This window comes from Lygodium microphyllum, chromosome 5 (genome assembly GCF_053477565.2).
Source record: "Lygodium microphyllum isolate KBCC chromosome 5, Lygodium_microphyllum_v1.1.10, whole genome shotgun sequence".
NCBI classification, from domain to species: domain Eukaryota; kingdom Viridiplantae; phylum Streptophyta; class Polypodiopsida; order Schizaeales; family Lygodiaceae; genus Lygodium; species Lygodium microphyllum.
Genome location: NC_141139.1, coordinates 85,667,589 through 85,739,677, shown reverse-complemented (window position 1 = coordinate 85,739,677; position 72,089 = coordinate 85,667,589). Strand labels below are relative to the sequence as shown.

At 39.5% G+C, this 72,089-nt stretch overlaps 2 protein-coding genes and 2 pseudogenes across 2 annotated transcripts; 2 read left to right on the top strand and 2 right to left on the bottom strand.

The window, feature by feature from the left end:
- Positions 1–13,280: 13,280 nt before the first annotated feature.
- LOC148036074 (uncharacterized) lies at positions 13,281–14,063 on the bottom strand. The gene is made up of 3 exons (XM_087678884.1): positions 13,677–14,063; positions 13,479–13,580; positions 13,281–13,386 (listed from the first exon to the last, which is right to left on the bottom strand). The coding sequence occupies exons 1-3, from the start codon at positions 14,061–14,063 to the stop codon at positions 13,330–13,332; spliced, it is 546 nt and encodes a 181-aa protein (XP_087535010.1). The 3' UTR covers positions 13,281–13,329.
- A 23,817-nt stretch (positions 14,064–37,880) lies between these two features.
- On the top strand, positions 37,881–38,318 carry LOC148036073 (large ribosomal subunit protein uL29y pseudogene; annotated as a pseudogene).
- Positions 38,319–46,921: 8,603 nt separating this feature from the next.
- On the top strand, positions 46,922–47,359 carry LOC148036072 (large ribosomal subunit protein uL29y pseudogene; annotated as a pseudogene).
- Positions 47,360–51,827: 4,468 nt separating this feature from the next.
- Positions 51,828–54,118, bottom strand: LOC148036071 (uncharacterized). Its single transcript, XM_087679069.1, has 2 exons — positions 53,484–54,118; positions 51,828–52,160 (listed from the first exon to the last, which is right to left on the bottom strand). The coding sequence occupies exons 1-2, from the start codon at positions 54,019–54,021 to the stop codon at positions 52,129–52,131; spliced, it is 570 nt and encodes a 189-aa protein (XP_087535195.1). The 5' UTR covers positions 54,022–54,118; the 3' UTR covers positions 51,828–52,128.
- Positions 54,119–72,089: the final 17,971 nt, after the last annotated feature.

Sequence of the window (72,089 nt, the reverse complement as noted above, 5' to 3'; positions counted from 1 at the left end):
TTTCCCATGGATTCTACAAATAATTCTTGAAGTAAAGTCTCTTAGGCCGTCTCTTTGATTTTCCCCTCTTGCTCATATAAAGAAGCTTCCATTGAGTTGAGTTTTCTATTTAGCACATTCCTCAAGGTTACTACCACGTGCTCAAAACCTTCGTTAGGTTTATCCACACTATTGAGTAGCACTGAAATGGCTTCATTTTCTTTAATATCTTTAGCAATGAAAGATATACGCACTTTCAAGCTTTTGAATTTGTTAATCAGTGAAGTTAAGGAGTCATAATTGTTTAGATCTAGCCAAAAAATTTTGATTAGAATATTTATTTTTGAGTTCTTCGCTTGAGACACAAAGGTTTTATCCAATTCTTTCTAGGCTTCTTTTGATTTTGTAATCTCCGATACAAGCCCCATGCTATTATCTTGAGTGCCTTTACTTTTTTTTACTTTTTCAATTCAGATCTCAAGCTCCTCGGGTTCCTCGAATATTTTCCAAAGGTCTTTTCACATTAGGTGATACATGATTTCCATTTTCCAAGGGTGAAAACCCTTGCCATTGAACTTTTCCACAACTTTGATTTCAAACATTTTGTGGATGGAGAAGTCTTACAAGTCACTCACATGGCAATGCCTTAACTCCAATTTACAACAAGATATTTATGTGAGAGTTACAAGGATTTTTGCTAGATTTTAATGATGAGTTCCATTTTTTTAATGGCAATTTTTGTGAAAAGAGAGATTCCGCATACAATATCAACGTTTGATTGCTTACAGTATGAATTGCCTTTTAGAATGATTGCATAGACTAATTCATGATAGCAAGTAGTATGAATGGAAAATTTCGAAGTATTCAATCTGAATCAGGTCTAAATAGAACCACTTTATGGATTCTCAGTGTGAATAGCGCTTAATTTCAAACCACTTTGATGAGAAAAAATGTGAGCAAGGGCTTAGAAAAACTAGTTTGAAGGAGGATTAAGTGTGAAAGTGATTGAAGTATTAAGGTTTAACAACCTTAATAGAGAGGACAATGATGACTTATTCTCCACATATTGCTATGGCCATTTCAAATCGGTGAATGTGGTCATGTCTTCAAGGTGTGTTTGATGTCTCTGATCTGGACATAACGAGAGTTACCAAACAACAAATTTTATGTGGCTTTACACTCTTCCAATCTCTCTTTATTCTTCGTTTCTTCTTTTTCTTTGACTACAACAAAGAGAGTAGTCCCCCAAGCTTATGTTGAAATCCTATCCTTCAAGATGGCCTTTTAAGCAGCAAGTGATGAGGTTCAAGCTCTTCAAAGAAGGCTCAAATAACTCTCTCTTCTCTATTGCTGACTTAACATATGCTTTGGGCAATGGCCACCCCTTAATTGAATCAAAATAGAAGAATTCATAGATAGATAAGATATACCTTGATATCTTATTTGAACAACATCCTCTTCACAAAAACCCATTGAGTTTCACACCCTTGCAAGCCTTCAATCTCAAGGCTTCAACCTCTTGAGCAACATCTCTTTGACTTGAGCTTCTTCACACCATCGTGTGTGACAATGAATGCCTATCTATCTCACAACATCAAGGAAAGAGGCTCTGATACCATGTTAGAAAACATGATTGAGCAAGAGTGGAAGAGTAAATTATAGGGAAAAGAAGAAGAATAAGTAGGTGATAGCATGAAAGAGACATGCTTGATTGATAGTTGTGAAAAGTACATTCTTTAATAGCTTTTTAGCTTTGATACATGCCTCACACTTTGCTTATGGGATTCAGTTACATGTGTCTCTAGCACTACACACACATTTTAACAAGACCCACAATAAGTGATTGAGGCTTTCATGTATTCGAAGCTTTTTGGCAACGTGCTGAAGAATGGAGTCATGGAATACAATTTGCTGCTATAATTCCTCTATTCTCTAACTACGACAACAAGGTTTGGTTTCAACTTCTCTTTTCCTTTCTCCTACTATAGGAAGTATGGTCAGTGTGGTCTTTTATTCGACATATTATTATTGGTGAGAGGGACAGCATGAAGGCTACTTCGGTCTATGTTGATGATGGTGTGTGCCACATGTTAAAGGTTTCTCATTAGTGAGAAAAGGGAAACAACAATTTTAGTGTTTGAGAGATTTGTGTATTACAAAGGCTAGGTACTATTGATAAAGGCTAAATATGCTACTCAAGTCAATGAAGAATTCACGGCGATGTTGTCAAGCTTTTTTTTTTTTCTGAAAAGCCCCAGTCAAACTGTAGTTAGGTTTGATTTTTGCTAGCTTAGTTGTTTGTGTGATAGTTTGTTTTGTTATTTCGTAGTTGGATTTCTTGTGTTTTTCTAGTTTAGGATTTGTTTCTACCATTTTGTTTGATTTGTTGAGTGTGAAACTTGATTTGATAGCCTTGGTACAGCTTGGTATTTTTTTGGACTGGTTGAAGTAGGAGTTTGCTAATAGCTACTGAACATTGAGGAGCTAGGTATGTTTTATTGTCAAGACTCTTGCACATCACAAGGGATAAAGGGTTCACGATCACTTCACGTTGCACTTGTTGATGCACTGCACTCGAGGGTCATCTCCTGTTCTTATCAAATACTTCCATGCCATGGGTTGGGATTATGCATGTTTTGCACCATCATTGAGCACTAGCATGGCATGAACTTTTAGATGCACGCGCACTTGAGAGAGCACCTGTCGCACGCACAATTCTTGCACACACCATTTGGGATGTTCATCACAAAGCTAGGAACTTCTGGTTGAGAGTGTAAGGTGGTTGGGAGAGTTCGAGGGTCATGAAGGACGCCATCAATAGTGAGAAGGGTTGTTCTTATCTAGTTAACATCTTGAGGACCACCATTTTCTAGAGTGATTGTGAGATTTTTTTGATGGGTGGAGCGGAGTATATCATACTTTTTTATGAGAGTTGAGAGGTGAGGATAAGGATTTTTTAATTAATTAAGGAATTTTGTTTGCATTTTGCATGATGCACGATCACATGTAGATAGACTCTAGGCACAATTTCTTCAATGCATACATTATTTTTGTGTGTAGCATCGATTGATTGGTTGCATATCATGGATCCAACATTGCATATTTTTTCAAATCATGAATGATTGGGCACGGAGTTCATTTCAAAAAATTATATTCTTGCCAGGGCACACTGCATAAAAAACACGTTCATATCCAGAGAATGTTTATTTTGAAGACTCAAGGATCAAAGGAAAAGATCGTACGTTTTACATCGTCAACGAGTATTTCTTGAAGAAAAAGAGGACGTGTGATGAAACTGTGTGCAATTACAAGAACAATAGGCCAAGGAAGGGAATAAGTCATCCAACATAAAAGATGGAGAAAAATGATGGGATTTACGAAAATCAGTATTTTTTCCCATTTTGATACATTTTCGTAATTTTGCCCGCGTTGGCTTGTCGACCAGATATGTTCCAATCATTTTGAGTATCCCGAACGACTATATTCGGAGTTCAAATGACGAAGTTATGATCCAAATAAGTTACAAACAGGCATAAAACAAAACAAACGAAAATGGTGAAAAGCAGTAGAAAAGCAAAAGCCAAAAGCCGAAAGCAAAAAGGCTAATGTGTGTGAGTGTGGATAGAAAACCATATAAGAAGATGAGAATGGAGAGTTAAGGGCCTTCCCCCTTATTACAATTGTATTTTGTTTGAGAGGAGAGTGGAGGGTCGCATGCTAGAGTGAGCTCTTATCATGCCAATCTGGAAGTTGGAGCTTTTGGGTGTCAAAGCACCGAGCATCGGCTCAAGGTTGTTAAGGTACAAAAATATATCTCACTTGGTTTGTTTTCAAATTGTTGGTATTTTCATTGTGTTGTGGTTGTGTGATACTCTACCCACATTCGGGTTTTTACTTGTTTTGAGCTTCAAGAGGCATTGTGTTTTGTCTTGTTTTTATATGTGGCTTGTGGTGTATTATCGAATATTTTAATTTTTCAAGTTGTGTTGTGCATTCGACAAAGTCAATTACCCCAACCGGCACTCCTTGACGTCTCGTTATTGGGTTGTGAGTGAGGCTTGTTCTTGATCACTGCTCGCGTAAGAACGGAATAAAATTACACATTTCTTTGGGAATGGAAAGTCTTCTTGCATAGCCTTGTTTAATACTGGCATAGTCTAAAAATGTGTAGCTCCTAAAGCAAGATTATGAAGATTTTGATACTTTATTAGGGAAAAATATATTGAAATATATGCATTCTTGTATTGGGATATAATTCTAGAATTAAAAGTGATAGTTTGTTGCCCCAACCCCATAGTTTTCACAATGATACTCACAATTTCGTAGCAGTAGCCCTGCAACAGGTCTTGAAGCCTTGTAGTGTTCTATCAAAGAAGAGTATGATGAAATACATGCTTTTCCACATTGGAATACAAATCTGGAATAAAAAAGACAATTTGTTACACCCACGATCTTGTAGTCTCCATAGCAATACTCACCACTCCGAAGTAAGTTCTTAAGCTTCATAGTGTTTATCAAAGAAGAGCATACTCAAATATAAGCCTTTTCATGCTAAATACATATTTGGAATTAAAAAAAGGCATTTAGCTATACCCAACCATGTAGTCTCCATAGCGGTGCTCACAACCCCATAGTGGGTTTGCAGCTCCTAAAAATGAATAAATCTATCAATTTTGAATTAAATTTGAACTATTAGAAGGCTTGATTAAGCTTTCAATGGAAAGATAATAATCTAAGGGACCTTGTTTTACTTTATAATAATCTAAGGGACTTTGTTTTACTTTCTGTAGTGTTGATTATCACCCCATTATAACCCATGTTGTTTTGGGGGCAAGAGTTAGATTGCTCAGTGGTAGTGTCATTGGCATGGTTTGTTGGCTTTTGCAAGCATTATTGATATTGCAACTGCTCAATTAGACTAAGTTCCTCCATGAGGTAGTGAATGCAATCATGAAAGCATGGAACTCACTTCATCTAGTGGTCTCCACCCAATCAAAGCTAGACAAGGTGTAGGATTGATTCCTATCCCATCAGGGTCTTCCCAACTGCTTTGATGCTATAGATTACACCCATATTAGCATGATTTTACTACCAAAAGAATATTCTACTACATGGTTTGATCACTCCAAGAATAGCATGAGAATTCAAGGTATCCTTGATGTCACATACGTGCAAGCAACAAGCTAGTTACATGCAAACCAATACGCACCTTGCATATTGAGGATACCATCCCATATTCAAGCGTAAGTATTGGCACATATTGTAGCATGCATTCTGACATAGTTATCTATGCACTTTAAAGCTTGGCAATGCCAATCACCTCTCCCAAGGTGAATTCCACTTGACTATTTTAAATCTATCCTTCAAGAACCTTCTTAAGATCAGTGGATGTCTCAATATCAGAGTGCAACTTATATTGTGGCTACTTGCCCTTCTTTTTGCCCTCTTGTTTTGCTATCATGTTTTTGCTCCTAACTAGCCTATTCCATAACATACTCGGGAGATGGTTGATTTGTAGCCTTAGGCTCATCCACACTTCTTCTTGTCAGTCTTTTAGATGTCCCTGCATTATCTTCATTTCTCTTCCACAAGTACATCCGTGTTTTGCACCTTTGCTAAATATGCATACACTGAATATGCATCTACCAGTGATTCCCAACTAATTATGTCAGGAATGTCTTGCCTTGCATGAGACATTTCACTATTAGTAACTTTCCTCTGGTTAGCTGCATGCAAAGCATGCGTCCATATTGCAACCTTTGACATCACTTGGCTAGGCATTCTATCCAACTGTAGACCAAAAGTAGAAGCATGTACAGCCCCATAAGCATTTTGGACAGCCAAGTCTTCCAATAACTTTTGTATACATCCCTTTCCATAATTCAAAGAAAGAGGCTATCCTATTTCTTGTGCATGGATCTTTCCATCTTCCCAAAAGACGAGCTATCGTGCCAAGGCCTCTTGATAAGCAGCACAATCCTTCCTTTCATGATATTACACCACATATATCTTTTCCCTGGTTTAGGGGCTGCTGCCCGTCCCCTTTCCTCTTGTCCTTTCTCATCCAATTTTGCGACCTTCAACTGAAGTTCTCACATGCCTTTGACCAATTCATCTAATACATCTTCTTTAATAGTAGGAAGAGCAAGTGCAACCATATGGTTGACCACAGAAGTAGGTGGCTTACTAGATACATCAACTATTTTGCCCGTAACAGTGGGCAAGCTAGATACATGTAATCTTTCTCTTCTTCTATGCTTTTTCACCACTGCAGTAATAGCTTCCTTAACATGCCTCCACGTTGTTTTAAGCCATGTCTCTGTAGTCTAATCCTCTAGCAAATCATCAAGTTTCTCTTGAAGCTCAGGATCTACTACTTGTAGAAACAATTCAATATTGTGACTTGCAAGAGCTTGTTGTTCTGCAAGATCTAATTGCACAAAAAATCGACTTTCAAATTCTCTTAATAACTCTATATAGCCACAAGACCCTTATTGGGTTGTAGAACCCACTCCTGAAAAAGTCTTGCGGGTAATCAAACTAGTGTCTTTAGTGTAAAATTCTTCCCTGAGTGTCTTCTTGAAAGCTACCTAGTCACAACATCTTGCATGTATAATTCAATAATTCAAGCTTTCAATTCATGTATAGTGATCCGAACAAAATACTGGCTCCATGCAAGTTGAGCCACCCCAAGCAATTCCATCTTTTGAGAATAGGTAAGCACATATGCAAATACATTCCTACCATTGAACAACTGCATCTCACACTCAACTACTTGTAGAGCATTCATCATAACAGTTTCTATTTGAGCATAAGCCTGCATCACCTCTTGTTGGTGTACCTGCATAAACATGTTCATATTCTACACTAACTGCTACAAAACATCACTAGAAATTGTGCTTGAAGGTTCTTCCATTCTATCTTTCGTTCTAACGACCTTCCACATCGAGTTTATCAATGTCAGAGGGGTTTTAGCCGAAAGGTCATATCCAGGGGGGATCAGAGATAGAAGGAAGTAGAGAATAGGAGAGAGACATAAAAGAAGAAAAAGAATAGACAAGAAGTACACAAGATAAAAACAAAGCACAATGAATTAAAGCAGTATGTATTGATAGAACCTGAGAAGATAAACAAATATCTTGTCTAGCACTACTCAGAAGCAATCTCCAAGCATTAGATCTCATAGAGCTCCCTTGTAGACCAAAAATGTGCATCAAAACAGTAGCTTCTTCTCTGTTGCTCAAACCGCAAATCTCATAGTTCCATTGGCTCCAAAAGGGGGGTAAAACCTAGTCAAAATTCTTCCTAGCCACCCCTCCTCCCATTTCGGAGTGCTATCTGTAAACTGTGATCGTGATATGCGCAATTTCGCCAATCCTTATTTTTTCATGAAATCTCCAAAACTGGTTGAAAAAGCAATTTTCTTTTTGCATGCCACCCTATTCTAGAAGTTTCCTACATCTTTTTAGGATATTTCCAAGAAATAATATCCAAAATATCAAAAAATAGGCTAAACTTGTCCAAAAATCTAGTATTTTTTAACCATCCATACTATGGACGCTGGCACTAATGACTAATATGGCATTGACTCTCTAGATCAATAAGAAAGCTGGATGACAATGTACTCTAGAGTTTCTCACACGGTGTCTGCATAGCGGCACGACAACATATGGAGCACAAACATGCTTCACAAAGTAAACTAGCACAGTTTTCTTATGATGTAGGTATATCAACATATGAACAATATATACAAGGAGTATATTAGCACATGAAAAATATTTAGTAGGTTTAGGGATACAGAAGTAATGTGGTGAAGTTGATTAGAGAATACAAATCTAGCTGAAAGCATTTTGAAACAAAAACCATGGTTGCTCATTTGAGAATACACTTTTTTGTTGATGACATAAATTACACTTTTTATTGATGATAGTACACTATTTGTAACAACAAAGAAGTTTGTAAAGCTCTTTATTGCTCATTAGTAAAAAAAAATATGTAAAGCTCTATGCATCCTCACTTTTTTAGTGGAAGATCTTTTGTAAGGCTAAATCTTTTGTGATGAAAGAAGTCCTCTTCTGATGGGGATGTTATTGTTTAGCATTATTGCAGTTTTGGAACTTTCTATGATTCTTCAATTGGTATTTGGTTGAAATCATAGTTGTTATGGCAAACATGTATGATAATATATTGTATATTACAACAAGTTGCATTCATATTCATATGATTGGAATTCCAAACAATACAATATGGTACAAAGTTGTTGCATTCATACTCCTATGAAAAACACATGGAAAAATATTTCATGCTTGATCTTTTTTGGGTCAAAAGATAACACGTTTTTCTTTTTGGATTTGAGGAAATCACTGTAGTCTTATTGGTTTGGATATGTGAGTCTTTGAACCTTAAAAAGTTGAATGGTTGACATTCAATAAGCAATGCGTACACAACTTACAAGCAATAAGCATAACATTAAATCAAAATTTCAAACTAATGATAAACAAAGACTAATGAACTAACATTGCCTAAGTTACAACGTTAGTGCAATAAAAATCTTTCACATATTCTTTATTACAATTGTGGCCCATGAAAGGACCAAATACCCAAGATACAAAGCACTTTTTGATTGCCCCATTGTTTGTTTAAAAACAAGGACCAAGTCTAGCAAACAATCAAGGATTACATTTTGTTCTCGTTGGAACAAGTAACCGAATCTTATTAGCACACTCTTTGGTCCCTCATTTTTAAGTATCCCTATACAAATAATGGAATTTGGCTCATTAAAAAATTCTCAAAACCATCCACTCAAAGCACAAGATACTCTAAAGGGGTTGTCCCGTAAGAGAGTTCTTCATCCACCACAAAGGATGCACTCCTCAAGAGACTCACCTTGAAATCAAAAAAGTAAGAATTGTGGTCAAGCTTGTCCATATAAAGTGGATTTTCTAGGGTTTTAACTTCCCTTTCAGCTTGTTACTCATTTGGTTTAAATATCATTTCATTTACTTCTGCTCTTATTTCTAGCTTTGTAAAGGATTAGACACTGCCATTGCCTTGTGCCATTGGTAAGACCTTCCTATCATGGCCTATGTTGATGTAAAACCTCAAATCTGCTGTCGTGCCACTACGTGCACATCGTGTAAAAAAATCTAGAGTGTGGCATCCTTTTAGATTTAGAGAGCCAATGCCACTTTAGGCATTAGTATTAGTATCCATGGTTCAAAATATTAGATTTTTTTGGACAAGTTTTTAGTCAATTTTTGATATTCTAGATATTATCTCTTGTAAAAATCCATAAAACTATAGATAACTTCTAGATTAGGATGACATGTAAAAGAAAGCATGTAGCTTTCAGCTAATTTGAGAGCATTTTATATCAAAAGAGAGATTAGCAAAATTGCGCGATGCGCGATCGCTGTTTTCAGGCAGTGAACAGCACTCCGAAAGTGGAAGATGAAGGAGTGATCTGGCACAATTCTGGCCAGGTGTCCTAGTATTTAACCCCCCTTTCGGAGCCATTGGAAGCATCAGATTGGCGATTTGAGTAGCATAGAGAAATGTATTATTTTGTACACGTTTTTGTCTATTAGAGTTATATCTTCTCATAATGCTAAAAGAAACTAACAGGCTTCATCTCTTTAGTATTCTTCTATATTTTCTAATTATTTTTGGGAGTATTCTTCTAAATCTTCAATCTCTTCGAACCCCTTCTCTTCCGTCTACTCCTCTCCTTGAATCTACCTACACCTTGTTGTCTCTTATCTTCAAGAACTTGGCTTGAAACCTTCAACCCTTCTCTTATCTCTACCATCTCTGAAGTCTAAGCTCTTGAACCCCCATACATTCTTCTCTTGCCAAACCCATGTGGTGACCTTCAACCCTACACGCTACAACATTGGTGAACCCGACGTGAAGGTCAGTGTAAGAGAACTCCAAGATGGGGGATTCTTCAGGAGATACTCTACAATAATTGGTGCGCATACTGCAGCAAACTCAACAACAACAAATCCAAATGTTACAACAACAACAACAAAGGCAAGATGAAGAGAAGATTGATTCCACAGCTACCAAGGCCCTAGAGGAAGTTGAGCATGAATTAAAACAATTTAATGGTCAAAATGTCTCTGTTTTATTCGCTTATATGTTGAAAAAATGCTCTTCTTTGGTGTACCACAACATGCATGGAGCCGTTATTTTGCCAAACTAGCCAAGCATTGTCTTCAAGAAAGAATCCATGGTCTTCTTTGACAAGATGCGGATTGGGCTACATTCAAAAAAGCCCTATGTGAAGAATTCTTCTTAGAAGACTATGGCCTAATGACGAAGAAAAGTTTCACTGAATGGGTTGAAACCCCAACAAAGATTTAGCTACAATAGGTCTATACCATGAGTTTGAAAGTAAATTTGGACAACTTGATGTTGAAGACCAAAAAAGTATGGAAGGTCAGAAGATTGAATTATTCCTTAAGGCTCCAGATCCCATTCTGCAAGAGAAGCTTGCTGATCGCCTAGAAGATTCTACCTCCAAATCAGGAGTCAAGACTGCATGGACAGACGTTACTGATGCACTTAACATGATTTCTCGAAGAGAGCGAATGCAATTAAGATTGGGCTCTACTTCAACTTCAACAACTCCATTGATGGAGCTAGTTCCACCTTCAAAATCCCCTATTCCTTTGACTAATCAACCAACTCTTTCTTTTTCTATTCCTTCTAAAAATGATGTAATGGATGAACTCATTAAAAGCATGCATGACCTTAATCATCTGAATCTTACAGAAATTAGTTCCAAAGTAGAGAATCTGGATGTCAAAGTCGAAGAGTGAGGACGAGTATCAACTCAAAGACCCATGAGAGAAGGCTTTAAGAGGCGTTGTATTTGGTGTGACAGCCCCGACAACATGACAAGAGGGAGTGTTTTGCCTTCCATGAGCCTGAAGCACAGAAGCTCATCTTTTGGAAGGACGAAAAAATTCATGCAGCTGAAACTGGTCTTCCACTGGAGCCAAATTTTGGCAATGGTGGAATGAAGAAAAGATTAGAATATTTAGCTATAAAGAATGCCTATGCAACAATTGATGCAGCTACATATGGGCTACAAATTGAGCCAATTAAATCAAGTTTGAAAGCATGTAAAGCTAATGTGCAATCTAAAGTATGGATGTAGGCACTAGATCAAATGGAACGTGGTAAAGCAGCCAAAGAAGAGTTGGCTAACGCCAGTCAGTATATTCGAGGAATAACTGATTGGAAAGAACCGGTAGATTCTTTTTCTACCTTTGCACATTTGGCTGACGTCAATCATAAAGAAGTCTTGATTGAAGAAAAGAGAAGAAGAGAAGATGAACCAGGGCCTTCCTCTTCTGGCCCTCCAAAACGGGTAACTAGAAGAACACCTGAACAACCAAAGCTCGCTAAAAATATAACCCCAGTTCAAGAGATGGAAGATGCACCACAAACAAAGAAGACCAAAGAAAATAAAAAAGGCAAGCAGCCAGGCTACAAATTGCAGTCTAACATAGAATCTACAACCGATCTCAAACGAGTCCTAGAAGAACGAATTCTAGGAAGCAAAATTAAATTCACCTTAGGCGAAATTCTTGGAATTGCCAAACATGAATTCCATGATGTAATTATTAATGTAATCAAAAGGAAAAGACAATGTGTTGGTGATGAAGAAACACTGCATGCTTTTTTGCAAGCTCTTTGAGTTTTTGTGCAGGATGAAGAGAAACTGACTTCACAAGGAATTCAACTTGAAGCAGTTAAAGAATTAATTGCAGCAATTGAAGCTGAAGATAAAGAAAAAATGAATGCAAAAATTAAAGAAGTGAAAGTTAAACATGTAATGCTTGGCTGGTCCAAACCAGTTGGATTGCCCACCTCTGAAAAAGAAGGTCATCTACAGCACATGCATGAGGAAGAATAGGCTCGGTTCAGTCCAAGCAATCACTACTCCCGTACGCATTGGGCAAGAGCAACAACGGAGACAATCATCAAAATAGGAGAAAAAGAAACACAATGTATTGCACTCTTAGACCATGGCTCAGAGATAAATGTCATGGCAAGGAGTCTTTATGAAAGTGGCAGATGGCCCATAGATGTTGATCCAGGTTGGTGAATGAGAGCTGCAAACAACTCTTCTGGAGAGTTATATGTTGCATGTCCTAATGTGCAAGTAACTATTGGAGACATAAAAGACAATTTTCACTTTTTTGTTCAAGACTCTTGTAGTTACCCTATCATTCTTGGGCAACCTTACATTTCTGAAGCCCGCTTGGAAACAAAAGCTCTTGATGATGGTTCTTTCTATGCTCGAATCCGAAGCAAGGAGAATGAACGAGCTGTCCAATTTCTTACTGTTGTGTTAACCATCATCGAAACATAGAATCGACTACGTGATTATCATGTGCCTCCTAATGCACGAGAATTCAAGGGTTTTCGAGCTGCACTACTATAAAGGGAGGCTATGGTAGTGCATCATATAAAAAGATTGAACCTCCTCATGCAACAAAAACTGTGTCTCTAACAAATTTATATGTATGTACAATCAATAGTACGAGCTATTATAAGTCTCTTTCGGCCGTGACTAAGGCTGAAAGAAAATATTTATGTCTTGTAAAAAGGGAGCTGAAAACTTATGACATGATGGCTAAAAATGAAGATATTTCGGGTTTTTTTTTTGGACTAATTACTACTGACACATTGGCTGAAATATATGCAGCTCCTCATGTAGAAAATCAGGCAGAAAATCAATCCATAAAAGTATGTATATTGGATTTTTATCAAACAATTCAAGATTTTGTTGAACAGGAAGACAATGGCACTACAAGATATCACTACAAGATATAGACCTTATAGCGACGTTTAAAGCGACGAAAATTCAAACAACAAAATTTGCCCCCGTCGTCGCAAAAAGCATCGTTATTGACGACGCCATAGAATCGTCGCTATAACCGTCGCTATATGCGTCGCTATATTCGTCGCATAGCGACGGTTACAGAGAATTTGCGACGCTGATAGCGACGGCAATAGTGACGCGTGCAGTAAATTTGCGACGCAAATAGCGACAGTAACAGAGAAAAAAAAAATTGTGGCAGGGCAGCACATATAGCACTGTGTGCTGTATGAGAGCCATACAAAATAGTTTCTGCACTGCTTCATACAAAGCGTTTGCAAACAAAAAGAATGTATACTGAAATCATAAAACTGATGGATGAAATAAATACATGATATCGCATAAAATGCGATTGGTACAATCATAAAACAATATCACTAATACATAGAAAATGTCTACATAGATCGGGCGACTAAAAACTAAAGGTATGTGAGCTCTAAGGATCCAAGGGCGAGCTACAAATCGTCGTCCCCCGAAAGCTCTTCCCGCTGTAAAGGAGCATCAAACGGATTCTGCAGAAAAAGAAACAACATATCAATCCACCATACAATAATGCATTCAAATATCTCATGGTAACTACGGACAAGAAAGATGAGTGACTGACTGGGCCGCCGCGTCTATACAATCGGTCGATCAATGATCTGAGACCGTGCCTCTCCGCATATCGAGTCTCAAGGCCTTGCGGATAGCGATTTGTAATGGAGTGCTGCAAAGAAAACAAAATGCTAATTGTTAGAAACATGATTGTCAGTACAAAGAATATCTCAAAAAAACAAATAAGCAAAACAAAAGAGAATCTTACAAAGTCCTCCAAATATGTCCTGTGGCCGCCACTCCCAAGATGATGTACCGATCCGGCCTCGATTCGTGCCCTCGCCGCCTCCCGCTGCTGACTCCAACGTCCTGGCGAATTTGTAGCCTCCTCCCTCAGTCGGTGCCAGTCGTCTGCATCTAACCACTCGGGCTTTGGAGCCCCACTCTTGATTGCCTTGCGTGCGTCGGATCGTCTATGTGACATGTATGCACGCATGCAATCCATCATCCAGCCCGTAGAGAATCTATCCACTGCGGCTGGCACCGGGAACTCCTCGTGCAAGGATGCTACTATGTACTCCTTGCTCCCCTCCGGTATGTTCCTCCAATGATCCAGGACGTTGTGCCGAAAAACTTGTTGGCACAACTCCCTCATGCGAGCCATCACCCTCCTCCCCTCATCATTCATGATGATGGCTCCTGACCTGCCATCCACTAGGTATCCATAATCCCTAGGAGTGTGCCTTGTATGGGCCCTCTCCCATCTCCGTCCACGCTCCTGGGCATATCCAGGAGATCCCTGAACATGGGACACGCTGATTAAGATACGACTCGCGGTCTTGAACAATAGGACCTTCTTCGTTTGCCATCTTATCTACATTACAGCAAACAAGGCTTAAATGGATAGCTTTATGGAGATGTACGTCAAGTTGCAAGTTGACCATAAACCTTGCATTGTATATAGTAGTCGAGAGATTTTCCGATGTTATATCTCGGCCTTGTATCATGCTCAACGATTTGTTTGTCCCGGTAGATAATTTTTTGTTATATCTCGGCTTTGAGTATAAGTAATCCATTTTAAAATTAATGCGCGCCATCTATGAAATTTTATAACTATAGTAATAAAATTTATTTCAATCAATTCTACTCATAGTCATAAGACCTGAGAGAAATTATCCTATACTCAATTTAAGGGTTTCTTTTTCTATAACAATAATTTTGGGTTCATTTTGATGAAGTACGTGGCCGTATGCAAAGCACATTGCATACCATTATCAATACGTATATTATCTTAAATTTTCTTCCCTTCCCTCTCCCTCTCTTTCTCTCCCTCTCCCTCTCTTCCTCTCTTTCTCTCACCCTCACCCTCTCCCTCTTCCTCTCGTTCTCTTTCTCTCCCTCTCTCATTTCCTCCCTCCCCCTCCCTCTCCCTCTCCCTGCCTCTTTCTTCCTCTCCCTCTCCCTCTCCCTCCCTCATTTCCTTCCCCTCCCCCTCCCTCTCCCTCTTCCTCTCCCTCTTCCTCTCCTTCTCTTTTTTTCCCTCTCCCTCTCTATCTCTCTTTCTCTCTCATTTCCTAAACAAGCAAAAAATAAAGTGATTTAAACATCCTCCAAGCAAAAGGGAGAGGGAGAGATACAATGCACTCTCCCTCTCTTTCTCTTTCTATCCCTCTCTCATTTCCTTTCCCTTCCTCTCTCTCTCACTCTCTTTCTCTCTCATTTCCTCTCCTAAACAAGTAAAAAATAAAGTGATTCAAACATTAAACAAGCAAAAGGGAGAGGGAGGGAGAGAGAGAATGCACTCTCCCTCCTTCTCCCTCTCTTTCTCTTTCTCTCCCTCTCCTATTTCCTCCCCCTCCCTCTCCCTCTCCCTCTATTTCTCTTTCTCTTTCTTTCCCTCTCCCTCTCCCTCTCCCTCTCTCTTACTCTCTCATTTCCTCTCCTAAACAAGCAAAGAAGAAAGTAATTTAAACATTAAACAAGCAAAAGGGAGAGAGAGAGAATGCACTCTCCCTCTCTTTCTCTCCCTCTCCCTCTCTTTCTCTCCCTCTCCCTCTCTCTCCCTCTCCCTCTCCTTCTCTTTCATTTCCTCTCCTAAACAAACAAAAGAGAACGATTTAAACCTTCAACAAGTAAAAGAAAGAGAGAGGGAGACTCACCAATGAGATATGGCGAGCGTGGGCGGCTTCTCTTTGCAACGAGGGCTCCTCCTCTCCTTCACGAACAACGACGGTGGCGGCGGCGGCGGCGGCAAGTCTCTTCCTCCTCTTCTCCCACAAAGCCTTGGCTCTCTCCCTCGCTCTCTCCCTCACTCTCGCTCTCAAAAGGCGAAGAAAACAAAATGAAAACGGCACTCTAGTTTTGGCCGCGCTTTTTTTCCCTGCGGCGTCGCAATTGGCGTCGCTATATGAGTCGCTATTTGCGTCGTAATGCGACGCAAATAGCGACGCATATAGCGACGCCAATTGCGATGCATATAGCGACGCCTATAGCGACGCCGACATCCGCCGTCGCTAATCGGTGTCGCTATTGCCCCATTCCCTTGTAGTGTATAGACCTTATACCGACGTTTAAAGCGACGAAAATGCAAATAACAAAATTTTCCCCCGTCGTCGCAAAAAGTGTCATTATTGACGACGCCATAGAACAGTCGATATCACCATTGCTATCAGCATCCTATTGGCGTTGGTATCAGCGTTGCAAAAATACCGACGCTGATAGCGACAGTTCGCAACGTATATAACGACGCCAATAACGACGCGAGCAGTAAAATTTGTGACACTAATAGCGATGGTAACAGGGGGAAAAAATTTTGTGGCAGAGCAACAAGTTGCCCTGCCACATATAGCACTATGTGCTTCATGAGAGCCATACAAAATAGTTTCTGCATTGTGTACAATGCACTTGCAAACAAAAACAATGTATACTGAAATCATAACACTGATACATGAAATAAATACATGATTGCATAATAAGCGATTGGTACAATTATGACAAGATATCACTAATACATAAAAAATGTCTACATAGATCAGGCGACTCAAAAATAAAGGTGTGTGTCCGCCGCGTCTATACAATCGGTCGATCAATGAAGTGAGACCATGCCTCTCTGCATATCGAGTCTCAAGGCCAGTCGGATCGCGATTTGTAATGGAGTGCTGTAAAGAAAACAAAATGCTAATTGTTAGAAACATGATTGTCAGTACAAAGAATATTTCAAAAAAAGAAACAAGCAAAACAAAAGAAAAACTTACAAAGTCCTCCAAATATGTCATATGGCCGCCACTCCCAAGATGATGGACCACTCCGGCCTCGAGTCGTGCCCTCGCCGCCTTGCGCTGTTGACTCCAACGTCCTGGAGAATCTGTAGCCTCCTCCCTTAGTCGGCACCATTCATCTGCATCTAACCACTCGGGCTTTGCAGTCCCACTCTTGATTGCCTTGCGTGCGTCGGATCGTCTATGTGACATGTATGCACGCATGCAGTCCATCATCCAGCCCGTAGAGAATCTATTTACTGAGGCTGGCACCGAAAACTCCTCATGCAAGGATGCTACTATGTAGTCCTTGCTCCTCTCCAGTATGTTCTTCCAATGATCCAAGACGTTGTGCCGAAAAACTTGTTGGCACAACTCTCTCATGCGAGCCATCACCCTCCTCCCCTCATCATTCATGATGATGGCTCCTGACCTACTATTGACTAGATATCCATGACCCCCTAGAGTCTGCCTAAGATGGATCCTCTCCCATCTGCGTCCATGCTCCTAGACATATCCAGGAGAACCCTATGCATCTGGTGTACCGACCGGGGTAATATCTCTCGGAGTGGCACCCACAGGGGTGCCACCTGCCGAGGGCCGCGCAAAAGCCGGAGTAACTGGAGTAGACGTCCCCACAGGTGTGACAAATCCATGAGGTGATACACCTCCAACTGAACAATGAGACGGAGACACCGCGTCTGTGCCTCCACAGCATCCACCTGAGTCTAAGCCATGCTCCCTGGAAGGGCCACGAGAGCGAGAAGTCGCACCTATATCCCGTGTCAACCGCGGGCTCGCTGCCTCTGTATCTCTACAGCATCCCCTAATCCCGATGTACTCCCTCCCTCTGGCCCAAGTCGTGAGCGTCGAGCTCGTCTGCTCGAAGCCGAAGCATCCGATCGCACTCAAGTAGATCTAGCAAAGCACCCTGACGAAGATCGAGATAGCTCTTGGTCTGCCATCTCTCTGAATCTTGCGATCTAGTCTGGAGACATGCGTGTGAAGATGTCCTATAACTCCTCATCGCTCATCCCTCAACCCATCCTGAAAATGTCACCTGCACAGACAAAAAATGATGTTAGAATAATTAATTTAAATCATACAAAGCACACTAATATAAATCAGTTTAAAAAAATCTCACTTAAAATGCATATCTTATGTACCCTTATAAGCGATTAGGCAACGAATTGAGTAAGTGGATGCTCCAAGTATGAAGTATTATATGGTCCCATGTTAATCTCCTGACACAACTCCGCATACACTGGAAGGTCGATAGACATGTCACCACAAAAGAATGAGTCTACCTCGTTCTCAAAGAATTCTTGGACTCCTATATTTCCATCATTGTTAGCCGACACTAGCTCCAAGCTTTCGACGGCCTCCACCCCTTGCAATATCGACCCCTCTATTTGCATATTATCTTCATCTATGCTCGAAACATCGCTTTGATCATATATTCTCGCACTTCAGGGAGTTGAAGGTATAACATACTACCATCCAGGTTGTCGAGGGTTTGGATAGAAGATTATCTATTCACAAACACGTACAAGAGAGTTCAAACCATTGTGACATAAACCATGTCGTAATACAATTAGCAAGCAAATGAGTCCATGCACCTATTCACAATAGGCCGACAACACAAAGGTGTCACGCAAATCCATCCATCTTTTTTCAAAATCTATTTCGAGAAATCCAAATGGACCTCGTCGAACTGTTGCTCCAGCTCCTCCAAGTACCACTTTGAACCACTGCACATCGAATAGTATCATGGAGAAGCTACGGTAATCCACCGTAATAATACTTTGCAAGTTTCCAAAATACTCCATCTCATCCACAACCGTATTTGGATCTGTTGCTCGTCACCGGCTCTCTTGCTCAAACCTTGCTATGATACCACAGTCCATTGTGGAGCGCATTTTGTCAATATGCTCCACGTGAAAATGCCGTCCGTGCGACCACGCTGCACTATATATTTTGTACTATACATTGAAACACTCAAATTAGATGTCGCATATAAAATTTAGATATGACAAATTCTAAACCCCTCATCACCTTTGGACTACATCCCCTCGAGAATTCCCACTCCTCCATTGAGACCTCTGTCCCTTCGCGAGACGTTGCGGTCAAAGCTCCATGCAACCATCGCGTTGACATGAACCGTGGCATCTCCTCCATGCCTTCGGGATATCGAATCGGTCGATGACGCATACTACATTAGAATTCAGCTCGCGCTTCCTCTCGATCTTGCCTAACAATCTGGTACTTAGCGAGCCACGTCTCCATAGAGGCATGGTGCAATATACAAAAGCAATTCACCTTCTCTTCCATTGAGGCATCCATTCTTTTTTCTACCCCATTTCCAACCACCACATCTCTAGTCAGTCTATCATCGTCCTTCAGCAACCATAGCATTTCATTGTCTGGTTCCACCGTTGGTAGCCATTGTGAACTATGCACTAGCGCCTCAGACACCAACCAACCTTTAGCCATGCTACCTTTTGGCCGAGCTCGTTGTCGCACAAAGCCTTTCAGGGTTTTCATGAAGCGCTCCAAGAAGAACATCCATCATGTATGGATAGGTCCAGCAATCTCCACTTCAGCTACAAGATGCACACGAAGGTGGATTTGTATCATGAGCATGCTGGTGGGCAGGTATTTCTCAAAGAGATAGACTGTCTCCACTGCTCCCCGCCTCGTGGATTCAATAGAGGATGTCTTAATCTCCTTCTGTGAGATCCATTGCACCAAAGTCAACAACCTGTAAATGGCCCCGCGTATTTCTGGAGTAAGACATCCTGCGATCACGATCGGTAGTACAAACTGCCACAAATGAGAAAGCATTATGAATAATGGCTACATTCCAAATAGCAAAATGCCCACGCCAATTACAATCCATTCGTAGTACAAACTTGACATATCTTATGCCAGTCATGGGATTTTAGCCCTGATAATTGGTCGTCTTTAGAAAATGCGGACCTGAGAGAACGCATCATACCCATCGGAGTGCGGATAGACTTGATTACTTGCTTCACAATGCGCTCTTCTTTAGTGGACAAAACCCAAGGAGCGCAAGGAAGCTTCACGCAACCATCAGTACTCGACTGTGGCCAAAGCGCCTCCATCTTACCTACCTCCTTCAAATCCATTCATACCCCTATAGTGTCTCTCTTTCTTGTGATGTGGTCCCATAACAAGCTGCCCACATTCTTTAAAATATGCATGGGATCCAACAAGTGGTTGACCTGTAAGTGGGTCCAATATGGCAACTCGTAGAAAACTGAGAACCGCCGCATTCCATTTGGATGTGATTCTGCATGGACCATTTTCAACTCGTACCAGCTTGCGGCGTTCATACGTGTTGGAGGTCGTTCAAGGAAACCTTCCCTGAGTTCATGATCCTCTAGCAAGAAAGCAACGTGTCCTTGATATACCATCTTCTTCATGGTTCATGACCTTCGAGAGTCTAACTGTGGGCCGCACAATGGACATGCATGATAACCTGAGGTAACCAGACCTGTTTCAATACCACGACCTAGTGAATACTTGCTTGAACGAGATAAAATATAGATATTACCAGCGAGAACGGAGACCTGCTCACCTGAGCACTCTCCGAATCCCGGAAAGTCATGCATCGTCCGCATGAGAATGGCTCGAATATTGGGCTAACCACCGACCATCGCGCTTGCTCATATCTTGTACGGTGACCCCCTCCTCCCACAAAATCTTAAGCTCATCGACTAATGGACGAAGATACATGTCCATATTTTTAACTTTGTAGCGGCCGGGGATGAGCAAGCTAAGGATGAGATGTCCTTTCTTCGTAGAAAACCATGGAGGAATATTGTAGTTGACAAGGACTATAGGCCACACACTATAAGAAGTTGAGCGCAGACGGAATGGTTTCACGCCATCCATTGCAAGACCGAACCGAAGATTCCTTGGCTCTCGAGCAAAGCTTGGGAAGGTAGAGTCAATGTGGCTCCATGCACGTGAATCTGTTGATATTCGTTGAACTCCATCCGTGGACCTATTCTGCGCATGTACATTGTCAAGCTCGCCATGCCAGACGTACGAAACATGTGGTTTATACGAGAGATAAGCGAAAAGTGTCTGAGAACTTTTTGAGGGATGGTTTGCCCTTGCAAGTCCTATCGATACCTGTGAGCACCACACTTTGGACATATCTCCATAGTCTCGTATTCTCCTCGAAACAGTATGGAATCGTTGATACATGCATGGATGTTATTGTAGTCCATGCCAAGCTTCCGTAAAACATGTCCTGCATCATCACGAGACTCAGGCATGATATTTACAGGTGGTAATATATGATATTTCAATAACCTGAAAAAAATCATAAAACACCTTGAAAAATCACAAATGTTTGTAATAATAGTGCCGAAAAAAAAATGAAGCATATGTACAAGGTACCTGAACAACTCGGTCACACTCGTATCGCTCCACCCATATTTTGCTCGCACACTTAAGAGTGCAAGTAGTTTCTTCAACCGAGATACTCGGCACCCATCATATAATGGTATGGATGCTTCCTCTCTAAGCGGATCAGAAGTCTCAACATCCATGGGAATCAATGCATTGATCATTGCCTCCATCTCAGGCTCCAAGATTGTAGGTAGGTCTAGAAGGTTGCATGTCTCCTCTAGCATTGACGATATAGATTGGCCTTGCGATTGGTGGATTGGCTCCTGCACTCCATCCATCGCATACTCTCATATGGATACCACATTTTATCTCATATGGATACCACATTTTGCTCATGTAGCCGAAAATCTTTATCAATTATTAAGAAAAGGCCAAAGATTCTCTTGGAATAAAGAGCATACTCTCACTATGCGTAATTAAAGAAGCTATTAATTTCAGCCCCCACTCTCAAAAGGGCTGACTATTCAAATGTTCAACCCATCATCCTTACTGTGGATACAAGTCCCATTGGGATAGGATGGGCTGTTGGCCAAGAGGATCTTAAAGGTAACAGGTATGCAATTCATTTTAGAGCAAAAGTTCTCAATGAACGTCAAAGAAGGTATGCACAAGTAAAAAGGGAATTGTGGGGAGTTGTAACAGCATTAAAGTGTGATAGTGAATACTTTATAGGTGCTTCTGTAGTGGTAGAAACTGATTGTCTTCCACTCTTAGGCATGATTGCCAATTGCTCTACACCCGACATTGTTATGCTAAGATGGATTGCATATATTAAATCTCTCAACCCCGAATTAAAGCATATTACAGGAAATATGAATCTAGTTGCTAACATGCTATCACGTGCAATATATGACAATGAAGAAGAGCTGATGGAAGAAGATGAAGCTGAAGAATCTATGCTTGCTGAATTTCATTACATGGCTGCTGAAAATACCTTTTCAGTTACTGCATATACAGGTCCAAAGCTAAAAACAACAGGATGATCAACTAGAAGCCAGCATGCTCATTGCATTGCTCAAGTTCTAGTTCATTTCCTTGAAGAAGATTGGCTAAAGATTAACCAATATTTGAGCACGATGAAGAAGGAGGAGACTTGGACTAATGAGGAGTCCAAACATATCAAGAGGAAAGCTTATGGCTTTTTTCGTGAAGAAGGACATCTATGGAAGCACACAAAGAATAAGAAAGGAGTGCATGTCCTAGTTTTAGGTAACAAAAGAATGCAACAACAGGTAATGAAGGAATTTCATGAAAGCCTGTGTACTGGCCATAAAGGCATATGGGGAACCTTTAGTAAAGTCAAAGAAAAATATTGGTGGCAAAACATGTATCGGAACATAGCACGTGTTGTTGAAACCTGTTATGTATGTCAAATGTATTCTATCGACAAGCATCAAGATGGGTTACAACCAACTTATCCTTTGTCTATACATAATAGATGGGTTATTGACCTTATAATCATGCCTATAGGAATATGGAATATGTGGTATTTAGTGCTTGTAAGAGAGGATCTAACCAATCAAGTTGAAGGCAAAGCCTTAACAACCAAATCCACTCAAGCTGTTTGTCAGTTTTTTCTTGAAGAAGTGTTTTGTAGATATGGTTGTGTGGGTAAAGTAACTACAGACATAGGAGAGTTGGATGCTGATGAGGCACACAACTTATTTGCTCAATTGGATGTTAAGTTGGCTTTAACATCATCCTACAACCCTGAAGGCAATGGAAAGAGTGAGAGAGGTCATCAATCTATTCTCAAAGCTCTAGCAAAGTCTTGTAGAGGAAAGATCAAAGAATGGCCTAAAATGCTACCTTTTGCATTATGGGTTGACCGGACTACTCACAGTTCAGCTGGCTATATGCCAGCTGAACTTATGCATGGACAACAACCAATTATGCCAATTGGAGAATCTATTCTCACGTGGAGTCTTCTACCTTGGGAGGAAGGCAGAGTTGCTGACTTTGCGCATATAGCAACTAGAAAGAAGGCCTGAAGATGTTCAAGCAACTATTGAGAAGCTAAAGACAGCAAGACTAAAGAACAAAAGAAGATTTGATAAGCGACATCGACTTCGGCCAAGAGCAATTCAAGAAAATGATTGGGTGCTTGTCTATGACAGCAGCCTAGACAATCAATACATTGCTTCTAGAAAGAAAGCGTTGGTTTGGCCTATATGTGGTAAAGATCGTTCATGACAATGCCACGTATTCGTTGGATGAATTGGATGGAACAAGCATGAAGATACCCATAGCTGGAAAAAGAATCAAGCTCTTCAAACGAAGAGAAAGTTCAACATATGAGCTAGAAAACTTGAATATAATTGAAGAGCATGAAGACATAGAGGAAGAAGAAGAGGCAAAAGATGAAGACATTGACATGGCAGAAGATACTTCTTCTGACATCGCAAATCTGTAAGACTTTGGCACATGCTAGAGGATGTGCAGGTTAGGAGGGGATGGATGCCGTGCTGCTACAAGCACACCGTGTAAAAAATCTAGAGTGTGGCTTCCTTTTAGATTTAGAGAGCCAATGCCACTTTAGGCATTAGTATTAGTATCTATGGTTCAAAATATTAGATTTTTTTGGACAAGTTTTTAGTCAATTTTTTATATTCTAGATATTATCTCTTGTAAAAATCCATAAAACTATAGATAACTTCTAGATTAGGATGACATGTAAAAGAAAGCATGTAGCTTTCAGCTAATTTGAGAGCATTTTATATAAAAAGAGAGATTAGCAAAATCGCACGGCGCGCAATCGTTGTTTTCAGGCAATGAACAGCACTTCGAAAGTGGGAGATGAAGAAGGAGTGATCTGGCACGATTCTGGCCAGGTGTCCTGGTATTTAACCCCCCTTTCAGAGTCATTGGAAGCATCGGATTGGCGATCTGAGTAGCATAGAGGAAGGTATTATTTTGTACACGTTTTTGTCTATTAGAGTTATATTTTCTCATAATGCTAAAAGAAATTGACAGACTTCATCTCTGTTAGTATTCTTCTATATTTTTCAATTCTTTTTGGGAGTATTCTTGTACATCTTCAATCTCTTCAAACCCCTTCTCTTCTGTCTACTCCTCTCCTCGAATTTACCTACACCCTGCTGTCTCTTATCTTCAAGAACTTGGCTTGAAACCTTCAACCCTTCTCTTATCTCTACCATCTCCGAAGTCTAAGCTCTTGAACCCCCATACATTGTTCTCTTGCCAAACCCCTATAGTGACCTTCAACCCTACGCGCTACGACACCGCAAGTTTGATGGAATAGATTTTCATCCATGATAGATATTGGTGAAATATAAAATGATGGAGAGGGGTTATTGGCCCTTCATTAAGAGGACCAAGGCCATCGATCCATCCAATCCTAAAGATGTAAAAGATTATGAAAGATCCCAAGCCATAATAATGTTGCTACTAGATGAATCCTTAATCCACCACATTGATCAAATTGCAACTACAAGGAAGGAGTGGGATGAGCTCAAGAAATTATATGGTGCAAGAGGAAAGAACTCCAAGATCTTCCTCAAAATAGAGTTCCTCAGCTTGGAATACATGTAAGGGGAAGACTTGGGAAATTTCATTTCCCACATGAAGTGACTAATGTCCCAACTTTAGCTTCATTCCAAGCTCATGTTGCTAAAGAAGATGCCATCACAATACTTTTAAAGGTTGTAAGGAAAGCCTTCCCAACTCTTGTAACTACTCTAACAAATGTACCAAATCCTACACTTGAAGGTGTCATTTAGTCTTTTCTAGATGAGGAGAAAAGAAATCAAAGGAAGGTGGCACTAGTTTAGAATCTACTTGCACAACTCGTGATCAACTCTTTGCAATAAAAAGGGACATCTTATATGGAACTATTGGAAAAAATATCCCAACAAAATGAAGTGCAATAAATGTAAGCAAACATGACATATCACTAATAAATGTCCTAACTCCCTTGAAGCACCAAAAGAATTGGAGGCCAACTATATCTTCAAAGCACCCGATGACCACCCTTTTTAGTATCCTTTGTATCATCTTTCCATAAACATTATTGTAGCCTACTTTCTAAAGGCATCTTACTGATTGATTAAAGGGAGGAGGGGGGGAGAGAGACATTTCCAAACTATATGGTCCAATACCACCTTGGCATTGAGGGGGGATGTTACAAGTATGGCATCAAAACCCTATGTAAAAAAGGGTGCATGAGAGAAGCTAAGGTGTGAATAGACTAGAGGACATGGAAAACCCTAACTCTCACTCACTTAAAGGTTATATAAACATGGCCAAACATCACTCTTAGTAGATGAAAGAGTGTACCTTTGTGAGCAACCGAATAAGCAATATCTATGTCTTGTACTTTGTTAGCTCTCTTCTCCCTCTTGTGCACACGCTTTCATGCTGCAACTCTGATATTTAAACACTTACTACCCTCGTAGTAAAATCATTCAATGGAACTTTGTTGAAGATTCTCTAAAAACGGGTGGAAGACTATCCCAAGGATTGCGACAAGTATCTGCATTAAGCTTTATGGACTTGTAGGACAATTTAGAAGATGAGTATAGGGTTCACCCCTTTTCATTTGGTATATGGTGGAGAGGCTATAATTCCCATGAATTTCATGTTTCCCACAATGGAGTTTATGAAGATGTTAGTTGGATTGGTTAACAAAGGACTGAAATTGCATACACTATAGTTAAATAGGCAACAAAGAACCAATGGATTGTTATGAGAAACAAATTTTCAAAAGAAGACAATAGTTCAATATGAAATTGAGGAGGAAGGATTTTTCCACGGAAACATTAGTTTATGAGATACGACAATAGTCTAGATTCTATATTTCAAATTAAATTTTGAGTTAGATGAGAAGGACCCTACATGATCAAGTAGATATTTGAAACTTATCTATTACAAGATCTAGATGCAATAGTTCATAAAATCATGATCAATAGGTTCCATCTCAAGAAATATATTTGGAGAATCATGTAAATACGGATGTTATAAGTAGTGTATATACAAGTCATAGAGTAGATTGTTCTAATCAGCAATTTTGGACAGTTTTGGTATTTTGAAATTTAGTATTAATTGGAGGGTTTTAAATTATGGATAGCATGTCCAAAGTGCACTTTTGCACCTAATGAAGATCCCTACCAAGTTTGGTATCCAACCAAGCAAGTATGTGGGAGACATGCACTTTGGAATTTTAATGTATGTAGTAGATTACATGTAGAAATGTAGGATTACAGACTGTCTTGAGGTTTTATGGGGCTGGAATCTTTGATATCTGACTCTGATGCCTTCTAACAAGTTGTAATTTGGAACCAAATCTACAACTTTTCTTCACAAATCTCGACAATATGAGTTATAGATCAAAAGTTATGAGCAATTTTGTGCATGGTGTCCTGATTGACAAGATTTCGAAAGTCAAAGCATGTCTTTATTAGAGGTGGTTTGGATTTTCAAATAAAGGTTCATGCATACTTTGTGTTCCAAACGAAGGGATAGGCTAATCATGGTGTATGAAATTGCTTAACCATGGACATGTCACCGCATGCACACAAATTGGACAAGTAATGTAAATGTCATTTGTTTGACTTTTCAATGTTTACCCAGAGAGGGATAATGTTAATGCACAAGAGTCTTACATGGTAGCTTGCATGTTTGATAACCTTTCTTTTCACTTGGTTTTCAAGTGTATTCCTACTACAAGAAGTGTGGTCCTACTAGTAGGATTTGTAGTCTTGCTATGGTATTTGTGAACCCCAAGTGGAATTTTTAAGTGTTTAGCAGCATGTTTGCTACTTTGTAAAGGAGAAAAACCTTAGTAAAAAGGAAAAATGCGAGAGATGTTAAAAGGGGAGAAAAACACAATGTGAGGAGAGAAAGACTTGTTGGAAAATATGGTGAGCAAGAGTGGAAGAGTAAATTATGGGGGAAAGAAGAGTAATAAGTAGGCAATCATGATAACATGAAAGAGACTTAATTAATAGTTGTGCCAAGTACGTTATTTTATAGATTTTTAGCTTGGATACACACCTCACACTTTGCTTATGAGATTTAGTTACATGTGTCTCTAGCACAGCACTAACACATTTTAACACCCCCTCCCTTGGTGCTAGCTTATCCTCTATATAACTACACCTAAGGATGTACATTCCCCCCTCCCCCTAATGCTTGCAAGGCCTCTAGCTCATGTAGTGTCAAATAAAGTGTAGGCAATTTACTATTTAGAAGAGAGTTTTAGGACATTCTTCAAAGTTTTTTTCCTTGATAAAATTTGCTTTTTGGCTTTAGCATTCTTTCTTCGTGTGTCCAAACTTGTTGCAGTTCTTACACTTTGACTTTCCTTTGTTCCAATATTCTTGTTCCTTATGCCCATTTTTCCCATGGGTTCTACAAATAATTCTTGAAGTAAAGTGTAGAGATTATGGAGTTTGGTGTAGTCTCTTAGGCTGTCTCTTTGATTTTCCCCTCTTGCTCATATAAAGAAGCTTCCATTGAGTTGAGTTTTCTATTTAGCACATTCCTCAAGGTTACTACCACGTGCTCAAAACCTTCGTTAGGTTTATCCACACTATTGAATAGCACTGAAATGGCTTCATTTTCTTTAATATCTTTAGCAACAAAAGATATTTGCACTTTCAAGCTTTTGAATTTGTTAATCAGTGAAGTTAAGGAGTCATAATTGTTTAGATCTAGCCTGAAATTTTCGATTAGAATATTTATTTTTGAGTTCTTCGCTTGGGACACAAAGGTTTTATCCAATTCTTTCTAGGCTTTTTTTGCTTTTGTAATCACCGATATGTGATTAAGAACATCACATGACAAGCCCCATGCTATTATCTTGAGTGCTTTTACTTTTTTTTACTTTTTCAATTCAGATCTGAAGCTCCTCGAGTTCCTCGAATATTTTCCAAAGGTCTTTTCACATTAGGTGATACATGATTTCCATTTTCCAAGGGTGAAAACCCTTGCCATTGAGCTTTTCCACAACTTTGATTTCAAACATTTTGTGGATGGAGAAGTCTTACAAGTCACTCACATGGCAATGCCTTAACTCCAATTTACAACAAGATATTTATGTGAGAGTTACAAGGATTTTTGCTAGATTTTAATGATGAGTTCCATTTTTTTAATGGCAATTTTTGTGAAAAGAGAGATTCCGCATACAATATCAACATTTGATTGCTTACAGTATGAATTGCCTTTTAGAATGATTGCATAGACTAATTCATGATAGCAAGTCGTATGAATGGAAAATTTCGAAGTATTCAATCTGAATCAGGTCTAAATAGAACCACTTTATGGATTCTCAGTGTGAATAGCGCTTATTTCAAACCACTTTGATGAGAACAAATGTGAGCAAGGGCTTAGAAAAACTAGTTTGAAGGAGGATTAAGTGTGAAAGTGATTGAAGTATTAAGGTTTAACAACCTTAATAGAGAGGACAATGATGACTTATTCTCCACATCTTGCTATGGCCATTTCAAATCGGTGAATGTGGTCATGTCTTCAAGGTGTGTTTGTTGTCATTGATCTGGACATAACGAGAGTTACCAAACGACGAATTTTATGTGGCTTTACACTCTTCCAATCTCTCTTTATTCTTCGTTTCTTCTTTTTCTTTGACTACAACAAAGAGAGTAGTCCCCCAAGCTTATGTTGAAATCCTATCCTTCAAGATGGCCTTTTAAGCAGCAAGTGATGAGGTTCAAGCTCTTCAAAGAAGGCTCAAATAACTCTCTCTTCTCTATTGCTGACTTAACATATGCTTTGGGCAATGGCCACCCCTTAATTGAATCAAAATAGAAGAATTCATAGATAGATAAGATATACCTTGATATCTTATTTGAACAACATCCTCTTCACAAAAACCCATTGAGTTTCACACCCTTGCAAGCCTTCAATCTCAAGGCTTCAACCTCTTGAGCAACATCTCTTTGACTTGAGCTTCTTCACACCATCGTGTGTGATAATGAATGCCTCTCTATCTCACAACATCAAGGAAAGAGGCTCTGATACCATGTTAGAAAACATGATTGAGCAAGAGTGGAAGACTAAATTATAGGGGAAAGAAGAAGAATAAGTAGGTGATAGCATGAAAGAGACATGCTTGATTGATAGTTGTGAAAAGTACATTCTTTAATAGCTTTTTAGCTTTGATACATGCCTCACACTTTGCTTATGGGGTTCAGTTACATGTGCCTCTAGCACTACACACACATTTTAACAAGACCTACAATAAGTGATTGAGGCTTTCATGTATTCGAAGCTTCTTGGCAACGTGCTGAAGAATGGAGTCGTGGAATACAATTTGTTGCTATAATTCCTCTATTCTCTAACTACGACAACAAGGTTTGGTTTCAACTTCTCTTTTCCTTTCTCCTACTATAGGAAGTATGGTGAGTGTGGTCTTTTATTCGACGTATTATTATTGGTGAGAGGGACAACATGAAGGCTACTTCGGTCTATGTTGATGATGGTGTGTGCCACATGTTAAAGGTTTCTCATTAGTGAGAAAAGGGAAACAACAATTTTAGTGTTTGAGAGATTTGTGTATTACAAAGGCTAGGTACTATTGATAAAGGCTAAATATGCTACTCAAGTCAATGAAGAATTCACAGTGACATTGTCAAGCATTTTTTCTGAAACTAAAAAGCCCCAGTCAAACTGTAGTTAGGTTTGATTTTTGCTAGCTTAGTTGTTTGTGTGATAGTTTGTTTTGTTATTTCGTAGTTGGATTTCTTGTGTTTTTCTAGTTTAGGATTTGTTTCTGCCATTTTGTTTGATTTGTTGAGTGTGAAACTTGATTTGATAGCCTTGGTACAGCTTGGTATTTTTTTGGACTGGTTGAAGTAGGAGTTTGCTAATAGCTACTGAACATTGAGGAGCTAGGTATGTTTTCTTGTCAAGACTCTTGCACATCACAAGGGATAAAGGGTTCACGAGCACTTCATGTTGCACTTGTTGATGCACTGCACTCGAGGGTCGTCTCCTGTTCTTATCAAATACTTCCATGCCATGGGTTGGGATTATGCATGTTTTGCACCATCGTTGAGCACTAGCACGGCATGAGGTCCGTTGTAGCTATATGCAGTAACTTTTAGATGCACGTGCACTTGAGAGAGCACCTGTCATTGAGCACGCACAATTCTTGCACACACCATTTGGGATGTTCATCACAAAGCTAGGAACTTATGGTTGAGAGTGTAAGGTGGTTGGGAGAGTTCGAGGGTCATGAAGGACGCCATCAATAGTGAGAAGGGTTGTTCTTATCTGGTTAACATCTTGAGGACCACCATTTCCTAGAGTGATTGTGAGATTTTTTGGATGGGTGGAGCGGAGTATATCATATTTTTTTATGAGAGTTGAGAGGTGAGGATAAGGATTTTTTAATTAATTAAGGAATTTTGTTTGCATTTTGCATGATGCACGATCAGATGTAGATAGACTAGGCACAATTTCTTCAATGCATACATTATTTTTGTGTGTAGCATCGATTGAATGGTTGCATATCATGGATCCAACATTGCATATTTTTTCAAATCATGAATGATTGGGCATGAAGTTCATTTCAAAAAACCATATTCTTGCCAGGGCACACTGCATAAAAAACACGTTCATATCTAGAGAACGTTTATTTTGAAGACTCAAGGATCAAAGGAAAAGATCATACATTTTACATCATCAGCGAGTATTTCTTGAAGAAAAAGAGGACATGTGTGCTAAAAGTGTGTGCAATTACAAGAACAATAGGCCAAGGAAGGGAATAAGTCGTCCAAGATAAAAGATGGAGAAAAATGATGGGATTTACGAAAATCAATATTTCTTCCCATTTTGATAGATTTTTGTAATTCCGCCCGCATTCGCTTGTCGACCAGATATGTTCCAATCGTTTTGAGTAGCTCGAACGACTATATTCGGAGTTCAAATGACGAAGTTATGATCCAAATAAGTTACAAACAGGCATAGAGCAGAAAAAACGAAAATGGTGAAAAGCAGTAGAAAAGAAAAAGCCAAAAGCTGAAAGCAAAAAGCCTAATGTGTGTGAGTGTGGATAGAAAACTATATAAGAATATGAGAATGGAGAGTTAAGGGCCTTCCCCCTTGATTACAATTGTATTTTGTGAGAGAGGAGAGTGGAGGGTCGCATGCTAGAGTGAGCTCTTGTCATGCCAATTTGGAAGTTGGAGCTTTTGGGTGTCAAAGCGCCGAGCATCGGCTCAAGGTTGTTAAGGTACGAAAATATATCTCACTTGGTTTTTTTTCGAATTGTTGGTATTTTCGTTGTGTTGTGGTAGTGTGATACTCTACCCACATTCGGGTTTTTACTTGTTTTGAGCTTCAAGAGGCATTGTGTTTTTTCTTGTTTTTATATGTGGCTTGTGGTGTATTATCGAATATTTTAATTTTTCAAGTTGTGTTATGCATTCGACAAACTCAATTACCCCAACTGGCACTCCTTAATGTCTCGTTATCGGGTTGTGAGTGAGGCTTGTTCTCGATCACTGCTCGTATAACATCTCTTTTTTGGTGCCCCCGTTGAGGAGTGCCGAAATTGACATTGTTATTATTTTGAATGTGAGTTTGTTTTGATTTCTTGGGGTTGTTGAAAATGGTTGATAATTTTCCTAAGTTCCATGGTAATCATATTGAAGATCCTGAAAGATTTTTAGAAAAAATAGAGCTGTGTTGTTTGATAAAGAGAGTGACTAATCTTGAGGATAAACTCCAGATTTTTAGATATCAATTGCAGGGACAAGCACAAAATCGGTTGCTTGACTTTGAGAGAAGCTTGAAATTTAGGAGACAAAATTTGGACTATGAGACCATTAAAAATGCATTTCTATCTAGGTTTTAAAAAAGAGAAAGTCAAAGTGAGATTTGGGCGAAAATAGAAACTTGTGTTCAAAAAGATGATTAGTGTGTTGAGGATTTTGCTAGGGAGTTTGAAAGGTTGTGGAATCGATAGAGTTTAACATTGTTAGAAGGTGAGATAGCCTCAGTTATGTTGAAGATAATATATTTTGTAAATTGGTTGAAATTAGAAGATTGGAGAGTGAAATTAGAGGTAAAAAACCCTAAGACTTTTGAGGAAGCGGTGAAGATAGCTCAATATCAAGAGAGGAAGACCAAAAGAAAAAAAGATTTAGGGTTTGATGAACCAAGGGAAATGTTGAGTTCAAGTTCAAGGCAAGTTGAGAGGAGTTTTTGAGGAGAAAAGAGTTAGTTATGCCTATCCTGAGAGAGGTATACTATATTCTCTATTTAGGAGAGATGAGTTGACTTGTGAGAAATCAATTGAAGTATGTGAGGAGAAACTCCCTTGGGGTGGTTGAGGAGAAAAATAATTGTTTGACTGATTGGAGTGAAGAGTCTAGGAGTGTGAATTCATACCCATTGACCACAGATACTTCTAGTTCAGTGATTAATGATTTAACTAAAGAAGAGGGATCGACTGATGATACTTTGGAGCTTGAGGACTATAAAGATGAGCTAGAGTTGGATCTGAGTTGTAAAGAAGAAAATGAGAGACCATATGATTTTAAGGACCAAGAGTTTTCATGTTCTTTGGGAGAGGATGAGAGTCAAGAAAGTTTTGATATTTCTGATGAGGGAAGGTGTGATGAAAATTCTGATAGTCATGGCAGTGTTGAAGAGAGTAAAGACAATTTAGAGAGTGAGCTTGTTTGCCTTGGTGATATTATAGAGGGATCTAATTGCTTGAAAGAGGAAGAGAGAATAGAGGATGAATTTTTGAGTTTGTTGGAAAACTATGAGGGGAGCGCTTAGAAACTGTAAGTTTTCAAGATGAAGTTAAGGGTTCGAATTTGTTGCCTAACAAGTTTATGGAGATTTGTTGTGAGTTTGGTTATGAGTTTGATGATCAAGAGAGTATGGAGGTTTTAGGTTCTGACTCATGTTGTGATTTTGGTGTTGGTGTTGTTGACTCAGTTGAGTCTTGTGAGTTGGTTGGTGATGTTTTGAGTAGCCTGGAAAGGCTTTTGTTTGTGGTGTTGATGATGTGGTTTTGAGTAGACCTAATCTCTTACTCCTTGATAGTTGTGTAGATAATTGTTTGGTTGATTTAGGCAACAATGACGAAGAGAAAACTTCATCTAATAGTCTTTTAGTTTCTTTGAGTTCTCCTAAAGGTTTTGATGTTGTTTGTGATGATTCTGATTGGGATTTTGAGGATCTTGAGAGTGACATTGATGAGGATGTAAGAGAGAATTTGAGTAAGGCTTTGAAAAGAATTGAAAATTTGAGGGAAGAGAGATTTAAAACCAAGGAAATAGAGTTGGAAGGTATTTGTGAGGAGGAAGTTAAGGATTTGGTAGTTGAGGAGTCTTTGGTTGAGGTTTTAGACCCAAAATTGTTGTATTGTGAAGATTTTATTTGTGATGATGTAGAGGTGAAAGTTTCTTCAGTTTCTTGTGAGGTTTCTTGTAAGGATACTATGGAAGGTGTTTACCACTCTTTGTATGTGAAAGACTCGATGGAGTCTTGTATTGTTGATGATGAAGTGACCCCATTTGTGGATGTTGTTGCTTCTTGTGGTGTTATGAGTCTGGAGTTGACTCCTTTTGATGTTGTGTTTCATTTGGATATTGAGTTGGGAGATCCTTGCATAGTATCTTTAGGAGAAGTTGTAGATGAATCAGTGGATGAATTTGAGATTGGCAACAAAGAAAGGGTCAAATTTTTATTTAAAGACTCTAAAAGTAACATGGTTTTTCTTAGGGAGGATGGGTGGGATATGAAGATGTTGGATCATGGTTGGGATTTGAAGAATTTAGAGGATGATGTATTTTCCTTAGATGGTAAGGATTGTCTCAAGGATTTTGATAAGAATTTCATGGATGAGTTTTATCTGCCTGTAAAGGAGTTGTTTGAGAGAAATGGGCCATTTGCGTTTGTTGAGAAGATTGTGGATAGATCATTGGATTTGATTTTTGATTGGCACATAAATGTTGCATCATTTTATGAAAGCAACTACTGCACATGAATGTTTGCAGACTAGGGAAAGGGCTAAATATGTCAAGCATTTTTTTTGAAACTAAAAAGCCCTAGTCAAACTGTAGTTAGATTTGATTTTTGCTAGCTTAGTTGTTAGCGTGACAGTTTGTTTTGTTATTTCGTAGTTGGATTTCTTGTATTTTTCTAGCTTAGGATTTGTTTCTATCTTTTTTTTAAATTGTTGAGTGTGAAACTTGATAGCTTTGGTACAGCTTGGTATTTTTTTGGACAGGTTGAAGTAGGCTACTGAACATTGAGGAGCTAGGTATGTTTTCTTGTTGAGACTCTTGCACATCACAAGGGATAAAGGGTTCACGAGCACTTCACGTTGCACTTGTTGATGCACTGAACTCGGGGGTCATCTCCTGTTCTTATCAAATATTTCCATGCCATGGGTTGGGATTATGCACGTTTGCACCATCGTTGAGCAGTAGCACGGCATGAGGTTCGCTGCAGCTATATGCAGTAACTTTTAGATGCACGTGCACTTGAGAGAGCACCTGTCAGTGAGCACGCACAATTCTTGCACACACCATTTGGGATGTTCATCACAAAGCTAGGAACTTCTAGTTGAGAGTGTAAGGTGGTTGGGAGAGTTCGAGGGTCGTGAAGGACGCCATCAATAGGGAGAAGGGTTGTTCTTATCTGGTCAACATCTTGAGGACCACCATTTTCTAGAGTGATTGTGAGATTTTTTGGATGGGTGGAGCGGAGTATATCATATTTTTTTATGAGAGTTGAGAGGTGAGGATAAGGATTTTTTAATTAATTAAGGAATTTTGTTTGCATATTGGACACGAAGTTCATTTTAAAAAACCATATTCTTGCCAGGGCACACTGCATTAAAAACAAGTTCATATCCAGAGAATGTTTATTTTGAAGACTCAAGGATCAAAGGAAAAGATCATACGTTTTACATCGTCAGCGAGTATTTCTTGAAGAAAAAGAGGACATGTGTGCTGAAAGTGTGTGCAATTACAAGAACAATAGGCCAAGGAAGGGAATAAGTCATCCAAGATAAAAGATGGAGAAAAATGATGGGATTTACAAAAATCAGTATTTTTTCCCATTTTGATAGATTTTCGTAATTCTGCCCGCGTTGGCTTGTCGACCAGATATGTTCCGATCATTTTGAGTACCCCGAACGACTATATTCGGAGTTCAAATGACGAAGTTATGATCCAAATAAGTTACAAACAGGCATAAAGCAGAAAAAATGAAAATGGTGAAAAGCAGTAGAAAAGCAAAAGCCAAAAGTTGAAAGCAAAAAGCCTAATGTGTGTGAGTGTGGATAGAAAACCATATAAGAAGATGAGAATGGAGAGTTAGGGCCTTCCCACTTATTACAATTGTATTTTGTGAGAGAGGAGAGTGGAGGGTCGCATGCTAGAGTGAGCTCTTATCATGCCAATTTGGAAGTTGGAGCTTTTGGGTGTCAAAGCGCCGAGCATCGGCTCAAGGTTGTTAAGGTACGAAAATATATCTCACTTGGTTTGTTTTCGAATTGTTGGTATTTTCGTTGTGTTGTGGTTGTGTGATACTCTACCCACATTCGGGTTTTTACTTGTTTTGAGCTTCAAGAGGCATTGTGTTTTGTCTTGTTTTTATATGTGGCTTGTGGTGTATTATGGAATATTTTAATTTTTCAAGTTGTGTTGTGCATTCGACAAAGTCAATTACCCCAACCGGCACTCCTTAACATCTTGTTATTGGGTTGTGAGTAAGGCTTGTTCTCGATCACTGCTCGCGTAAGAACGGAATAAAATTACACATTTCTTTGGGAATGGAAAGTCTTCTTGCATAGCCTTGTTTAGTACTGGCATAGTCTAAAAATGTGTAGTTCCTAAAGCAAGATTATGAAGATTTTGGTACTTTATTAGGGAAAAATATATTGAAATATATACATTCTTGTATTGGGATATAATTCTAGAATTAAAAGTGATAGTTTGTTGCCCCAACCCCATAGTTTTCACAGTGATACTCACAATTTCGTAGCAGTAGCCCTGCAACAGGTCTTGAAGCCTTGTAGTGTTCTATCAAAGAAGAGTATGATGAAATACATGCTTTTCCGCATTGGAATACAAATCTAGAATAAAAAAGACAATTTGTTACACCCACGATCTTGTAGTCTCCATAGCAATACTCACCACTCCAAAGTAAGTTCTTAAGCTTCATAGTGTTTATCAAAGAAGAGCATACTCAAATATAAGCCTTTTCATGCTAAATACATATTTGGAATTAAAAAATGCATTTAGCTATACCCAACCATGTAGTCTCCATAACGGTGCTCACAACCCCATAGTGGGTTTGCAACTCCTAAAAATGAAGAAATCTATCAATTTTGAATTAAATTTGAACTATTAGAAGGCTAGATTAAGCTTTCAATGGAAAGATAATAATCTAAGGGACCTTAAACACTTTATAATAATCTAAGGGACTTTGTTTTACTTTCTGTAGTGTTGATTATCACCCCATTATAACCCGTGTTGTTTTGGGGGCAAGAGTTAGATTGCTCAGTGGTAGTGTCATTGGCATGGATTGTTGGCTTTTGCAAGCATTATTGATATTGCAATTACTCAATTAGACTAAGTTCCTCCATGAGGTAGTGAATGCAATCATGAAAGCATGGAACTCACTTCATCTAGTGGTCTCCACCCAATCAAAGCTAGACAAGGTGTAGGATTGATTCCTATCCCATCAAGGTCTTCCCAACTGCTTTGATGCTATAGATTACACCCATATTAACATGATTTTACTACCAAAAGAATATTCTACTACATGGTTTGATCACTCCAAGAATAGCATGAGAATTCACGGTATCCTTGATGTCACATACGTGCAAGCAACAAGCTAGTTACATGCAAACCAATATGCACCTTGCACACACATTTTAACGAGAAAGAAAAAGGGAACGAGGAATGCTAATGTTCAAATCCCAATTTTGACCAATCTAAAAACATTGTGAATTTTATGCCGAAGACAGAGAAGAATAAGGAATTTTGGTAGATTGGTGACTTGAGATGCAATCTCATGGACCACTTTGATTGTGACCAAGGGTTCGTTTGAAAGCTTGTGGCAACATTGGAGCCATTGAGCAGGGGAACCTAGTATTTATTCAGCTGACACTGGACAGTGTTGTATCTGATTTGGCCATTGGCAATGCACTAGTTGACATGTATGTGAAATGTGGGAGGATGGAAGATGGACGAAATGTTTTAATCGACTGCCTAAACAAGATAATGTCTCTTGGGGCTCAATTATTGCAGGGTATGCTCAGCGTGGGCAGGGGATACTGGCTCTCAAACTCTTCGAGAAAATGCAGTAACATGGCATGAAACCAGACGAGTTCATGTTCTCTACAGCTTTGAAAGCATGTGAAACCACAGGCAATAGAGAATGGGGCAGCCGAATATGTGCGAAATATCACTAATTAGTCGGCTATTTTCAAGAAAAAACTAATTTGGGGGCTGCTTTACTAGTCGGAAGGGGAGAAAAGAAAGGGCCGCTTTTGGAGAGGAATTGGGAAAGGGAGGCGCAGAAAACATGGAAGGAGGAGACTAAAAAAATGGATTTTTCAAAAGAAAAAGAAGGAGGGAATTACTGGAAAAAGGAGGAACGAGAAGGAGAAACAGAGGATTCGGTGGCGCAGGAAAATTCAGCAATGGTGGCTAATGTAAGTTCTCTCTCGGTCATCGAAGGGAGGAGCAATGGAGGGGAACAAAAACGCATATGTTGAGGAAGACCCACAACCAACTCTTTCCCCTCAGAAGGTATTATCGACACGGCTCTTTCCTCCATCGCTGCTCCTGCCGCGGTTCTGGCTTTGCAATGGCCAAGATCAAGGTTCATGAACTGCGCACCAAGAGCAAAGCCAACTTGCAGGGCCAGCTGAAGGAGTTGAAGGCAGAGCTTGCTCTGCTGAGGGTCGCCAAAGTCACCGGTGGTGCTCCTAACAAGCTATCCAAAATCAAAGTAGTTAGGCTTTCTATTGCCCAGGTTCTTACAGTCTTGTCCCAAAACCAGAAAGCTGCACTTCGTGCTGCTTACAAAAAGGCAAAGCGATTGCCTCTTGATCTGCGCCCCAAGAAGACTCGGGCTATTCGGCGCAGGCTTACCAAGCATCAGGCAAACATGAAAACAGAGAAACAGAAGAAAAATGAAATGTACTTTCCCAGGAGAAAGTACGCACTCAAGGCTTGAATATGGCCAGGCAGAGGTTGCCGGCCTGGTGATTCACTCGTTTTCCACTACTTACAGTGGTGAGGAAGTTGATGCTATGGACTTTGATACACAGGAATACCAACTCTGAATTAAACAGATCCGTCTGAAATATTTTCAGCGTGGAAAACCAAAGCGACTGAAAACCAATGCGACGTGATCTGGAGCAGCTGCTTGATCTCATCTCCATAGCCTGCAAATCGAGGGCCCAGAAGTTGTTTTCTTTCTGTCGCGTTTGTAGCCTTATTATACAATTGTTCTTGCATAGCAGCTTGCCTTTTCTTCGCTCTGTTCCTGTGGCTTTCATCAACATCCATCAACACAGGATTGCCTCTTGATTTCCATCGCCATGACTTTGCTGTTCTATGAAAAGCTTCTTCACCGGTGAGACTGCTATTCAACACGTTATGATAAAACCTTGGAATCCTTGTCGAGGCATATCTAAGTTACCAAGAAGACAATTCAACCATTTCAACTGCCTGGAGTTCGAGAAAGAACAGTCAATCACTGCTACTAGCCATGCCTGTCCTATGGAAAATTGATGAATAGAAGAAAATCCATGTGTTATAATTGGAATGACCTGTGAAAAGCCTATTGATTCCCTTCTGAAGAATCTCCTATGCTTAAACATACCAGTACTTTTTGCAATTCCCTCTTGGTAGATATAAGTGAAGTGTCTTCAGCAGAGATGTGCCCTGTGCTCGATATTTACTAGTATCCCTTACAGATCAGAGAATGTCATCTGCTTCTTTTGCTTTTCTCGATTTCAAACATTCATCCACTGTTACCTCCCCTGTTCTTCCCACTGTTTTCTATATGAAGGATAACTTCTAAGCAAAGGTCATTTAGATTATGTCCTGTATGAAACTGATGATGCATATGGAAAAAAAATTTCTGTACTACAAACAAAAGACTACTGAGTTGTTGCTGTTACAGAAACATGTTGATATTAAAGATTGATGGCTAGAGTCAAATGTTGTATAATCTACAAAGAAACAGGGAAAGCTTAATGATAAAGGACCTGGTTTACAGAAAAGGCATTATGGAAGCAAAGAGTTATAAGGACTGCAAATTCTGTCCCTGTCAAATGTGAACTGAATGGACATACTATCCTGAATAGCCTATTCTTGCTAGTTGGATCTTCTATCCTGAAATTAAACAAGGACTTCTGTGGTCGCGACTTGGCTTTCAAATCCCTTCGACATCTTTGGTGAGCCCGACGTGAAAGCGTCGCAGAAATTTCAGGATGGGAGATACTTCAGCCTCTATTTCAGCTTCCTCTACAACTCCAGCTGCGTCTACTTCAGCTCCATCAATGACTACTGCGTCAAGTACTTCAACGGAGGATCTAAAACAGATTTTGCAGAATATGTCCATGTATATGCAGCTCCAAAATCAGCAAACACAATTGTATATGCAGCAGCAACAACAATTGCATCGACAACAGTTGTCTCAGCAAAGGCAACTCTATTCAGAGCAGGAGAATGCAAACAGCGCGACTAAGGCTATTGAAGCAGTTGAGAGTGAGAAGAAGCTATTTGACGGGCGTAATGTTTCAGCATATTTGAAGACATATGAGATCAAGATGGGGTTTTTTGGAGTTCCTGCTGGACTTATGAGTAAGTACTTCCTTCGTCTTGTCACACCTGCTTTGAGGACAAAAGTGACTGATCTTTTTATTCAAAATACACATTGGCAAGATTTTAAGAAGGCTCTAAAAGAAGAATACTTCCTTGAGGACTTTGGTATGGCTACTCGGCGGTCATTCCGAGAGTGAGTCTACATGCCAAACAAAGGTCTCGCTGCTTCGGAGTTGATTCGAGAATTCGAAGAGAGGTATAGTCAGCTTGATGCCATTGAACAAAGAGCATTGGATGTTGAAAAAGTTGAGCTTTTCTTGCAAGCTGCAGATCCTGCTCTTCAAGAAGAATTGGGTGAGCTTCTTGAAGATCGCACGAAGCCTATGGGTCTTAAAACTGATTGGCAGGATGCTCAGGATGCAGTCTCGACTTTGACCAAGAGGAGGATATGGAAGACTCGCCTACAGAATGGTTCCATGACACCTACACCATTATCTGCTCCTATGCCTACTTCTATCCCTGTTATTTCTTCTCCTCCTCAGCCAGCTTCTTGGCCTATGCCTGTGCCTACTGTTTCTACTCCACCTATTCCTCCTGTTCCACGACCGATGCCTACACCTTCTGCTCCAAAACCATCCGCTCCATCGGTGCCTACCTCTATTGATGACATAATCAAAGGCATCACAGATTTGACACTGGAGTCAGTCAAAGCGGAGTTGGTGGGTAAGTTGAAGGAGCAGTTTGCTTCGACTGCGCCTGCTACTTCTTCTAGTGCTCCTACTGCACCTAGGAGTGCTCCTAGTGCTCCTAGGAGAGATCGGAGATGTATTTTGTGTGATAGTACGGAGCATCAGCATTGCAGGGATTGTGACTCTTTCCAAGATGCAAGGAGGCAGAATTTGGTATATTGGGGGCAAGATGGTAAGATTTGGTTGACTGAGACAGGAGCTCCACTTGCTACCAACTTTGGTAAAGGTGGAATGAAGAAGTTAGTGGAGGACATGGCTGCGCGTACTTCTTATGTGACAGCTAGAGGTGATGCTTCTGCATATGGAGTACAGATTGAGAAGGGATCAGAGACTCAGTCAGCGCTATGGACTTATGCTATGGAGACTGCAAACAAAGGGAAAATTCAGCAAACTGTTTTGACTAGTGCAGGCTCTAGCATCAGATCAAAGACAGGTTGGGACTCGCCTGTTGACAAGTACTCTATTTATGCTTATTTGGCTAAATCTCATGGTGCAGATGTATTTGTTGAGGAGAAGCGTAAGAGGGATGAAGAAAATCCAAGTGCAGCTAAGAAGACTAGAGGGGGTGAGTTTGTTACTCCACCTACTGCAGGACCGTCTTCAAGACCAGGGCCAGATCGACAGATGGAGGATGCTCAAAAGAGAGAAAAGAGGCAAGAGCCTAGAGAGAGAAAGCAGCCAAGATTCAGATTGATGTCCGATATTGAGACATCTACAGACATGAAGAAAATCTTTAATGATAAGATACTTGGCAGTGAGGTGACTTTCACTATTTCTGAGATTTTGGGCATCTCAAAAAGAGAGTTTCAGGATCAGTTTCAGGAGGTCCTGAAGAGGAAAAGACATGCATTGGCTACCACTGATACACAGGGAGTTTTGATTGGAGAGTTGGATGAGGATGAGGATGAGGTTATGGTTGATAATGCTTCTGTTTTTCCGCAAGTAGAGAAGAGGGTTCAGCCTATGCATTATGCTGAAATTGATGAGCCTGTCATGATACCGCGTAGTCACTTTTCCCGGAGCCATTGGGCTAGGGCAACTACAGAGACGATGGTAAAGATTGGAGAGAAACAGGTTCCTTATGTTGCATTGGTTGATCATGGTTCAGAGATTAATCTCATAGTTCGTGGAGGTTTATGAGAGTAATAGATGGCCTATGGATGTAGAGCATGGGTGGCGTATGAGAGCCGCCAATAACACTGCAGGTGATTTGTATGCTGCCTGCCCTAGTGTCAGGGTTTCTATTGGTGATGTAGAGGAGGATTTTCATTTCTTTGTGCAGGATTCATGCTCTTATCCCATAATTCTTGGTCAGCCATTCATTACAGAGATGCGCATGGAAACAAAGGTCATGGATGATGGATCTGCTTATGCACGGATTCGCAGTAAAGATGGTATGAGAGCAGTTCAGTTTATGACTGTATGTGTGAACCATGTTAGAAACAGGGATACTCTCAGAGATGCACCCTTACCCACTGTGAGGGATTCGGGTTTTCATTAGGTACCGCCGTTTCGCGAGACGACGGTGGTACAGAGCAGAGGAGATTGGAGTTCTCGCCTCCTGGCAGCGGTGTTTTCTCCTCCGGTTTTGTTGGAATTTCAGCAAACAGTTCGATGAGTTATCAGAAGACTTCTAGATTGCCTAGAGCTGCCAGGCAGTATATATGCAGGAAGGAGAAAATTTTGAAAAATGCAGGAATTTTGGAAGATGATGAGCACATAGATGGGATGTATGACAGTGTGATTCGTGCAGATACGATGACAGAGATGGGAGATATGCTGAAAACTGATATGCTGAATTGCCATGGTAATGTATTAGTGCAATCCCTGGACATGTTTCATGAAATTGCAGATTTTGTGTCACAGATTGAGTCAGAGGCTGAGGTAACTCAGCAAAGAGTGTTGAGTGCTGAAGAAATTCAGCAAACAGAGTTTCCAGCTGGTTATGATCAGCTTTCAGAGAGACAGAGGGCTGAAAATTTTCAGCCAACAGAGTTTACTACTGAAATATTTCAGCATTCAGAGTTTGGGGCTGTTTCTATGCAATCCATAGAGCAGAGGGCTGAGAATATTCAGCCATTGGAGTGCAGAATTGCTGATTTACAGCAAGGTTTATGTAATGCAGAAGAGCATAATGAAGCCAGGGTTGACACGAAATACAAAACTGTGGATAAGAAGGTGAAGCCGGTTGCTGTACCGCTTCCATCTGACAGTGATCAGCAAATAGAGAGGGCTGCTAAACAGCAAATTTTGAGGAATCCGGAGCATATTGGTCATAAGTTTTCAGCAGAGACTCTTGCTAAATTGAAAATTGGAAATGGTGATTTCTTGTTACCCATAGAAAAGCAATGCTTTCAGGATATGCTTGAGCATCATGGAAGGGGATTTGCTTTTTTGCCACATGAGATTGGATGTGTGAATCCTGATATTGTTGCTCCTATGGTCATTTTTACTATTCCTCATATCCCATGGAATCTCCGACCTATTCTAGTGCCTAAAGCACACTTGCCAAAGCTGATTGATTTATTGAATGAGAAAATCAGGATGGGAATCCTTGAGCCTTCATCTGCACCATACTCAAACAGGTGGTTTACAGTTCCAAAGAAGAATGGTACTCTTCGATTTATTCAGGACATGCAGCCAGTGAGCAGAGTTACTATCAGGAATGTTGGTATAGGTCCAGTTGTGGATGAGTTTGCAGAGGCATTTGCTAGACGTGCCATCTATTCTTTGGGTGATTTGTATTCAGGATATGATCAGTTTCAGCTGGCTTTGGAAAGCAAGGACATAACCACCATGAGAACTCCTATTGGGCTTGTCAGGATGTGTACCTTGCCTCAAGGTGCCACTAATTCTGTTGCGCATATGATGAATGCCATGCATAAGGTCCTTCGTGATTACATACCTCAGCTTACTACGCCTTTCTTGGATGATGTTCCCATTAAGGGGTGTGCAGAAGAAGAGAAGAATGAGAGCCTAAATGAGCAGGGATGCAGATACTTTGTGGCTGATCATATTTCAGCATGTGAGAAGATTTTGGCCAGGTTAGAAGAAGTGAACTTGACACTTTCAGGGCAAAAATCTGTTTTTGGAGTGAATGAGGTTGTCATTGTTGGGCATATGTGTGGATATTATGGCAGGAAACCCTCACCTGATAAGGTGAATGCTATAGGCAAGATTGCAGAGTATTGTTCTACCACTTCGGAGGTACAAAGATTCATTGGTGCTTGTGTGTTTTATATGATTTGGATACCTCATTTTGCACACATAGTAGATTGTTTGTATCAGCTGCTTCGAAAGGGGCAGAAATTCTATTGGGATGAGAGCCACACTAAAGCCATGCGGAAATTGAAGAAGTTATTGCAAAATGCTCCTACTCTCAGGAAAGCGGATTATAATTGTGATAGGCCTATTGTATTGACAGTTGACACTAGTCCAATTGGCATAGGTTGGGCTGTGGGTCAAGATGATGTAGATGGAAATAGGTATGCTATTCGGTTTGGGGCGAAAGTCCTAAACGAGAGACAGAGGAGATATCCGCAAATCAAGAGGGAGTTATTGGGGATTGTCACGGCTCTCAAATGTGACAAGGAGTACTTTATTGGAGCTTCAGTTGTGGTAGAGACAGATTGCTTGCCATTGATTGGTATGATCACGAGTTGCTCTACTCCGGATATAGCCATGTTGAGATGGATTGCATACATCAAGTCATTAAATCCGGAATTTAAACACATAGCAGGAAAGGATAATCCAGTGGCAGATATATTGTCTAGAGCCAGATATGATGATGAGGAGACTCTACTTGCAGAAGAGGATGATGCAAAAATTTCAGCCACTATGGTTGATCATGTTTGTCATGTCTATGATATTGTGGCTTTCATAGAAGAACTTTATGTTGGAGATTGGTTGCAGATTGGCAGGTACCTTAGTACACTAAACAAAAGAGATGAATGGACGAATGAAGAGTTCAAGAAGATCAGAAGGAAAGCTTATGGTTATTTTCTCAAGGACGGATTTCTTTGGAAGCATCCGAAGAAAAGAGGCGGATTACCTTTGCGGGTTGTCTGCGATAGAGAGACACAGTTACAGGTGATCAGGGAGTTTCATGAGAGTCCTTGGGCTGGTCATAGAGGAGTATGGGCTACTTATGAGAAAATCAAGGAGAAATATTGGTGGAAAGGCATGTATAGAGATGTTTCTCACTTTGTTGAGACTTGCAGAGACTGCCAGATGTATTCAGTAGTGCGTCATCGAGATGAGCTTCATCCGACCTATCCGCTATGCATTCATTATAAGTGGGTAGTTGATTTGGTTACCATGCCTATGGGTCTATGGCAGATGAGATACATTGTTTTGGCTAGAGAGGATCTTACTAATCATGTTGAGGGCAGATCTTTGAGAACGAAGACCACTAGTGCAGTGTGTAAGTTCTTATTGGAGGAAATTTTCTGTAGGTATGGTTGTGTGGGTAAGATCACTGCGGATCATGGTAAATTGGATGCAGATGAAGCTAGGGAGTTTTTCTCTCAGCTAGGAATCAAATTGGCTCTAACCACAGCATACAATCCAGAGGGAAATGGAAAGAGTGAAAGAGGGCATCCGTCGATAGTGAAAGCATTAGCCAAAGCATGCAGAGGACGGATTGGAGAATGGCCAAGACTTCTACCATTTGCTTTATGGCCTGATCGCACGACTCATAGTGTTACCACAGGATATATGCCTGTAGAGTTTATGTATGGTCAAAAACCTGTTATGCCGATTGAGACTTGTGCTTTGACTTGGTCAGTTTTACCTTGGCAGGAGGATTTGACGAGAGAAGAGCTCTTAGCTCTTCGGATTCGACAGTTGGAGAGGAGACCTGAGGATATTCAGCTAGCTATTGACAGGTTGAAGGTTGCTAGACTAAGGAATAAGGACAGGTTTGACAGTAGGCATCGCTTGCGGCCAAGAGCAATAGAAGAGGGAGATTGGGTATTGGTGTTTGATAGCAGTCTTGAAAATCAGCATACTGCACTTCGGAAGATGGTGAAAAGATGGTTTGGGCCGTACATAGTCAGACATGTCTTTGATAACGCAACATATGAGCTGACTGAATTGGATGGAACAGTGCTTAGAGTGCCTATTGCTGGAAAAAGAATCAAGATTTTCAAGAAAAGAGATGATGAGGATTATGCATTGGAAGAATTTGCAAGAGAAGAGCAACGAGAAGAAACTCCAATGAAAGAAACAGATGATATGACAGATAATCTTGTTGATCTACCGAAAATGCATAACGAAGAGATTGATCTATTTGTGGATCTTGATGATAATGATCATGGGTAGTTGGCCCATCCGGAGGATGCGCAGGATTAGAGGGGGTGGATGTCGTATTGCTGCGCATTCGAGGTGTGTAAACCACCCAAAAGTCGTGTGTATGATTTAAAATTTTGTACATACTTAGTTGTTATGTTTTCTCTTTCATTTTATGCCGAAGACAGAGAAGAATAAGGAATTTTGGTAGATTGGTGACTCGAGATGCAATCTCATGGACCACTTTGATTGTGACCAAGGGTTCGTTTGAAAGCTTGTGGCAACATTGGAGCCATTGAGCAGGGGAACCTAGTATTTATTCAGCTGACACTGGACAGTGTTGTATCTGATTTGGCCATTGGCAATGCACTGGTTGACATGTATGTGAAATGTGGGAGGATGGAAGATGGACGAAATGTTTTAATCGACTGCCTAAACAAGATAATGTCTCTTGGGGCTCAATTATTGCAGGGTATGCTCAGCGTGGGCAGGGGATACTGGCTCTCAAACTCTTCGAGAAAATGCAGTAACATGGCATGAAACCAGACGAGTTCATGTTCTCTACAGCTTTGAAAGCATGTGAAACCACATGCAATAGAGAATGGGGCAGCCGAATATGTGCGAAATATCACTAATTAGTCGGCTATTTTCAAGAAAAAGCTAATTTGGGGGCTGCTTTACTAGTCGGAAGGGGAGAAAAGAAAGGGCCGCTTTTGGAGAGGAATTGGGAAAGGGAGGCGCAGAAAACATGGAAGGAGGAGACTAAAAAAATGGATTTTTCAAAAGAAAAAGAAGGAGGGAATTACTGGAAAAAGGAGGAACGAGAAGGAGAAACAGAGGATTCGGTGGCGCAGGAAAATTCAGCAATGGTGGCTAATGTAAGTTCTCTCTCGGTCATCGAAGGGAGGAGCAATGGAGGGAAACAAAAACGCATATGTTGAGGAAGACCCACAACCAACTCTTTCCCCTCAGAAGGTATTATCGACACGGCTCTTTCCTCCATCGCTGCTCCTGCCGCGGTTCTGGCTTTGCAATGGCCAAGATCAAGGTTCATGAACTGCGCACCAAGAGCAAAGCCAACTTGCAGGGCCAGCTGAAGGAGTTGAAGGCAGAGCTTGCTCTGCTGAGGGTCGCCAAAGTCACCGGTGGTGCTCCTAACAAGCTATCCAAAATCAAAGTAGTTAGGCTTTCTATTGCCTAGGTTCTTACAGTCTTGTCCCAAAACCAGAAAGCTGCACTTCGTGCTGCTTACAAAAAGGCAAAGCGATTGCCTCTTGATCTGCGCCCCAAGAAGACTCGGGCTATTCGGCGCAGGCTTACCAAGCATCAGGCAAACATGAAAACAGAGAAACAGAAGAAAAAGGAAATGTACTTTCCCAGGAGAAAGTACGCACTCAAGGCTTGAATATGGCCAGGCAGAGGTTGCCGGCCTGGTGATTCACTCGTTTTCCACTACTTACAATGGTGAGGAAGTTGATGCTATGGACTTTGATACACAGGAATACCAACTCTGAATTAAACAGATCCGTCTGAAATATTTTCAGCGTGGAAAACCAAAGCGACTGAAAACCAATGCGACGTGATCTGGAGCAGCTGCTTGATCTCATCTCCATAGCCTGCAAATCGAGGGCCCAGAAGTTGTTTTCTTTCCGTCGCGTTTGTAGCCTTATTATACAATTGTTCTTGCATAGCAACTTGCCTTTTCTTCGCTCTGTTCCTGTGGCTTTCATCAACATCCATCAACATAGGATTGCCTCTTGATTTCCATCGCCATGACTTTGCTGTTCTATGAAAAGCTTCTTCACCGGTGAGACTGCTATTCAACACGTTATGATAAAACCTTGGAATCCTTGTCGAGGCATATCTGAGTTACCAAGAAGAGAATTCAACCATTTCAACTGCCTAGAGTTCGAGAAAGAACAGTCAATCACTGCTACTAGCCATGCCTGTCCTATGGAAAACTGATGAATAGAAAAAAATCCATGTGTTATAATTGAAATGACCTGTGGAAAGCCTATTGATTCCCTTCTGAAGAATCTCCTATGCTTAAACATACCAGTACTTTTTGCAATTCCCTCTTGGTAGATATAAGTGAAGTGTCTTCAGCAGAGATGTGCCCTGTGCTCGATATTTACTAGTATCCCTTACAGATCAGAGAATGTCATCTGCTTCTTTTGCTTTTCTCAATTTCAAACATTCATCCACTGTTACCTCCCCTGTTCTTCCCACTGTTTTCTATATGAAGGATAACTTCTAAGCAAAGGTCATTCAGATTATGTCCTGTATGAAACTGATGAAGCATATGGAAATTTTTTTTCTGTACTACAAACAAAAGACTACTGAGCTGTTGCTGTTACAGAAACATGTTGATATTAAAGATTGATGGCTAGAGTCAAATGTTGTATAATCTACAAAGAAACAGGGAAAGCTTAATGATAAAGGACCTGGTTTACAGAAAAGGCATTATGGAAGCAAAGAGTTATAAGGACTGCAAATTCTGTCCCTGTCAAATGTGAACTGAATGGACATACTATCCTAAATAGCCTGTTCTTGCTTGTTGGATCTTCTATCCTGAAATTAAACAAGGACTTCTGTGGTCGCGACTTGGCTTTCAAATCCCTTCGACAACGCTAGAAATGAAGGGTACAATAGACAACACCATGTCAAAGAAATTACATAGTATTACATAGTAAAACAAGAGCAATCAACATGATGTCCAACTTTTGCATGAAGAGAAGGCTATTTTACAAAGACCCCAATCACAAACACCATTTGATGACAACTAGTACTAAGGGAGAAAGGCATACCTCTTCTTTTTTTGGGGCGGGGGGGGGGGGGGGGGGGGGGGGGGTTGGTTTCTTTAATGCAAATCCAAATTTTTGAGATCTCCTACTATCCCTACAATATGGGCCAGGTTGTGCTTGCTTGGGACTAGTGGGAGAAAGCTCATCCCTCACCCTGTGTAACTACATGGTTGCACTATAAGGGGTGGGTTGAGTAGGGCCATCATAAATACTCAAAAACCCTTATAAGCACCTCTTCAAAAGGGGGCTCTAAGATTTTTTTAGCAAGGTTAAGGATTCCCATTCGCTAATGAACAAGATCTTCCATCTCCTAACAAAGAAGGCTAATCCAATCGAGCACACAAGGCTCTAACATGGCTCACACATAAGACATTAAATATTTTGACAAAGCTTTTACATGCTCACACACAAGACATTAAATATTTTTTTTGATTCTCCTTCCCTAAACTTCTGCTGCTTGTGTGTGATTGAACTATAAGTCTACCTTCCCATCCACTATGCTGGTGTGACCCCAACCCTAAATAAGGTCTTGCTATGAGTACCAATGGAGTGGAATGGTTCCATTCCATCCTCTTCCCCTAAATGTGACTTCACCGTAACAACTTTGACAACTCCAGAGACAAGAGTTGTTGACTAACAATCATCTTTGGCACACATTCGAATGCATTGTTTATCAAACTCCATCTACATATAGTGTGCTATTCCACTCCACCCACTTCCCCTAGATTTGACTTCACCATAACAACTTTGACAGTTTAAGAGAAGACTTAACAAACATCTTTGGCACACATTACAATGAGATGCCTCAAATCACCAAAATTGAACCAAACTCCATCTACATCTAGCCTTAAGCACATGCTTGAGATAAAGTCCATCCAATAGCTTCAACACATCCTTGAGAGAAGGGAGAGCTTCAAGCACCGAGATCTTTTTACCTAAGATAGTCCATCCAGTAGCTTTAGCACATCCTTGAGAAGTGAGAATTTGAGTTGCCCCATATATGACATTCGTGTGCCACTACTCATTAATTCATTGTTCTTAACAACAAAGGGGATATACTTCTTAACAATGGGATAATCAACTAGTACTTCCTGAAATCTGAGTGTGAGTGATTCTCTAGGGGTTTCACATAGAAGTGGCATTTTAGGTTTAGCACATCCTCATGAATTGTAAGTTCAGCACATCCAGTGAGCTTGAAGAAGCAACCCTATATATAACATTTGTGTGCCACTATTGGCCTTGGCATTTAGCACATCCTCAAGAAGTGAGATCTTCAAGCACTAAGCTCCCTATACATGTGCCACAACTCCTTGGGTTACATTCATTGGCCTTGAACGGACATGCTTCTTAAAAATGGGATGATCAAGTACTACCCAAACTCAACATGCATGAGTGATCTCTAGGGGTTCACGAAGTAGCCAATAAGAGCTTCAAGCATTGAGTTGCCCTATACATGTGCCACTACTCCTTTGGAGTAATTCATTGGCCTTGGCTAATGGACATGCTTCTTAACAATAAGAAGAAACTCTTAAGTGAGTGGTTCTCACGGGTGGGATGAAACTCAAGCGTGAGTGATTCTCAAGGGATTCATGTAGAAGTAGCTACAAACCCCCTTTGTATCACCCCCTTTGTATCACCTACCTAGAATGGCACTCTTCTTTGCCTTCCCCATAATGGAGAGGCTCATTATGCTTCAACAATTCTTCAAAACATCACTACCTATAATGGCACTCTTCTTTGCCTTCCCCATATGGAGAGGCTCATTATGCTACCTTCCCCACAATGGAGAGGCTCATTATGCTTCAACAGTTTTTCAAAACAACGCATCACTACCTATAATGGCACTCTTCTTTGCCTTCCCCATATGGAGAGGCTCATTATGCTACGACAATTTTTCAAAACCATCACAAACAATGGCCAAAACTACAAAGATTTAGGTCTTCTAATATTGACTTTTTTCTTCTAACGGAGAGATCGACCATTGTCTTCTATGCTTCAGATGATTCACACGACCCCTTGAAAATCGTCCTCTAAATATTTCAACTATTTCCCTCGGCATAAATCAAGTGATCAAACCCCTCCACTCTTGATAAGAACATAAAACACACTAAAGAAAGAGGGTTCATAGGTCTAACAAAGTGGAGGGTTCTAACAAAGTGGAGGGTTCGATAGGTCTCTCCATAGATCCCAACAATTTAAAAAACCACTCCACAAATCAAACGATTACCCCCGAATCAATCAATTAATTACTAGGTAGCACGCAATAGGGTCCATGTTGCAAGCTGTTTATTCAAGCATTTTTGCGGGTTTGTGCTGGGTAGTATCGTTTGTCATGATGGTATACAGCAGTCTCAATCATGGGGTTATGAATTTGTTGAGTCAACAACCTCAACCACACAGTTGAAATTTTCTAACTCACAAATTGTTGAGTTCGTCACACACACAAAATGCATATCGGCTTTGGATAAGATTATGAAAATTTGTTGAGTTGGTCTCACACAAAATGCATATGGGCTTTGGATAAACAACAAACACACAACCATTGTCAATCCAAAAATGACAAGCACAAATGATTTTAGACTGCGATAGCACCTTAAAAGACTTGCACAAATGGTTTAGACCTACAATATCAACCTTTCATGACGCCCTTAAAAAAGCACATAGGTCATGCAACTTGAGCTGGCTTAATGTAATGAGACTTGGATATAACAAAAACGTTGGTCGTTGCAATTAGAACTCATCCTCATTATTTTCATGCATTGAACTGCAAATGGGAGAGCCAGTCATGTGGTTATCTTCGATCATCTCATAAAATTTCGATCGTCTCATGCAAATTCGATCATCTCATAAAAATTCGATGAAAAGTCATATGCGGGTTAGTTGCATATGCAACTGTCTCGCACACATTCGATGGTGGTTGCTCATATAAATTTATGATTGATACAACTTAATTTTATTATAAAATCTCTAGGGAGTAGAAGTTGCAAATAAAAGAAGCTACTGATAAAAATTTACAAAAACCTTTTATACAAATTTCGACAATATTACTAGACACACACAATTGATACAACTTAATATTATAAAGTCTATAGAGAGTAGAAGTTACAAATAAAAGAAACTGCTCATAAAAATAACAAAAACCTTTTAACAACCTCAAACAAAAACCTTTTAGCAAAATCCTTTCTTGTATATTTACGAATGTTTGGTAAAACCTATATACACACACAAACCCCTCTTCATCCTCACATTTTTTTAATCGGACAAAGTACACCCTACATGGGGTGTTTATTTGTTTAAAATGGCACACCCATCGATCAATGGGAGAGCACTGAGTAGCGGCAACAATCCTAGTTGCGCATGTTGTTGCAAAGGTGGCCCACTTCTCTACCACCAATAAGAATCATCCATGAGCACTTCTGCAAACAAATACAAGCAGTGCATTAAGAATTAGTAATCCATCGTATTGCCCATAATATAACTCAAAAGATAAAATCACAATATACGAAGGTTAGAGATATAACAAGCTAGTTGACAATATAACAATAATATTATATTTAGTAGCAATATAACAACGAAGGTTAGAGATATAACAAGCTAGCTGACAATATAACAATAATATTATATTTAGTAGCTATATATATATTCAGTTAATACTTGCATTGGATCAAACAGTTCAATTCAAGCTGGTTGACAATATAGCGATAATATTATGTTGAACGATCACAAAGTTCGATTCAAGCTAAAGGACATGTTTTGTAGCAGTATATATTAGGGTCCAAATCTACATTCGATCACACAGTATCTATACAACCAGTACTTCAAAACTTCCAATTTAGGTACTCGAAGACAAATACACTAAGAAAGCGCAAACTATTGTCAAATGTAGGTCAATTCAAGCTAGCGGACATGTTTTGTAGCAGTATATTATATTAGGTCCAAATCTACATTCGATCACACAGTATCTATACAACCAATACTTCAAAACTTCCAATTTAGGTACTCGAAGACAAATACACTAAGGACGCGCAAACTATTGTCAAATGTAAGTCAAGGTACCCAACAAGGACAAAATATTCTCAAAAAACTAATAGTAGTACATAAGCTCTAGATTTGAATCTAACCATGATTCTAACATCGACTTAAATAATTGATATATTATTAGATTTGAATCTAACCATGATTCTAACATCGACTTAAATAATTGATATATTATTAGATCAAACATTCATATGACATTCAATCATCACAAATTAAGAGAATATAATTTATATATTAAATCATATCCATAATTGATGTATTAGATCATCTTAAGAGAATATAATTTATATATTAGATCATATCCATTGCATTCATATGCCATTCAATCATGGCAAATAAATAGCAGAGACAATTACAAGAGAGAATAATTGATATATTAGATCATATCCATTATGTTCATGTGCCATTCGATCATCGCAAATAATGCATATCAATTAGATCATATCCTTTATGTTCATATGCCATTCGATCATGGCAAATAACGCACACAATTATAAGAGAGACAATATACAATTATAAACCGATGAGAGAGAACTTGTGGCACAAACGAAATAGGTATAGATTATGTTAGGTTTAAATGACGGAATCTACTAGGTTCATATATAAAATGACGGGCAATGCATCTAAAATAGATATAGATTATAACAGACTGCTGATATATAAAATAAAATGACGGGCAATGCATCATTTAGACAACATACCTCGGGACGACCTTGCACGGCATTCGCGAGGGCGAAGGTTGCACTGCTGGAGGAGGCGAGAGGACATCTGGGCGGTCATGGTTCTCCGCTGCTGCTCCGGCTCCTCTTCTCGTCGCTGCGCCCAGACGTCCTCCTCTTCATAACGACGGCGGCGCTCGCCGCCTCCGTAAGCCTGCTGGAAGGCGTAGCAGCGGTCCTGCGAGGGGATGCGCTCCACGGCCTCGCAGCACGCGCGGGACGGCTGCTGCTGCGTCACCCCTCTCCCCTCAACCGACCTCCATGACAAATACGAATTGTAATACGGCGACGACTCTCTTTCCTCCTCCACCTCTCGCCGTTGCTGCCTGAAGAAATTGTCGCACGCCCGCAGCCTCGCGTGCCACTCCTCCCTCGACCCTTCCCCTCTCCTCCTCTCCCGCTCCCTCTCCTCTTCCTCCCGACGTCGCTCCTCCTCTCGACCGCGGGACGTCGCCGACACTTCACTCACTATCACCAACAGCACCAACAGTGCTCCCAACAAAAACACACGAGCCGCCATATTGATTATCACCACCAACTACACACAAGCTAACAGGAGCTATTGTACGGGAAGCCTCGCACTAGCCGGTATGCAGGCAAAATAGCTGAGGCCTCGACCATACTTATAGGCGAGCGGCCCCTGCCCTGGCCTCGACGTGACCGCGCGTGATATTCTCGTTTCGACTCGGCGCTGCCGCCGCGTCTCCCAGTATCCTCGAGGGCGACGTTCCCTCTGGATAAGCATGCCACTCTCCTGCCATGCACCTTCCATAGTGGCACCTTCCATAGTGGCACCTTCCATATTGGCCCGATCCCATCAGCCAATCTTACTAAAAGATGAGCTTCTTTCATCGAATAAATATAGCGTAGTCAGGTGGAAATTTGAGAACACCAGACAACCTCTGAGGTGAAGGTGAATAGAGAAGAGTCATTGACACCACCTTGCATATTGGCTCCATCTCATCCGACAATGTTGCGAAAAGATGGTCTTCTATACTCGAGTAGATACAATCTAAACGGGTGAAAAGCCAGGCAGGGCGGAACCTACTCAAGGCTTAGAGTCATTAATATCATAGTTAGTCAATCATATGTTTGCTTCTATCCTACTCAAGGCTTAGAGTACGTATTCAAATATTCTAGCTAAATATTTGACACAACTATCTTGCACTCTTGTTTAGAAGGCCACAAACATATGCAAGTCTTCATTGCTAATGATTAGTGAGGTCTGCATCCATTACTCAACCAAACATAGAAAGTAGTTGTTAGGGTGCTACTTCCCAGTTTTGCAATGCTCTCACATAAACACCCAATATCTTTCTTATGCACACTTGGACAAAACTATTTAAAGAAGTGTTCCCATTGTCTAGAAACAATTAAACAAAATTCTTTAATATACAAACCCTTAGCAATAATAATCTAGTTGTCTTGACACCCATATCATATATGTACCACCAAAATCATATTATCAATAGTGCTATCATCCCCATTTTTGCAACAGTAGGCTTGCACTTCTATTCCATGTTGGAAGTAGCTTCTCTTGATGAGTGACTATACAATGGTGGTTCTTATGAGCTAATCGTCCCCACTTCCTCCTTGGTTCGCTTGCTATATGGATCATGAGTCCACCACAAGGTTGTAGAGCACATTGCAACATTTGAAATTTGGGAAAAAATGGGTGGGAGTTGTTCGCATGATGTTTGACGTAGATTTTGTTATGAATTTCAAATTCAAATTTGCAACATCATTTAAGCAATGGACAAGAGTGTTACTACAAGTATCACTTATGAGACCAAGTTTTGTATATCATTCAATGTTTTTAGTGACAATGAACACTATAAGAGATGAGGAGAATTTCAACACTAGTTTCTCAAGCATTTTCCTTTTAAAAAATGGGACATGGCTATAAGCACCAATATGAGCTTTGAAAAAGGTGCGCACATTATAATCGCCAATATTTCCACATGTAAATACAAGTGCTTATACTAATCCCATTTAAAATATTGGCTAACCAAAACGGCAAAACATATTCCAACACTAGTAGAAAATACTTACAACCATGGGTTTCCTTTCTTCATTTTGATGATACGATCTAGCTTAAAGAAAGTCCATAAACCCTATTGCATTTTTTGTTTTAGTTTTCCTCTTCTTTGTGTCATTTAAGATAGATTAACTCACCTAAGTGCATTGTATATTGTAGATAGTAAAATTTTTCCCTTTTTTGTGTGTTCTTATGGGCTGGGTGGATGTGTGGGTGGGTGGATGGGTGCATGTGTAGGGCATATAATTTAGTAATATCATTGGAATAAGGGTGATTGTGTTCCAATTAGGCAACACGGTCAATCTTCATTCGACATATGCTAGGTACAAGCATGCGCTTGAAAATTGATACTTTGTTATTTTAAAATTTTGATTTATAATTTGGTTTAAAATAGTGATTAACTATGAAATAAAAAATATAAAATTAATTAGTTATAATTATAAAACTAGTAAATCAATTGTAAAGTGAAAGAGAGAGTAGACAATAGACAGGGGAGAGAGAAAAAAGTCGAAAGAGTGAGAGACAAAGAGAGTAGAGAGAGTAGAGAGAGAGTGGAGGGAGATTGGAAATCCGTCTAGGTTAAGTTAAAGGACCACAATGAAAATCTCCTCAAAAAGCTCTAGTTAATGAGATCCAGCCTTAAGAATAACAAGAAACCAGCAAATCAAGGAGTGGATTATGACAACATCTTTTATCTCTACAATTAATGAAATGCAAGCACATCGCAACTCTCCAAAGATTGAGAAGAGGATTGGTAGAATCTAGCAAACTATTGGACTACATCAAATCGCAAGTATACTAACAAGAGTTTCTAACGAAACTGCAAAAAAAAAAGGCTATGCTCGATACAGTCAGTATTTCCTATGTTAAAATTACCCTAATAATTGTATCGATATATCAATCAATAATACATGGTTGAATATTCTCACACATATTCCAATTAAGGATACCATCCCATATTCAAGCGTAAGTATTGGCACATATTGTAGCATGCATTCTGACATAGTTATCAATGCACTTTAAATTTACCCTTCAAGCAAAACTTTTCTTTTATATGTATAATTTACAAGGATACGTGTACCAAGAGCGAGCTAGAGTGAAGTTGAACAAAAACACAATGGTAAGAGCTCATCCTCTCCATAATTCTCAATTTTTTGGATTCTTTATTTGCTTCATTTTTAAGCACTTTGTCTTCTCCACACTATCATTGAGAAAAGCCATGGCTTCAAGATGGAGTTTGTTGTTTTTTGCATATATATATACATGAAAAACCCACATTTTAAGCTTTGTTGTGATAGATTTGAGTGAGAGAGTTAAAATGTGTGTGTGAATTCAAGAGAAATAAAGAAAATAACAATGTACTTTGTTATTGTCAATTTAGTTTCTTAATCATGAATTTTGTACGTAAGCAAGAGATAGAAACAGAAAGACATATAATATTATGGTTTGGTTGCTTCAAAAAAAGAGAGAAAGGGATGAAAGCTTATAGTTTGATCACTTTCTTGGCTTATTTGTTTTCTTTAGAAGAGAAAGAGAAAGAGATAAGGAGATTAGGGCAAAACAAGATTAAATAAAGAAGAAATCAAGGGAAATAGAAAAAGATTAATAAAGAGACAAGTGTGATGTCTTTTAAGCCTAGATATAATTATCTCGTAAGGTATATACAAGTAGAGGTAAGCTTCTTATGTGTAGAGGCAACCAAAGTAGAAAACATTGAACATCGATATCTCCATCGAGCATCCATCAAGTAAACTAGTTAACGTTGTTAATTATAGAAATTTTTATTTAGTACAATTACTGGTTTGCTATAGAAAACATGACAAGTCAATTTTAATTTTGTTTTACCTTGCGTTAACTGAGATTTAATATTTTGATACACTTCTTTATCATTAGAGTTATGGTTTATGTTTTAGAGGTCTTAAGTTCATTGTCATGCATTTTTTGTGAAACTGGATCTACTTCAAACAAGTTTGAAATGTTATCTCAATGAGGTGAAGCAAGCACCATTCAACTCGTAAGCATGACACACAAGGAACTCGTTTTTTTCAAGTATTTGGAGGTGAAGGATTTTTTCAGCTTGATTGAAGAATTTTAGTACTTTTGACATTGATTCTATAATTTGGTGGTATTACTTGGTCTATATTGAATGTTGGAAATCCTTATTGTTTTCAAGATAAAGACATATTGGATATGTTGAAGGTGACCAAGATGGATGTATACTCAAACCTTAAGAACTATAGAAAGCAGTACATGGAAAAAGCTAAAAACTAATAAGAGAAACTCGTTGAGGTTTTTAAGCTTTAAAAAATGTTTGAAAGCTAAAAGGTTGTCGATTTTTGAGGGGCTGATTTAATATTTGGTCGAATGAAAAATCACAAGGAGGGCTACCAAAGGGCGTTCAAGAACAACTGGTATAACTAAGAGGAGCTGGCTTTTGCTCTTGGAGAAGACATCAATAAAGGGTGGCACTATTTTGAAGGACATAATATCAAATTTTGGGAAGTATTGAAGGTTCGTTATCAAGGCAAATTATCAAGGTTATGGTGGTCATCAACGTGGAAGTGCTGGATTAGAAGAGTCCAACAAGGGTGGCAACATTTGTGAAGACCTTGTTTGATAGCTCGATGGCTTAAGCTCAATATTTTCTAATTTTTGAATATGAATGATTAGAAGAGTCCAACAAGGGTGGCAACATTTGCAAAGACCTTGTTTCATAGCTCAATTGCTTAAGGCCTCTTCAGACACCTGAGGGAATGCTACGAGTTACTTCACAAGGGGCTCCATGAGGTGCTTGTTATCAAGTCTTATATTCTTGGATCCTTTTTTATGTGTGATTTTATTGCCTTGAACATGTTGTATTCAAAACTTTTGGGATGTGAGCAAAAGGATCTCTTTTTTTTCATCTAGCACATTTTAATGGGATACATGTATTATACTAGGTCTCTAATTGCGAGGTGATATTTTATTTGGTTGAATGGGTGGAGTTAGGGGGATGCACATCAAAACATTGAGTTTCATGCATTCTATAAATAGTTTTTTGGATAAAAGCAATAGAATTTTTAGAGTTTTAAAGGCATTCACTAAGCTATAACTTATACCGACACTCCTTTTTTCTTGCATGTATTGGGTTGTGTGAGAGATTTATTCTCTCTCATTGCTCACAATACATTATTTTTTATGCCCCCACACCCTTGAGGAGCATTGAAAGTGGTTTGGTGCTATTTCTTTGCAGTTATTGGTTACAGACATGGCGACATTTCACAAGAGATTGGACAAAGGTGTTTATGCTTGGGTAGATTATGTGGAGCAATGTATGTGTATGTTTGATATTGTAGGTGATGAAGATATGGTGAATTTTTCCTTGAAATGATTCAAGGATTATGCCTTGGAAGTTATCAGTTGTGTTCTAGATATGTGGGCTACCAAAGGACATTCAAGAACGATCGGTATAACTAAGAGGAGCTGGATTTTGCCATTGGAGGAGATATCAATTAAGGGTGGCATTGTTTTGAAGGACATAACGTCAAATTTTGGGAAGTATTGAAGGTTCATTATCAAGGCAAATCATCAAGGTTAAATACTATGGTGGTTGTCAACATGAAAGTGCTGGTTTAGAAAAGTCCAAAAAGGGTTGCAACATTTGCAAATACCTTATTTGATAACTTGATGGCTTAAGCTCAATAATTTCTAATTTTCGAAGATGAATGATTAGAAGTGTCCAACAAGGGTGGCAGCATTTGCAAAGATCTTGTTTCATATAGAAAATTGGGGTTGATAAGTTATATTGAACAAAAAAAATAAAGCTTAAGGAGTAAGTATGAGGCTTAGCTCTTATTCGGGGGGAGAATTGGATAAATCTTAAAAATTGCAATCTGGTCGTGGAGTAGATTTTCATAGTGTTCAAGGCGGCTACATTTTTGAGAAGACTATATTGGATGTAAGGCTTGATTAAGGTGCAAATCGATAACGCCGATTGATCACATCATCCTTGAAGAAGTTTCATCCGTCAAAATTTGCATGTTTCAAGTATTTGAGCATTTGAAAATAAATGAAACTAATGTGTGATAATAGAATATCATTTGAGTATAAGTCAACGTCATTGGAATTGCTACTGTGTTGAAGACTATAGCTATGGATGGCCTCTTCAAACACGTGAGGGCATGCTAGGAGTAACTTGACGAGGGACTCCATGAGGTTCTTGTTATCAAGTCTTATATTCTTGGATCCTTTTTTATGTGTGATTTTATTGCCTTGCACATGTTGTATTCAAAACTTTGGATGTGAGCAAAAGGATCTCTTTTTTTTTCATCTAGCACTTTTTAATGGGATACATGTATTCTACTATATCTCTAATAGCGAGGTGATATTTTATTTGGTTGAATGAGTGGAGGAGTTAGGGGGGTGCACATCAAAACATTGAGTTTCATGCATTCTAGAAAGATTTGTTTGGATAGAAGCAATTGAATTTTCTGAGTTTTAAAGACATCACACTAAGCCATAACTTATACCAACACTCCTTTTTCTTGCATGTATTGGGTTGTGTGAAAGATTTATTCTTGCTCATTGCTCACGATACATTATTTTTGGTGCCCCCACACCCGTGAGGAGCACCGAAAGTGGTTTGGTGATATTTCTTTGCAATTATTGGTTACTGACATGGGGACATTTCACAAGAGATTGGACAAAGATGTTTATGCTTGGGTGGATTATATGGAGCAATGTATGTGTATGTTTGATATTGTGGGTGAAGAAGATATGGTGACTTTTTCCTTAAAACGGTTCAAGGATTATGCCTTGTAATTTATCAATTGTGTTCTAGATTATATTCTCAGCAATTGTGGGAAAGTCTCTCTTGGTTATACAGAGCTTCTTCTTTATTCGTCATGTAGGTTCTAGCATGAGTGACCAATCATATAGAAAGTTTTAAGGATTGTACTAGCTTCGACTCAATGACATTAGAGAGATGGAATGCTATTATGAGGACTATGTGGATGTATTGGATCCGTTTTGGCAAAAGGTACATGATTTGGCATTTGGAGTATATCCACAAAGCAATGATGAGTATGTTGAAGAGAAGGCATTTGTATGTCTGGATGAGAGGGAAATATCCACATTGGTGGATTATTCTTTAGCTTTGGAGAAAGCTTAATTTTTTTTGCTGGAGTGACAATTTATGATAGTGATAGAGAAGAGGAGGAGGGCTTCCAAGAGTCTCCTACATCTTGTGGTGATATAGGAGGTGTTTTGTCTACTAATATTGGTTTGGACTCTTTGGTTTGCAAGGAGGATGATGGTGTTTCTTTGGGATTTGGTGAACTATTGAGTGATGTTGAGAGTCATCATGTTGAGGTGTTCCATGATGATTGTGGTGATGAGTTGGGTGTAGAGTTGGTTGTTAAAGGAAATAGACAAGAGCATTTGTCTTGTATACTAGAGGATAAGGGGATTCTTGAAGAGTACTCCTTGGAGTTGGTTGATGCTTCTAGTATTGAGAAGATATTTTTGGATAGTTTGGGAAGTGATGTTGATAATGATTTTGTTCTATGTCAAAAGCCGATACAAAGTGATATGCATGGAGTAGAATGCCCACTTGTTATCTTTTCCTCTACTTTGGATGTCGATATATTTTATGACTTGTATTTGCAGGGTATGTTTTCAGCTAATGATAGTTCTGGGAGGGAACTTGCTATGGATATTTCTAGTGGAGGCTCTCATCTAGTAGAGTATGCTTATGAGTATGAAGATGCTGGTACAATATTATTATTAGATAAAGTAGTGCAAGATGTATCTATTAAAGAAGACCAAGGTTTGTAGATAGAGGAGGCTATTCCTAGCCTTTGGCAAAGAAATTGTTGGATGTATGTAGCAATGCATGGTCTACAGGGTATCGAGGAAGAATACTTGATCAAGTCTTTGGATTTACCTCTTGTAAAGGAAATTATATGGAATATGAGGAGGAAACATACCTATTGCATTGAGGAGTCCAAGTCAAAGTAAGAGATCATGCTGATTGGTTTATATGTAGGCTTTCTTATTTGGATGTGTGGTTGTTGGTAAAGCTTGCAAGTTTTGAGGAAGTGAATATGATATTTGGAGGCAAGGATTTGAGTTTATGAGATGATGAGGTTATTATTATGGATTTGCATTGGATAAAGCATATTTCTCGAGATACCAGACTACAAAAATTTTATGCATATGAGTTATATGGATTTTCTATTTTATCTTCAGGCCTATAGGAGTATCTTGCATGGGATGAAGAGGATGTTATCTATGTGTTTGATCTAGGAGTTCCAAAAGTTTGCTTTATAGAGAAATTTGATGAGAGCAGAATTACCTTTGTGTTTGATCTAGGTACTTGACAAAACTTCTTTATTCGCTATCACGATGAGGGTCAGATTATTTATGTCTTTGATCCAGGTGGATCGCTGCACATAAATGTTTGCAAACTAGGGGGAGGGCTGAATATGTCAAGCATTGTTGTGAAAACTAGATCAACCTTAGACAAGAAGTTCAAAATGTTATCTCAGTGAAGTGAAGCAAGCATAGTTTAGCCTGTAAGTCAGACACAAGGAACTTGTTTTTTCCAACTATTCGGAGATGAAGGATTTTTTTGGCTTTATTGAAGAATTTTAGCAGTCTTGACATTGATTCTATAATGTGGTGTATTACTTTGTCTATATTGAATGTTGGAAATCCTTATTGTTTTCAAGATAAAGACATTCTTGGATATGTTAAAGATGACCGAGATGGGTCTATACTCAAACCTTAAGAATTGTAGAAAGCAATACATGGAAAAAGATTATAAAGACTAATATGAGAAACTTGTTCAGGTTTTTAAGCTTTAAAAAACTTTTGAAATCTAAAAGCAATTTGGAAAGCAATTGTGTTTGAGGATAAATATTTAGAGGAGGATGGTTGTCGATTTTGAGGGGCTAATTGAACATTTGGTTGAAGGAAAAAAAGTGAGGAGGGTTGCTACAAGACATTCAAGAACGACCAGTATAGGTGAGAGGAGCTGGCTTTTGTTGTTGGAGGAGATATTAATAAAGGATGGCATTGTTTTGAAGGACATAGCATCAAATTTTGGGGATTATTGAAGGTTCGTTATTAAGGCAAATCATCAAGGTAAGTGGCAAGCTATGGTTCTCAGCATTTCTTGTTGTTTAGTATTTCTTGTTAGTTTTTGTTTAATTTCCATTGAAGAGGAAACCTTCATTTCATTGGTATCAAAGCATGGACTTTGATCCATGGGAAGAGTCAATTCCATGGAGAATTTAGTCACAGGTGTACAGGTAGCAGGTAACTGGAGTACCAAGATTTGGTCATAGGGTTTGGTACAGTTTAAACCGTGACTAGTCAGGGTTCTCTACAACAAGTTGGGATTAATTGTGGAGATTTCTTGAAGGAGATCTTGAGGAAGATGGAGGTTCTTGGCCAAAATAACAGGTTGTGGTCAAATGGAGACCCATTTTGAAGGATTTTGACCCTAACTAGAGTCTAAACAGGGATTACAAGAGTTAAACCTTGGTTACTTTTTGGAGCAAGCTTCTCTTTCCTCTTTCTCTCAAGCTTTCCTCAAGCTTTCATGGTGGATCTTGGCTTCTCCTTTCTTCTAGGCCTCTCAATGGTTCAAGTAACTTCCATGGTTGAAATCTTTGAGGTATAATCTCTCCATAGAGTAGTCTTAAGCTTGCTTTGACTACTTCTCATTGTGAAGTAGGGGAGTATGTTTTTTGTGTTGTTTGTGTTGACAACACACTCCCTTATGAAGATGAAAAATTAGGCTATATAAGCTGAAGCAAGATTCTACATTGACTCCTCAAGCTTCACAACAAGCACACAGGGATACTTCTCACTCTCATGATCATTCTTGATCTCCTAAACCTTGGCTATGGCAGACTTTATGAAAACAATGAAATTTCTTGAAGAGATCAAAGGGCTTTTACTCTATCAAGCTTCATGGAGCTTCCTCAACACTCAAGGGACCAACATGGACTCGAAGCTTCAAGGATAATTGGCTATGGAGTCAAAATAGGGTAGCAAGCTTTAGGCATCAAGTTCTTGGATTATTCTCTTCCATTTCATGCGGCTTTTGCTCTAAATCACTCTAGGGACCTCTCTTTTGCTTCAAGTATTAAAGATCTTGAAGAATCCAAGCAAGGCCAACCTTTTCTTGAACTACAAGTATGACAGGGGTTGAAGAATTTCTTTGAAATCTCCATCAAAGAGGCTTCAAATTCAAGGGATTTTCATCTATACTACTCATTGGAGCTGAAGACTTGATCTAGACATCATTCTTGGATCATATTTGGAGCTCATGTGTGGGATTATGGAGTCTATTCTTCTCTTGATCATTTGTTAAATTCAAGAAGACGGTCTATCAACCTTTATGGCTGAAGTTTTTGACTCAAGCAACATCTTCTTCTTCAATCATTGAAAGATGTACTTCTATTACTCTTCTTTAATCTCTCCAATTCCTCATCCAATTGTTGTTGCATTTTCTATTGCTGAAGGAGAGGTTAAGCAAAGTACTCTTGCATTGAGCTCCAACCTCAGCATTGATTGAATGAACCATAATACTCAATTATTGAGGTATTGAATCTTGAATCCCAAGCATGAATTGATTGATGAATCAGCCCGTTGAAATTGAGGTCTATCATTACTCTTTGCATTGTTTAATTGATCAGTCCATAGCATTAACCATACAATTTCCTTTCAATTTTGCTAATGGATTGCTTAACCTCTAACTTTGGGGTCTTTTGCTGATTCAATCTATTGAGAATACCCAAGAAATTGGTAAAAGGTGAGCATAGTAAATCAGTGAGTCATTGATTACTATAGATAAACCTTTCTCATCCTCATTTACATGCATTTTACCTTCCAATTCCTGCATATCATGGAAATATCAAAATCTTGATTCAGCCATGCATATCATACCCTGGTGTTTTTAGAACACTAGCTCTGCCATGTATATTCCAACTGAGGAAAAGGCTGAATTCGGACAAGATAGCAAGATGATAGTGAGTTGACCCTCCCTTGCTATTTATGACTCTGTAGGGGTACAGAACCTGGCCCGAAAGGAACTCTGTGTTAAAATTTCAAGCTCCACCCATATCTCTTTATGTGTGTGACTAATTGACACCAGCTAGAGCACCTCTTTATGTGTGTGAATAACCGACACCAACTAGATACAATTGAGCATGTGTATGACATTAATAAGTCAAGAGCTAACCATAGTTAGATGATGGTTAGTGAAACCTAGTGTAATACACTCTCTTTCAGTTAGTAGTCGAATAATGGAATAGTGAAGAAGATGAAGATGATGAGTTAAGGCTCATGGTTCTGCACCACTCTGTGTCTCTCCCTCTCTTTCAATATGGTATCAGAGCAATCATGGATGGGCTCTCTAAAGCATAGCAATAGTTGAGCTAACCTTAGATCTTGGAGATAATGTGGATCATTTGAAAGAGCAGGCTGCTATTGAGCTTCTGTGAAGGTATGAACCAAACTTGTGTGGCTTCCATTCATCCAATAGTTAATCAAAGCTTGTTGGGGGGCTTTCCAAGGCCTATTTGAGCACTATAGTATTGCTCATGACCATCATCATCATCAAAAGCAAGAAGAAGAAGTTGTTGGCCTGAATTGTGTGATTGCGCCTGCTGAGGCAGCCTCCTGTCCTGCCTGCAAATCATACATTGGGAGCTTACTAAAGTGCTCTATTGCTTGTGCACACACCTTTGGAATGTGTTGAGAGCATCTAATCATCAAATGCTTGATGTTGAGCTCATCATTTAGCTGTGTGAACAATTTTACAGATCTAGAATGAGGGTTGAATTGTTGTACATTGACTGGACAGCATGTACTTAGTCATGTTTGACACACTAAAGCTCTCTGACATTATGTGTTTTGGCATCATTGAAGCATAGGTATATGCAAGAAGGACATACACACATGTTCTTGTGCCTTGGAGTTGAAATTTGGAGGTCAAAATATTCAAATCTAGGAGCCTTTCTCAGGCTAAAAACTGTCATAGATCTGTGAACAGCAAGCATTGTCTGTACTTGAAGCATTACTTGGCATTGGTTGGTTCCTATGAACTATATGACTTGGGATATGTCTACTAAATGTTTGGAGGACTAAGACAAGAATTGAATGCTACTAAAAATTGAAGTCTAGAGCTAAAAACAAATGCATTTAGAGTGTCTTGGCTGGTTACAAGCAAGGAATGCAGTCCATGACTTTGCTCCTCAAAGACAGAGTATCTATGGTTGTAAGTATGGTCATGTATTGACCCCGACACACTAAAGCAAATGTATGAAGGGATTTGAAGACATTTTGGAGCTATATAAACTTTTTTTTGCTAAGTATTTGATGACTGCAACATGCAAGCAAGATATTTGCCACTTGTACCTAATGTATATGCACTAATATGTGCCCAAATGATCATGTATGGAACCATATATGCACTAGTAGATATTCTGGAGGTTTTGGAGCATGTATGATATGTATACATCTCAATTTTAGCTTTGAATCTGTTTCTGGTCACTAATAGTTTACATATTTTAAATTGCATGTATGTACTTTGACAGTAAGGTTGCATGAGATAGAGTTAAAGTGACTACATGGTCTATGTATTGATGGATGTACCTATGGGTTATGCCACATGTTTGTGAATGGTTTTGAGACGTTTATGGGCTGAAATACCCTAGTTTTAATAGTGAATTTGCTGCAAAAAAATTGTCATAAACAGTCAAAGACTACAGTTGGTCAGTGAGACTTGTTGGCTTGCAGGGAGTCTAGTCAAACATTGTCTATTGCACTGGTCAAACATTGTCTATTGCAACATGGAAAATGCACAGGGCACTGACAACATTACCCAGATTGTTGGTGAGAAGTTGGATAACAAGAACTTTGCCTTGTGGAAATTCAAAATGAAGAACTTTTTGGTCAGCAAAGGATATCGGGGATCTATGCACTAGTCATGAAGCTAAAACCTGAATTGTCTAAATGGCTGACACGTGATTAGAGAAGAGCTCATAAACAATGAATAGAGAGAGCATGCAAAGTGCTACATTGGTTTTCTTTATGTATAGTGATGCTATGGCACTACAAATCACTGGATGTGATTCCCTGAAGGATGCTTGGGACATACTCATGAAGAACTATGGAAATGTAGCACATGCACGTAAGATTCAGCTGAAATAGCAATTCAACAACATGTCTAGGAATGGCAAAAGTATCCAAGCTTATGTGATAGAGATAAAGACCATAGCAGACTAGCTTGCCACTATTGGATCACAAGTATCTCAGGATAATATGTTTGCAGTCACTCTGAATGGACTTGGCAAGGAATATAAAGCATTTGATACATTTATTTCTATTAGATCTGAACCCCCTGACTGGGATGAGTTGCTTGCTTTGTTGTTGCATGAGGAAGTAAATCTTAGATTGAACACAGGTTCTAGTACATCTCAAAGTAGAGAAAGTGTCTTTTATTCTAGTCAACATGGTAGAGGCGACAGAGGCCGTGGCTCTTTTCAAGGTCATGGAGACACTCAAAACACCTATGGACAGCAACAGCAGAGTAATTGGCATTTCACAAATACACTAGACTAGCATGGATCTGGTGGCTTTAGAGGCAAGGGGAGATCAACCCGAGGCAGAGATGGTGGATCTTGGCAGTCGACAATCCAACAGGGACAAGGACTATCATTATTGTGGCAAATATGGGCACATTGCAAAGGATTGTCATAAAAAGCAGGCAGATATGAAGGCTAAGGGTAAACAACATGGAAACTATGCATCTTCTAGTAGTGCTCATGATGAGCAAGGTGACAGGTTTTTTGCCATGTAGCATGTGTCCAAGAATGCACCTAGGCAGAACAGAGATGAGAGATTGTACATTAATTCTGTGGCTTCTAACCATATGACACCCCATGAGAGTGGTTTGATGAGTTAGTTGCAGGTTCACATGGTTATGTTTTTTACTAGGTATGACACCCAACATGACATTCAACACACAGGAATTGTTCTGTTGATGATGCTTGATGGCAAGAAAAAGAGCCTGCATGATGTATTGCATGTACCGTCAATAACTAAGAATCTATTGTCAGTGGGACAGATGGTAGAACAAAATCTGCAGGTTAGATTCAATAGAGATGGTTGCTTTATTGAAGAATACAATAATGGTCGCAAATTAATTGCTCGAGGCAGAAGGGATGGCAAGATGTTTACATTGGATGCAACTATTCCAGAACTTAAGGCAACCATGTTTGCACATGATGAGGGTGCTATTCAGGATGTTGAGATTTGGCATAAGAGGATTGGCCATGTTATTGTTCAAAAGCTAAAATCTATGTAGCAAAAGGAAGTGGTACTTGGATTGCCCAAATTCAAGTATAATGATCTTGGCCATGTATGTCATGCATGTCAATTTGGAAAGCACGCACAGTTTCCCTTTATGAGACATGTGAAGAATAGCTCGAGACCCTTGTAGTTGACACACTTTGATGTTTGGGTTCCGTCTCATAATGCTTTGTTTGGAGGTGCTCGTTACTATGTATCTTTCATTGATGATTTCAACAGGTACACTTGACTGTACATATTGAAACATAGAGACGATGTGTTTGATGCATTAAAAGATTTCAAGAAGCATGTTGAAAATGAGTTGGGCTACTATATTTCTTGTCTTAGGTCAGATGGAGGTGGAGAATATGTCTCTAAAAATTTTGACAAATATCTTACAAAGTAGGGGATCAAAAGACAGCTTACTTGCAGCTATACACTACAGCAAAACAGTGTAGCATAGAGGAAAAATAGAGTACTGATGGAGTCAGCTAGAGGCATATTGAATGAAAAGTGTTTGCCTAACGCTTACTGGGCTGAAGCAATGGTGACTGCTATATGTGTGCTGAATAGAACCCCTACATCAAGTATTCATGATGTAACACGTTATGAGAGGTTGTATGGTCATAAATCTGACATCGGGCACTTAAAGGTATTTTGCTGCATTGCATACATACATATTCCTAATGAAAAGAGGAAGAAATTGGATCCCAAAGCTATCAAGAGTGTGTTTTTGGGTTATGCATAGGAAAGGAAAGCTTATAAATACTATGTGCTGTCTACTCATGGGATGTTGATAAAAGCAGAGATATTGTCTTTAACAAGCTAGCTTCTTGGTATGGGAATCCAGTTGCAATGGCTACTAATGGATCAGCTAGCACAAGTAATGCTGAAAATACCCTTGCAATTAGTACATCTATGAGTGGTCCAACAGGTGATGTGTCATCTACAGTGAGCCCTTGGTCAGGACGGTTGTGAAATTGCACTCCTATTTTCACACTGACACGGACATGTCAGTGAGGGGGAGATTGGATAAGGGAAAAGAAAATATGTTTGAGGATGTAATAGATCCACTTACTGCAGGTTATGAGTTGTCTAGTAGTGATACCTTGGACAGTGAGTTGGGGATTCCTTCTGTTATGACACCTGGTGCAAGGCAAAATCGGTATGTACAGCCTTAAGAGAGGCAAGCTCAAAGTGAGCCACAGTTGAGGAGATCTAAAAGGGTTAGAAGACCAGTTTGGATAGACTTACATATAATGGATATTCAGCCTATCATTATGTCTATATGACTAAGATAACAAGTTTCAAAGAACCCACTAAGTTTGATGAGGTAGTTTGCAGATGAGAACTGGTATGCTTATGACATGTTACAGAAGTATGGTATGGCTGAATGTAAGGCTATGGATACACCCCTAGACCAAAATGTCAAGCTACAGATTGATGTTGGGACTGAGATAGAGAATGTTACAATGTATAGAAAGATGGTGGGCATCTTGATCTACCTCGACCTGACTTGAGCTATGTTGTGGGGCTGATCAGTTAATTCATGCAAAAGCCTCGCAAACCGCATTTGGATGCAGTCAGGAGGATCATGAGATGTGTAAAGGGTACTACAGATTATGGGTCATTTTATGCATATGGAAAACCCCTTGACTTGACAGGGTACACTGACACTGACTGGGCTGGTTGTGCCTATGATAGGAGGTCAACCAATGGATATGCATTTGGATTAGACAACAACATGATCAATCGGCAAAGTAAAAAATAGCCTACAGTTGCATTGTCTAGAAGCTGAGTACCAAGGTGCAACCTTAACGGCCTGTGAAGCTATTTGGTTGCTGAAGTTACTGAATGACTTGGGGATACACTTGGACAGCAAAGTGAAGCTACATTGTGATAATCTTAGCAGTGTGATGCTTGCAAGCAATCTTGTCTACCATGCAAGATCTAAACATATTGCAGTACATTACCATTTCATCAGAGAAATGGTACTAGCAAAGCAGATTGACTTAATACATGTGAAGACTGAAGACTAGGTAGTGGATATCTTTACCAAATCACTTGGTAAAGAAAATTTCATCTATTTTAGGTAGCTACTTGGAGTGTTGCAGATGGTTTGAGCTTGAGGGGGAGTGTTAGAATTTCAAGCTCCACCCATATCTCTTTATGTGTGTGACTGACCGACACTAGCTGGATACAGCTATACATGTATGTGACATTAATAAGTCATGACCTAACCATACTTAGATGATGTTTAGTGAAACCTAGTGTAATACTCTCTCTTTCAATTAGTAGTCAAATAATGAAATAGTGATGAAGAAGAAGAAGATGAGCTGAACCTCATGGTTCTACAGAAGCTCATGGTTCTGCACCACTCTCTGTCTCTCCCTCTCTTTCAATGCTTTGCACACCTTTTGGAGTTTCAGAGCTCATTTAGATGCTTGACCACCATTTTATCCCTCACCATAGGTGGTGGACTGTTCAAAGAGTAGAGAGAGAGAAAGGGAAAAAATCCATATCCATGAGCCTTCAGGCTCTCAACCTCATTCCTTCATTTCCACACACTAAACTGAAAAGCACACACACACTACAAGACAAACTCTAGTCAGGTCACTGACTGACTACTAACCCGACTTATTTAATGTAGTCACATGTAGACAGATGTACACACTAGCTGTCATAGATGTCGGTCATAGATGAAGACACACTGACGGTGAGCTTGATTTCTAACACTCCCCCTCAAGCTCAAAAACAAAACTCAAATCATCTGCATCACTCCAAGTAGCTGTCTAAAGTGAATGAACTTATCTTTACCAAGTGATTTGGTAAAGATGTCTGCTACCTGGTCTTCAATCTTCACATGCTCCAAGTCAATCTGATCTGCTAAAACCATTTCCCTGATGAAATGGTAGTGAACCTCAATGTGTTTTGATCTTGCATGATAAACAGGATTGCTTGCTAACATAACACTGCTCAAATTGTCACAGTACAACTTGACTTTGCTGTCCAAGTGTACTCCCAAGTCATTCAGTAACTTCTGTAACCACTTAGCTTCACAGGCCGCTAAGACCGCACCATGATACTCTGCTTCCGTACTGGACAATGCAACTGTAGGCTGTTTCTTACTCTGCCAACTGATCATGCTACTACCCAATCCAAATGCATAGCTGTTGGTTGACCTCCTGTCATACGTGCAACCAGCCAGTCAGCATCAGTGTACCCCATCAAGTCAAGGGTTTTCCCATATGCATAAAACAGCCCATGATCTGTGGTACCCTTTACATATCTCAGAATTCTTCTGACTGCATCCAAGTGTGGTTTGCGAGGCTTCTGCATGAACTGACTGATCATCCCCACAGCATAACTCAAGTCGGGTCTAGTGATCGTGAGATAGATCAAGCTGCCTACCATCTGTCTGTACATAGTAACATTCTCAATCTCTGTCCCAACATCAATCTGCAGCTTGACATTCTACTCCAAAGGTGTATCCATAGGCTTGCAATCAGCCATACCATATTTCTATAACATGTCATGAGCATATTGCTTCTATAGCAGCCATATGCCTTGAGGTGTAGAAACAACCTCAATCCCCAAAAAGTATTTCAGCTCTCCAAGGTCCTTGACCTTAAATTCAGCCTGTAAACACGTCTTTATTTCAGCAATCCCATTTTCATCATCTCCTGTAATGATTAAGTCATCAACATAGACAACTAGGAAAACATAGCCACTATCTGTCTTCTTCGCAAACAAACTATGATCAGCATCTCCCAATCGGAAACCATGTTGCTGTAAATAACTGCTGATGCGAGCATTCCATGCTCTGGGTGCCTGTTTCAACCCATATAATGCCTTTTTCAGCCGACATACATGTGCTGGAAATTCTGGATGTACATAGCCTTCAGGCTGTTCCATGTAAACCTCTTCCTATAATTCTCCATTGAGAAATGCATTCTTTACATCCATCTGCCATAGTTTCCAGCCTCTAGCTGCTGCCAAAGCAATCACAGTTCTAACTGTAGCCATCTTTGCTACAGGACTGAAAGTCTCCTCATAATCAAGACCATACTGTTGCGCATACCCTTTTGCAATCAGCCTGGCCTTATATCTTTCCAATGATCCATATAATTTACATTTTACCTTATACACCCACTTGCATCCAATAGGTGTTTTGCCCTCAGGCAACTGTACCAAATCCCATGTAC

Excerpts from the sequence above, each read along its gene's own strand:
- LOC148036074 (XM_087678884.1), bottom strand. The coding sequence starts at position 14,063 with ATGAGGGAGTTGTGCCAACAAGTTTTTCGGCACAACGTCCTGGATCAT. Across the intron at positions 13,581-13,676 it reads GGACATATTTGGAGGACTTT|CACTCCATTACAAATCGCTA; the intron begins GTAAGATTCTCT and ends TTTTCTTTGCAG. Across the intron at positions 13,387-13,478 it reads TGTATAGACGCGGCGGCCCA|AATCCGTTTGATGCTCCTTT; the intron begins GTCAGTCACTCA and ends CTTTTTCTGCAG.
- LOC148036071 (XM_087679069.1), bottom strand. The coding sequence starts at position 54,021 with ATGGCGGCTCGTGTGTTTTTGTTGGGAGCACTGTTGGTGCTGTTGGTG. Across the intron at positions 52,161-53,483 it reads CCGTGCAAGGTCGTCCCGAG|AAGTGCTCATGGATGATTCT; the intron begins GTATGTTGTCTA and ends ATTTGTTTGCAG.